Source organism: Paralichthys olivaceus, chromosome 18 (genome assembly GCF_024713975.1).
Source record: "Paralichthys olivaceus isolate ysfri-2021 chromosome 18, ASM2471397v2, whole genome shotgun sequence".
NCBI lineage: Eukaryota > Metazoa > Chordata > Actinopteri > Pleuronectiformes > Paralichthyidae > Paralichthys > Paralichthys olivaceus.
Genome location: NC_091110.1, coordinates 14,607,754 through 14,679,842, shown reverse-complemented (window position 1 = coordinate 14,679,842; position 72,089 = coordinate 14,607,754). Strand labels below are relative to the sequence as shown.

At 41.6% G+C, this 72,089-nt stretch overlaps 1 protein-coding gene across 1 annotated transcript; it reads right to left on the bottom strand.

Moving 5' to 3' along the window:
• Positions 1–13,527: 13,527 nt before the first annotated feature.
• trabd2a (TraB domain containing 2A) lies at positions 13,528–65,612 on the bottom strand. The gene is made up of 8 exons (XM_020081543.2): positions 65,343–65,612; positions 64,965–65,260; positions 63,236–63,796; positions 40,632–40,778; positions 40,075–40,249; positions 21,956–22,046; positions 18,571–18,816; positions 13,528–14,402 (listed from the first exon to the last, which is right to left on the bottom strand). Exons 2-8 carry the CDS (start codon positions 65,070–65,072, stop codon positions 14,198–14,200), a joined length of 1,533 nt encoding a protein of 510 aa, XP_019937102.1. The 5' UTR covers positions 65,073–65,260; positions 65,343–65,612; the 3' UTR covers positions 13,528–14,197.
• Positions 65,613–72,089: the final 6,477 nt, after the last annotated feature.

Sequence of the window (72,089 nt, the reverse complement as noted above, 5' to 3'; positions counted from 1 at the left end):
AACCACGAGCTGCAGCAAAGACTCCTTCCTTCTTTATGGAGTGGCTGCTCGTGTACTTTAAATATCAGTGGATCTCCTGTTTTATGTGAATGTGCGGAGGAGTATTGCATCTACTTTCACACATGCCAACATTAGACTCTCCTCAGGTAAACTTAATGGTTTCTGACGTGCAGCCTGTTGCATGGGGATGTGGAGCAGAGAGATGTTAGAGCTGGGCACTTGTAAAATAATCTTAGTCTTAAAGGCACTTGTAGGGACGAGCAGTGGAAACATTGAATCTGTCCTGTTGCTATCAAGTAAACATTAAATAAAGTTAAACTTTTAAATTTAAAAACTGAATCTGTGTTGTTGCTACACACACACACACACACACACACAAACACACACACACACACACACACACACACACACACACACACACACACATATAATTAACTATAGTTTAATATTCCAGGCAGAGACGTGGAAATCAAATGAGGCTCAGGACAATTTAAACCCGATAAGAATCCAGAGGGAGGTAAAAGCCTCGCCTCAATCAGTTACACCAAACAACAGCAATCACAGTGATTGTTGCTAAATAAATTGCAGCCCCTGCACAAAGCATGAAGCCTGGAGAAAAGAATACTGTGTCAAACTGCCATCTAGTGTTGAAATATTACAGCCGGCACAGTCTCAGCCTGTCCTCCTCATGTCATGGATCACTGACGGCTTCTTGAGTCCTCAAAGTAATTGTCCGTTGTGGACGTACCTGTGTTCTGTTTCTCGGTGGGTCAGTGCACGCATCAGCTCTGACACCTCCTGACATATCCTCCAAACCTCCCATCCCTGTGTCAGAGTCACTGCCGCCCCTCTGCCGCCGTCACAGCTGAGATCAGTGATGCTTCCAGGAGTCGATGAGGTTCATCTGCTCCAGCTTTGCCTTGTCAGCGTCAGTTACCTGACCGAGCCTCGCTCCTGAATACTGGAGGAGCCTTGAGCCGCAGCAGCACAAGGGCTCCATGGTTTGCTTCACCCTGGAAAATAGATCTGCTCTGATAAAGGATGAATCCTGCTGTGAAGACAGCCTTAAACCGTGATTGCATTATCTTTGTCTCCTCTTTTTTATTCAGGCTAAAAATGTTATCTTCTTGAGATTTGCAGGTCAGAAGAACCTGAGAGTTTTTATTTCTCCTCCTTTCACATCTTACATTTTATCTCTTTTATCACATTTCAGTCTCCAGACACTTTCTCAAGGTGAAACCTTTTCATTTATATTGTCAAGTGAAAGTAAATGAAGCGTGTTACATAAAAATCATATCAAATCAATTTTGTGCACTTATGACCCCGCTGGGGAAGTGCTAATAAAATCCTATATTGATCCTGTCTCGTTATTCTTATCACTAAACAATAAAAGCTGAGAAGTGATCATTGCCCTGTAGTCATTAGGAAAAACATCAGTCCTCAGTTTATTAGGAACACTCACATTAAAAACCAGCCTGTGTCAATATAACATTAATATTCCAAATTTATGACGTTTTTATTTTGGAGAATTTAGTCTGTTGTGCTGTTGACATGCATTGTCAGGTGTCCCTATTATTTTGTCCACCCCATTTAAATCAAAAGGTGCAGGCGGCACAGAGACATCTATAGGTTTGTATAAAAACAGTGCAGTTCAACACCAAATTCAAAATGATAATTCAACATCTCTCTAATAGTTTCGACACTGACAGAACACTACATTAGGTTGTTGTTGTTTCTGACTCACATTTTTGCAAATGTTTTGAGTAAAGAATAAATTCCATGACATGCAAATTGTAATTATTCTTCTGGTTCATGAAAAAAAAGATTTCAAATATCAACAAGTTGATGAGATCTGCTGACGATGAGCTGGACCTCACTTCAGAATGACAAACAGTAACGCACTCACCACATCCTCGGCATAATGAAGCGATAACTTTAACTCTTGGCTTCACGAACGTCCGTCTCTCACTAACTGAAAGGCCAAGCAGAGAGACGGAGACAGACATTAGACAGAAAGCTCAGAGTCAACAGAGGGCTTCATTTTAATTGCTGTCTCGATAGGCCAGTGTCTGACAGGCAGGTAAACACTCAAACTAATAAATTGTCCTATAAGCTGCAGGCCAGCGTTACATTTTTCTGAGGAGTTTGTGTTTGTGCAGAATCTCAGGGGACGGTTGACCACAAAGACACAATTTAACTTATTTGGACATTGGAGAAGTCAGCGTGCTATTGAGTGACAGATGTCTCCACCTTCAACCAACTGAAAACTAATTTACAGACAAATCTGTGCAAACAATCCCACAATAGGTTTTAAATGAATCCTATTCTTCGCGACTTTTCAGGAGGAACCCTTGTATTTGTCAGTGTTTGTGGAAGCAGGTGATATTTCACGGTTTCATTTCACAGAGTATTTGGCTTCTTTTTGACGCCTCTGACTTGAAATTGATCTCGGCAGGGTCGAGGAGCCGGCGCCAGGCGTTTTATATTCAATAATGTTATCTCCAGTTGCTCGGAAAAAGAACCTGAGGTGAGGAGACAGCGGGAACTTGGAGACACTTCACGCTCGTGTTTGAGAGGTGCAAAGAATGGTTAGGAATTTCAGAGGAGCTGCCGGCGCTGCCATCCATCGTTCAAAAAAAAAAACCTAGAGGAAAAGTGAAAACGTCTCCACAAAGCTTTTACCGCCAAGGATTTAATACTCGATCCCTGTGCGACAGGAGACATTCTCTGCTTCCTACACCACAATCACAAGTCACAAAACGTGTAGTTAACCAGAGCGACAGGTGAGTTAACAAACTGTGTTGTGTTCAGGTGAAGGATTTTAATGAGTCCCATCAAATCGTAATGCGGTTTGTGAAATGAAGCATGTTTAACGATTATTGGTGCAAAGTGTCGGAAGTGAGAATTTGATTTATTGCACCTTATTCAACTGAGATTATTAACTTGATTCAGAAAACAGGGCACTTTCTTGAACATTGACATTTTCACGAATTTCCCAGAGAGAAATAAAATGAGCACATTTAGGGGGTTGATGAGTGTTTGCAAAGCTTGATTGAATTTTAAGGGGACTGCAGCTCCTCCCAGAGTAACTTGCAGCTCGGTTCTAATGAGAAATGTTTTCCTGTCAGTCAAAGACTCATAAGTGCCCGTGAGCAAGACAGATACCATGTGCGCTGATGGTGCAGTCACCGTGCACAGATTAATAAGGGTCATTAGCAGTGGAGTAAAGGTCCCATTAGAAAGCTCAGGTTTGAGTCCGAGCAGAGTTTGTCTCCTCAGCTGAGACATTATGAAGATGAGCAAGACCTCAATCTGTACCTGTGCCTCGATGCTGCTTTAAATATCCACTGGTTAATGAGGTGTTCTGTGAGTGGGAGCTTACATTTACTTTCCAATAAACTCCGGCCAGAGACAACATCACTCCCTATTCCTTATAATGGCATTTTAATAGATACTCATTTAAAAATGCCACTGCAGCATCGATGCAAACAGGAGGGGGGGCGGCGGTGGGGGTGTTGAGAGTGAAAAGCAGATGAGCATGTGTGTTTCTGTGTGTGTGTGTTTCTGTATGTGTGTGTTTCTGTGTGTGTGTGATTCTGTGTGTGTGTGATTCTGTGTGTGTGTGTGTGTGTGTGTGTGTGTGTGTGTGTGTGTGTGTGTGTGTGTGTGTGTGTGTGTGTGTGTGTGTGTGTGTGTGTGTTTACGAGGGAATTGGAGCTAATGGTCGGATGGAGAAAAAAGAAAAATGACAAAAAATAAAGAGGGACATAGGAGGCAGAGATAAATACAGAGGACAGAAACTGCCAAAATTAAAATAAATAAACAATTAACTTGATTATATGACTAATCAAACAAATCCCAAAACACAGCAATTAAAAAAATAAAGACTGATTATTTAATAGGCTATTTATGGATTTCTAAAATCAAAAATAAATTATTTTTTTACATTTAATTATTTATGGAAATCAGTTCTGTAGTTTATGAATATTTCTTCCGACAGACAAACAAACAAATGGTGATGGTGGAGAATCGGACGAATGACTTTATCAACAATATGGAAGTCCTGATGCTGCAGCTCATCACGTCCACTCACACTGTGCAGATTTGTAAAGACCAAGGTGCACACACTCTGGTTTGGTCTTGATAGACACAGAGCCTCTGGTGTGATTACTTTCACAAGGGAAACAAAAGCTGGAGAATCTAATGAGGATTAAAGCAGATTTCATTCCTACAAGGTTAAAGTCATTCCCTTGAAGTCTTCCCCTAATTTTCCTGCTGTAAAGGACTCGACTGAGGACTATAATGGATACTGGATTTATGTTATCTAATAAAAAAATGTCAATGCCCTCTTTAAAGACAAGGTGAGATTTTAATTATTCTAATAACAAATCATCACCAAAAAATGACCATATATATATAATTATATTATATTTAGATTCTTCACTCAAACCTTTTTCTTCTAAAAGACTTTTCAGAAACAGGGTGATTGCTTATTTAAACACACACACACACACACACACACACAATAATTCAAGGTTGTCCAGATGTAAACCTACAGTCTAAGCATCAGCCTGCAGTGACTCTAAAATCGATTCCGTTTTCTCTTATCTGTAATAAAAATGAAGTGAAATGTTTGAATCCCTCAACATGTCATTTTTCTCACTGTGTTATATACAAATATAAAAGTGATAAGATCATCTCAGTGCTAACCTTTTTTTTTATTTTCCATTAATTCCATTTACGTGCAGCAGTTTCTGGGCTCTGCTATTGTAACAACGTGATTGTTGTCAGTATAGAGAAGCTCCTATAAGCAGCTTCCTCTGCAGCTAAATGTCAGGCCACAGAACATTATGCATAATGTATAAAATGTTAACTGATACATGTATTTGCAGTTTTTACTGAACCCTGAAGCTGCTCCGATATAAATATGTTCCAGTGTCAGCTGTGGAGACTGGAATATGGAGCATGAGGCTTTAAAACACCCACAGATATGAGCATGGACTTCAAACATCCCCAGCCCTGAGCACAAACAGTACAAGAGTGAGTAAAGAAAACAGAATTGCAAACATGTGGGTTTTATAAGCAAAGGTTATATATGAAGGTATTTCGGAGTTTTATTTTGGAGTTTTAACAAACTGTAGTTGTAGAAGTGTCTCTGCTGTGTTAAAAAAGAACTGGTCAAATTCATGCACACTCAAGTGCAGAAGAAGCTCACAAGCACAAGAATAGAAGCCTGTCTCTTTGAACAGGAGGCATGATGGGAAGAAAAGAGTCGACTCCAGTCGAGCAGACACCAACAGTTCATCCCGTCAGCAGTGAATTTCAGATGTTTCTCTTTGTTTGATTTTATCAAGCTGTGAAAAGTCTTTTTTCTCTGTGCAGAGCTCAGAGGGATTTCGACCTCAACGTTCTCACTTTCTCTTGCTATTTACTCAGTTTTTTATTTTCTGCATCATGTTACTGTTTAACTTTGTCACCACTGGCTTCATCTCTCAATCCAAACACATGCAGACTGGAGTTAAGTTAATTTGAGACCTTAAACTGACTGTGACGTTATTGTTTAGTTAGATTGTAGAAACTTTCATTTTAAATGTATCTGTAAATATTTGTATACTCGTACATTGTATATAAAGTTATACACACATGTATATAATAATAATAAATCTCTGTGATATCTTAGTTTTGAAGCCATTTTATAATAGATGTGATTAAGTCTTCACTCTCTCTCTGTTTCTTCTTCCATCTCTTATCTCTCCGCTGGTCAAGTTCTCTTGGTCTGAGCTCTGCCTGTGGTCCAGGTTCAGCCCGGATCAACACCGTTGCACAGGAACACACAGCAGCTCCACCGCTGTCAAACTGTCAAACTGTATGACAAAGTGCAACAACCTCAGATACCGACACCTGAGGAGCTGAGCCATGGAACCTGGAGCTGGGAGTGCATCAACTGAGACACAGTACCTCGGCTCACAGGCAGAGAGCAGCATTGAACTTAACTGCAGCCGACAGTGTTCCCACTAGAATCAAACACATTTATTATTTTGACTCATCTGATTTTATCATAATTAATTGTTTATATTTATATTTGTCACTTAGCATTTATTTTCTTCTATTTTCCATCAGCGCTGAGGTTATTTACATCCAGGATCTTTTCATAATGTCGTCATTATGTGACAGGAAGTTCATTTCTGCTGTGCCTGTACTGTAACATCATTTTTTAAAATCCCTACAACCATCAGTGTAACATTTGTTTATCTCGGTGTGTTCGCTGTAGAGTCTGATGTAATATGAGCGGGAAAATGTTGCAGGAGCAGGTTCATGACGTGACAGTAAATATTTGACGACAACGGGAATCATCGTTCATGAGGATAATTGGGTGTTTGATATTTTAGAAGGCTTGCACGCTGCTGCTGCTCTGCTCCACTGTAGATGTTTTAATATGCAGGAAATTACACTGACGATTAATTTTAATGCTGAACCAATAAACATGATAAACAACTTAACTGTCAACAACAAAGTGAAATACTTTTACTGGAGAAGGTATATTTCTAAATCCTGTCCTGGTGGCCGAAATGAATCTGTATAGTTTTCTGCTCAACGGAGACAAATGTGGCCATAAGTGGAAGTTACAGGATAATGATAATGATAATTGTAATGATAATGTCAAGTGGCTCTCCAGTTTTTATAAGATTGACCACGTTGTTTAAGAAAATATTTAGAAGGATAATTAAGTTGGTTTGCTCACATTAGCCACCATAAGGTTGTGGTTATAGCCGGCTAACTGATTTATATCTTTTATTTCCAACTCAATTACATCAGTTACATTTGTATACACAGAAATTGCAACAGAATATCTAAAAGCAACCTGATTCCATTCTCTAGTGATGTAATAAGGAAATGTTAATTTGTGTGTTTTGCAAGTCATCAGAAAAATAACCACAGATAATGCATTTGTTTTTGTGCCAGAATATCAACTTCCCTGTTGTTCTGCAAATGTTTCTGTGTTTACTTCCCGGCTGTTCACGAATGCACCAATTCATTTATATTGATAAAGATACCAGTGAAGAATCAGCAAGTCTTAGCATAACTTTGGTGCAACATAGAAAAAACAACACAAACCCCACTGATGTATCTGATCTACTGTACATGGTGGACATTGAGTGCTGCCTCTGACAGAGAGACGCAGGTATCTGGTGAGAGGAAAATGGAAAAACTCACCGTGACCTTTGAGCTGCAGCGTTCTCCCTCCCAGTGACTGTGTCGACCCTGAGCTCACATTCCTGGCGTTGAATCTGAGAACCACTGAGGGGGGTAACCTTTACTTAGAGTGTACTGACGGTGAAAATGGATATGTACCAAAACCACTCAGAACCTGTATGTGGTCCAGTTGGACCGCGTTAACAATCACTGTGCGTCTCCGTGCACGCTCTCCCATGCATATGCACCATGACGTGTGAGTGTGTGCGCTCGTCTCTTGTGAGTAATCGTGTGCGTGTGTGTCGTGACTCTCAGCTGGAGCTCCCTGAGTGACCGTCCTCCGCTCAATAACACTCTTTAAAACTCTGTTCCCATGAATGGGATCCATTGACCTGTGCTGTAACTGAGAGACGCCCTGTGGTGCAGCACCAGCACCAGAAGAGTTCATTTGTTTATAAGCTGACAATCACAGACAGGCCGACCCTGACAGGCACAGACACACATAAACAACTCCCACTGAAACTAAATATTGATGTAGTGTACAGGGACGTTTGACAATCCTTTTACTTTTACTTCTTTGGTACTTTTTTAACTCTAAGAAAAGAACAGAAATAAAAAGAAAGAAATGAAAAGAAGAATACCTAGAAAATAACCAAACCCCAAAAAGTTGCCTCAGGGTTTGAGGTTTGTCTTCGCTGTAGCTAGTTCTACCAACACTGCATCTTCATTTATAGACTAAACATAAACTATCCATCCATCCATTGGGACCAACATATGGAGGCAAACAACCCTTCACTGTTATATTCACACCTATAACTTCAATTTAAAGTCTCCAATGAACCTGATCAATCTGCATGTCTCCGGACTGTGGGAGAAAGTCAGAGTACAGAGAAAAAACCTACACAGAGAGAAAGAGAGGATTCAAACCGGGAACCATCTAGCTGTGATGCAGCACCACTGTTCCACCGTGTCCCCGAAAACAAAGACAGCACAACACAACAACAGTTTTGTGTATATGAATATTTGCTTCATGATGTAAGTTTGAATTTTGCAGGGCTCAATTTTCTACAACCATCAAGTATAAAACACGATGATGATGATGATAATTATAATAATAATGACTCAATATTGCAAATTTATAATAAAAGATTTATGAACACAACATTAGAACCACTCTTCTCTGTGGCAACAAGAATTGAACACAGTTAAAAAGCACAGATGTTACTAATAATATCAACAATGACTCTTTTGTATAATGGTGCAAAGCAAGAACAAATGATGAACAATAATTTAGGCATCATCCACTTTATTATTTACGCCTGTGCTTTAACTACAATATTTCAAAATGTTTGCTCTGAAAAAGGATGAAGTCATTAGGCGAGAAATTAAATTATAATAAGAGAAATCAAAGTATTACAGAACAGGACGGACTTGTTTTCCTTTTATAGGAGTGTTTACTGCTTCTTACACAAATCCAAATCGGAGAAACTGGTTATTTCCTCACTAAATGTTATTGTAGTCCTGAATTCTGCCACTGAAAATATTTGGCAGAAAGGCCAGCAAATGGTTTTCCTGTGTGTTTATGAATCAAATAGACACACACACGGACGGCCATGTTTTATTTGATGTTCAGATCGTTTTCTGAATAAAGTAGAAATCAATTCTCGTGATCTTCGTTGACTTAGAGCCTGCTGCACAGACGTGATTGTGGGTCAAGGTTCCATCAATACTCATGATTGATCTTTGTCCCGTCTGCTAACACGGAGGAAGCTGGGTTTATGACCTAAACTGCAGCCAGCCACTAGGGGGCGATCAAGATGATTTGGCTTCACTTTTGGGGAGCTGAGAGATCGTCATTATCATTGTCCAAATTTATTTTCCATTATTATTTTAAATACAGTTGATATAGAGAAATTATATAAATCGGTAGCTGGAGATGTTGGAGATGGGCGGCTCAGGGGGGCAGAGCATGTCATCCTCTAAACCAGAAGGTCAGCGGTTCGATCCCAGTCTTCCCAATTCCATGTGACAAAGTGTCCTTGGGCAAGATACTGAACAGCAAATGGCCCCTGACGGCTGAACTGATCTCAAAGCAGTGAAAAGAGCGTCATCTAATATAGACAAATCCTGTTGTTAATACTATGACCACTAGTCAAAGCCCTGACAAGCACTAATAACACATTATATCTAACCCTTAGGAGATTTCCTATCTAAATATACTGAGGCCTCGGCGTGTTAGCGTAGCTCTCAGTTAACACAGTGTCAAGCCTCAGATTGATGCAGGGATAATAACCACAGTGAGACCTGCTCGACGTACGTGTGCTTATTTTTGCAGGGACATGAGATCAACTATGACTCGCTGGGCTTGTTTTAACGATGGGAAAGTGATTCGACCTTGTGACCAAAACGGTGACGGACAACTGACGGGATGAAAGAATACGAATCCTGCGGAGGATCTCCTGCTGTATTCTCACATCGGCTGCCTGTGACATTCTGCTGAGTCTTTAACTTGGGAGCTGAGGCCGAGGAACGTCCAGAGAAAGTCTGACAGAAATGTCTGGAGGTTCTCCGGAGTTCAGTGCACGTCTGAGAGCAGCTGTAGAGTCAACTGTAGGTCAGGACAACTACATATATAATTAAAATTAGAACTGCGTGCTAAAGGCATATTTGAATTTCCAGGGAGAAGCACTTCAGCCAAAACGCAGGGGTGAAGTTTCACTTTAAGGTCATGTAGCAAGAAGTTCACAGATTTTGTTTTCCTCATCTTATAAATACTCAGATATATGCTTTGAGGCAAACAAGTGTGTTTTATGGGATTTTGCTTTTGAAAGTGTAGAAACTCAATAAGTCAGAAAACCAGTCCACCAGTTCTCAGATCTTTTCTTAAAAAGCATTTAGTCTCTGTAAGGTGTGATTTTCCAAACTTTCCCCAATATAGGATCTGATATCTTTTTAATGAGAACTACAGCTACACAGGAAAGTAGAAATAAACAGCACCATAATTTCTCTCCTTCGAAGAGAATACACTCCACTGACATATACCTTACAATGCCTCGTCTTTTCTTTGTTTAACTAGTTTTGTACTCCACAGGAAACAGACGTCTGCATGCACATCTGCTTTCAATTCCTACAGGTTTACTTTGTCCAATCTGGCAACCCCACCTCCTGTCTGGTGTGGCATGTATTCATGTTTTTACAAGAACCGTTTTCTTATTTAATTGTGTATTAAGGGATGGATGATTGTCGAAGGCATTTTTCCAGATTGCAAAGAAAAGTGTTTGTAATAACGGCCAAAAAAAGAACCAAAGGCTTGTTTAGATGTTGTGTGTAGATGTTGAGATGATACTTCTGTGCGTGTTTGGTGTTTTTAATGCAACATGCATATAGATTAAACTAATACCTGTATAAGCTGGTGATTTAAGTGACTACTACATGTTTCATTTGCAGCTATAAACACGACTCCCCTGTTTTCAAACTTCATAATTTACAACTTGCAAAACGCGATTTTGGACAAAAAGCTTAAAGCGCATTGTAAAAAAAGTGACCAATGAAATTGTGATTTGTGTCGTGATCCTCACTCCTGATCTCAGTTTCATGTCTTGAAACCATTTTTACGTTTACTTCTTTTACCCCTCGGTTTGACTTGAGGAATTCCCAGCACTCTGCGTCCAGTGTGTCTGATGTAAATGACCTGGAACATCTGTCAGCAGCAGCACTCAGCGGGAGGCGGTTCGAGGTGTGACCTGTGCCTCTGTTTGTTTATTCTCTGATGGAATGACTGAGCGACTTACATGCTCCATTGTTTGGAAAGTGCCGAGTTACACGGAGCAGAAGACAGATACGTTTTTTTGAGTCACGTTCTGTTTTCAACGTGGTGCGAGTTTGATGTTTGTGTGCAGTTGGCATGGCAACAGCCAGGAATTAAGAAATTCTGTCTATTTTTTGTGCACATTTTGTTTATTGCATAAAATAAAGTAGTAAAAATTGTAGAACTCGCAGCTTATGACAAAGAGTGCTGAGGCTTCATTTTACTAGACTCTTTTAAATCCCTTCTTGAAAGTAATATTTGAAACAGTTTTATTATATTACATTATATTATATTATTATATTGCACAGATTTCCATGGAACTTGGTGGAAGGATGGAACACTGGCCTTGAAAGAACCCATAACATTTTGAAGCAGAGCCGGACAAAGGAGAGAATCCAGGAACTTTTTAAAAAAGTTTTTTCAACATTTGTACCAAAATCCAAAGGAATAACTGATGGATCTCGATGGAAAAAAAAACTCATGTAATTTGCTGCAGCTTGACTGGACTGTTGTGTGGAGGCATGCGCTCGACTCATGTTCCTTTGTCTTTTTCTTGATTCTTAATCGCCTTGTATCTGCCTTTATCTAGCACTTTGAATATGAAATGTGAAAAGTAACCTACACATGCCTGGTAGCTCACCTGGAAGCATGTGCCTCACGTCGTCTTGCAGCACAGTTCAGTTAGGATCCAGGCCTTTGCTGTGTGTCCTCCCTCCATTTTCTTCACACTATCCTGTCAATAAAAACAAATTATTATGTTATCGTATGTTCAGCTGGAAATTCACACATCATATCAGCAATAGGTCAATTTAATTTGTTTAATGGGACACATTATATAGATTAGAAGATGCTAGAATTAAACGTGATCAGTCTGTGATGGTCGCTCCACTCCGACATTTACTCAAACTCACTTATTGATATTACTACAGTTCCCAGACTTCCTTTCACCGAGGACATTACCTGGACTCTGCACACGCCCGTCAGCCTCACATTGCATCTCTTCCTTCTGTAAATGAAACAAGAAAAAAACATCAGTAAACGTAACCAGGACTTCACGTTGCTCCGTGTGTTGAATCACTCACCTCTCGTGCCTCACACCTCATTTATGCCTATAAATCTTAGGTTTCCTGTTTCGTGCACGTTAGCCGTGGGCAGCCCGCAGTGACCTCTTCCAGCTCCACGGCCACTCCTGAATCCAAGCACAAACTAACAAGTCAATTAGCTTTCTTTTCCTGTTGACATAGCAAATCAATTAACCCTCATTTCCTGTGCGTCTAAGGAATCCGTTAGCACTGGTTTCCTGTTTGTTTCCTGCAGGGACGGCGTCCATTGGTGGGGGCGGCTGCCTTGTTTGTGGAGGGACCACATGCACACATCAAACAGTGTCTAATAGCGGCCTTATCACAGCACATTAACCTCACGTAAACATGCCATGAGCCCTAGGTCAGGGCAGGAGGGCAGCATGTGTGTGTGTGTAGCCACCCACTTTACAGCCAGAACACACAATCAGTGTAATGCTTTGGTGATACCAAACTTCTAACTTGTGTCAACAACTACTAATCTTCAAGTGTCGTGTGATGTGAGGATTAATCTTCTATGACATAAACAAATACTGACCGGGGCAACTCGAGATACTCCTGAGAACACTTGAGCTCGAATGAATTTCCTGGTCCGACTTTCATAAACTTCTAACACTCTATATTAGATGTGCTATATTCAATTCTTTGTATTTCTACATGTGTGATCAGCCACACCTCTGCAGCGTCAAGATGAAAAAAATATGTCTACAGCTCCAAAATGTGGTGAACTGAACTAAATTCCAAGATTAAATACTGTATGTAATGATGTAGGATGATAATTTTATTTTCTATTGATTTAATGAGGTAAAGTTGTAAATTTATATATTCAGTGATAAAAGTCAGAAATGCACTGATACTGAACGCATTGGTAAAATTTTCACAGAAAGTATTGCTGCGAATGCAAATCCTTCTTCCCTTTACAGCCAAACACAAGCATTTAAAATCCAACGTTAATCTAGATAAATATTTTATTGTCGTCATGGTAATACTATTACAGTTATGTCATGCCATACGTGAAACGTGGAAGGTCTAAAGCACCAAGCTGCACATGTTCTGTGCATTTCAAACTGAAGTATTATCGCCTCTGAAATAACACATTTGGACAAAAACATTAAAAAAAAAACATAGGGAATATTTCATTGACCTACAGGAAAACTATAGAAGTAACTATTAAATAAATTAAACAGATGGTCTCTGTGTAAAACACATTGACATGAATCCTCTCAGCAGACATACAGCAAAGCGAGTGATAACACTGATACATACAGTACAATACAATCGCCTGTCCCTTTTAACAAATCCATTTCAGTGAGACACAGGACGTCGGCTATGGTGGTTAGTTCCTGATTTCTTTTTCCCAAAAAAATATACTGCATATCTATTTATACATTTATATAAACAACAACAAACACTTTTGATAATTTTCCTTTTTTTTTTATAACTCTAAAATACATCTATAATATTTAGAAACAATATTTACAATTTACCCCCTTTTTTATGTGACATTTCTGAAGAGGAACACTTGGTTTAAGAGCTAATAGACTTTCTCACACACACACACACACACACACACACAGGATATTTGATATTTACAATAGTTTTAATCGTGTCCTTGTGTCCATTCATTGAGCCGTCACTCGTGTGAGATCTCGGAGGCACTGATGAGCATCTACTGTAACACTGTAACCTATGAGGGAGCCGACATGTTGTGTAACGTCTGCCAGACGTCCCATAATACTTCCTGTTTGTGAGTTTTTGCTCGTGTTTACTCCGCCGCGCTGTGAGTAATAACTGAAACCTTATGAACGCTTCATGTTCCAAGACAACCTCTCGGTTACATGACTTTATACGCTCATCCAGGCCTCAATTTGTAAGAGACAAGCTGTATCGGTGTGATTTACCATTCGGACCCGACAACGCAGACATCATCCAGCCTAACATCCATGGAGTGTTCTGTTACCTGACAGCTAGAGTTGATTTCACGCGTTTGCTCCATGTTTTTTCTCTTTAAGAGTCACTGCAGCCTCCTCTCCGTCTTACACGATCAGGCCTCACTTTCTATGAGCCGATAAATGAAAACCCAATAAATGAGAGTTTATTCCAGAAACAATGTCTGCTAAAGGAACACACTCCCCATCTTTGTGATGAGCGGGAGCAGCGTGCAGAGGAAAACGAGAGAGTACGACGAAGATGAGGAGGTGGGTGATGCTGAAGCTGTGTGGTGGTGGTTGTGGGGGCTGTGGACTCTGTCGGGCGGCTGCACGGTGATGTATCCATTGATGATGCGAACCAGCGGAGGAGGCGGGGACTGGACTATCGAGCTGTGAAGAGAAGACGAGAAAAAGAAGAAAAACCTGATTTAAAATTTGGACGATTCACATTTATCTTCTAAAGGTCTTTTACACATCAGCTTGTAAAGAATGGAGTGTGACGTGAACACACAATGTTTCTTGGGCTTTAACCATCGCTGTTGGTGTTTGTTGTTGCTTGAAACTAAAATATTTGGTACAATAGTCGACAAAAATTTGTTTAGGTACGTTTTTATTCCCAAACTGATTTCCATCTCTTTCTGCAGCACCATCTCTGCACCGCTGTTCCCCTCTTTGAGTTTTAAGGGGAAACTCTGCTACAGAAGAAAACGCCTCTGCTTTTCCACATCGTCCACAACCGCCTGAGAAAATATGCCCACTGCAGAAGGTAAACAACGGAAATATTGATGATGATGAAAGCTAAAAATGAAAATTTCCCGACAGAGGAATCCACTGCAGCAGAACTGACCTATCAGGGGAGATTTTAGCAAAACCTCTGGGCGTGCAACTCATTGATCAGCTCATGGCTACAAACCAACAGCCTGCCTGTTTTTACTTTCTTTATTTTTCCTTTTCTCTTCATGTTACATATTCTTACTGCTTGTTCTATTTTTTTCTTTTTTCAGCTGTCTCAGTTCCTTTCTTTATCTGTCCTTTCATGTCTGGCAATTAAATCTTTTCTGCTCTTCTGTTTGATGCCGAGCCCGCGGTGTTTGTGTGGTTGAGACTGGGACAGGGCCAGGCCAAACAAACAGGACCTGAAGTCAGGATCTCCAGATACCAGAGGGCTGCAGCAGCAATCTGACACAGCATCACCACATTCAATATAAAGGAAAAGTAACTGCGAGACAGGGTTTCCTCCTCTTACTGGATCATATTACATTGATTAAGACTTATTTTGACAATGCTGCCCACACCCTAAATCATGTCTCTGTCATTACTCCTCATCCTGACTGCAGACTGATGAGAGCATGCTTCAGCTGCTTTCAGACATGCACTGAACTCTGGACATTCTCCAGAGCAGCCCCCTAGTACAAAGTCGACAGAATGTCCAAAGGAGCTGATGTGAGAACACAGGAGATCCTCTGCTGAGCGAGTGGGTGGTTTAATGTTTCTGACACACGACAGACGCAACAAAAAGAATAGAAATATCTGCACTGAGGAAAATATCAAACAGGGTTTTTGGTGATAAGAGCCGGTGTCCAGAACCCGAAAACCCAAACTATCCAGAGATTTCTGTGTTGTTGGTGATGTGTCTGAGATCTCCCGCTGTGCAAACTCTGGAGAGAGTCCGGACCCAATTCTGCGGACATCCTCCTGAGTTCACGTCTGAAAACGGCTTTAGAGGGATCATTGAGAACAAACGAGCTGGACTTTGGATATTTCCCAAGCTGAAGAAGTTGGAAAGGTTTGGAGAGGTATGTGAAATCATGTGCAAAAATGAAGTAGGGGGAAAAAGTTTAAATATTCAAGAGAAAGCCTGAGGTTGATTTTTGAGTTTATTTAGCTTCGAGGGTCTGGAGAGGCTGAGGGAAACCAGGTGCACCCCTTAACTCCGTGGCCATGCATCAAACACAACAGAGAGCTGTGGCACTGTGGCCGCTTCTGTTCTCTGGACTCCCTCTCCCGTTTTCTCACTCGGCCACCTTTTCAGACATTCAAATATACAAAGACGTGCACCGCGTACACTTTGCAAAGTGTACACAAACAGTCTGTTTCCTCCCCGCTCAAACGCAGCCTCTCTCGGAGCAGGGGGAAATCATTTCTACAGACATAATGTACACAAATGCTCACAAACCTCCTCTGTTCCTGCGGAGAACAGGCGATACATGACTGGATTTCTTTTTCTTCACCAATTTGGAGTCGTCCATACTGTACGTAGAAATATGCACGTTCATACAGCGGTAAGAAATCACTGTGTGCTTGACGGCAAAATCCTTCACTGGTGCCATTAAACAAAACTACAAAACTGTACCTGCTGATTAGCTGCAATTAATAATACTTAGAATGATTTCCAACCTGTTACTGTAACACTGGAATATTAATCACCACATTAATCGTAGACTAAACGATAATAATACAAAATAAAAGGACTTCATGTTCATTTCTTTTTCATTCTGATTTCTAATTGGTCTGTGTCACAGACTGTAAATAAAGATGGATGACATGACAGCTCGCCAAAAGTGAAGCCAAACCTTAGAATCGCTCCCTGGTGGCAGGCTCAAGCCTCCTCCATGTTAACAGATGGGACAGAATTAAAGAGATTTAGACTGATGTGTTTTCAAATGTTTTAATAAGTTATCTGATATGATAAAAATGATCACGATTGACAGGTGAGACTGACGCGTGATTGGCCGAGCACATTTATTGGCGGGACCACGGCTCCGTCCATCGATCACTACTACACAAGCTCTGGCTGAACGCCCCTGAATTGTTGGTTGTGTCAAAATGATCATGTCTCTACAAGTCCACCAATCAAACTTCTCGTCTGCTAAAAGAGGAAACGTTAATGTAAGTGACCCTGACAGACTCTGTTATAATGTTTCTCTACCACCTGACCTGCAGGTCTTTAGACTGTGGGAGGAAACCACAGGAACCAGAGGAATCCCCTCGCAAACATGACGACTCTTCCAAGAATGAAGTGCAGAGCGTCAAACCCTGGAGCTCGTTACTACAGGATGACAGAGCTAACCACTGAGCGATCGTGCTGCCAAAGTCAATCTGCTGTAAGAAGAAATCTCAGGCTATTTAAAGTATGTGTGTGAAGAAAGAAAGATAAGAGACAGAAAAATGGAAATCAAACAAAGCCTCATGGGAAACTACGGCATGTTCAGACAAACCTCAAATTTCAAATATTGAGCTGGAATTACACGAGTCCATCAACCATAGTAAACAAGCTGTGTTCAACACCAATTAAACACAAGACGAGGATTAACTGGCTCAAGCTCTTTCAGGAGAAAGACGGAAGAAAAAGAAAACACTCAGTCTTACAGATTTAATTTGAATTCATCCTTAATTAAGAAAAAAAATCTCATTTTCCGTCACTTTGCAGTTTGGGGAATACACAGCTACAGAACATTTTTCAATGAAAAGGGCAAATGTGTAATACAAGTTGTTGATGCTGTCCAGATAGATCTTTTGAGTTAAGACAGCCACTTTGACTTCAGGCTGATGAATGTGCCCTTAATCCAGTTTCCCTCGAAAGTCAATAAAGCTGCTTTCAGACATGCACTGAAGTCCAGACCTCAAGTTTTCCAGAGGGGCTGAATGTGGAAATGCAAAAAATCAGAGTCAGTTGCTCTGGACATTTTCCTGTTGTTGCCTCTGACTCATACGATCTCCTGCTGCGTTGTTCAAATGTGAAACACAAACGCCAGAAAATGCCTCAACCTCGTTTTTGGTACATTTGACAGAGTTCATGTGAAACATTTTTTGTTCTGTCTCCTTGTTTGGACCTTTTTGCAAGTTCTTCTCTTTTTGCATGAGTTTCCTTCAGGCTTTCTGTCCCACAGCTGAAAGATGTGAGAGTTGGGAGAATTGCAAACTTGCCACTGGGTGTAGGAAATGGATCAATTTAACCTTTTCGCTTCCTGTCCAAGTGTAAAATCATATCAATGGAAACACTAAATTTCATCCCCACGACAAGCTGGGAGAAGTTTCAACATGGCCGACCACACCTTGCGGAGAGGTCTTCTTTTTGTCTGAAAGGTGAGCTTGTTTTGTTGTCTGGTTAGTCCCTGCCTGGAGCTACTGTGAGACCCAAACCGGATACTTAGTAGAAATTCCCAGGCTGCTATTTTCACATCAGGACGCTTATACCAGCTATAGTTTGGAGTCCACACGACAGGGTGTGTGTGTGTGTGTGTTGGCGTGTGTGCAGACTCCATGAAGAGTGTGGTGATGTGATACGTTGGCTGTTTAAGCCTGCGGCACCATATTCTAAGGACAAGGCTGCGTAACATATTCCAATTTCCTCCCTCTCCTCTCACATCCTCTCTGTCCTTCTCGTCTGAGCGTTTACCCTTAAACTCTTTTCTTTCCTTTTGTCTCCATCTCTGGCCTTTTGTCTCACCTCTTCTACATTCCTCCTAATCCCTTTATCACGGCAAAAGCCACAAGGAAGTCATTGGTGACAGATGCACGGGGAAACGAGACCCCAGCCCCCGTTGGGTGCTCTTACCTCTCCTCGATGCGAACCCAGAGGTCGTTGAAGTGCCGGTGCCGCTGCTTCTTCTGCTTGTTCCTCCTCTTTTTCTTCAGCATTTTTCTCTCTGCTTTCTCCAGCAGCTCCAGGCTGTCCACCGGCAGGAGCATGTGGGGCAACAGGTCGTCGTCCTCCTCTTTATGGGGGAGCTCGTGGAGGAAAGGCTCCAGGAGAGGGGGCTCGTCGTAGTGGTCCTCGGACTCTGGTCTGGATGATGATCGCCTGGAAAACAAACAAATCCCAGGAAGTTGAGATACGTTTTTTAAAAAGAAAGATGTGGGAGATGCTTGTTGTCACAACATGTGGTGCTTAAACTTCAATATTTATATCAGCATGTCTGTAATTAGGGGATTAGAGGGTTTTTAAAAATGTGTTTTCTTGAATTTAAGCAGCAGACAACCGATTTAAGATTTAAAAGCATTTCCATATTGTGTCTTAACCTTAGTTGCCCCGGCAAAATGACAAGACCACAAAGCAATGTCCCCTGTTCTGTAGGATGACTAGAGAGCAACAGGTTTCATGTTGACTCCGGGGGCCCTGAGCGGTCCAACACAAAGGAGCAATCGACAAACTTTGAAAGTCTGCAGTCTGAAAACTATTCATTTCCTTTTGGGTGTTTCGGAAATTTGACCTGCTGAGGGTGGAGGTGCTACTGACAAAGGAGGCACAGATGCAAGCAATTCTAAAAGAGAGGAGAGGAAAAGGAAAGTGAAGGAAAGGAAAGGAGGCCAGAGGAAAGGTGAGGGGAGGAGAGGAAAGGAGGCCAGAGGAGAGGTGAGGGGAGGAGAGGATGGGAGACCAGAGGAGAGGTGAGGGGAGGAGAGGAGAGAACATGATTCTGAGAATGTTCCAAGAACAAATATTCAGTTTAATTGAGAACATGTCTGAGATTTTCTGGAAAACAAATGAAAAACTCATCTCTCTGATTAGAAACACTTGAGCTTCTGATGAGCTGCTGGTCGTCACTGATGAGGTCAGTAACTATTTTTAACAAACAACATGCGCACACACACAAACACCCTTTTACAATACAAAAAGAATTTCAAATTAAAACTAAGTCTAGACTCTTTACCTCTAACCCTGTCACACTCTGTCCTGTCAGTGGAATGTGTCAGAGAACTAAATAAATCCTTGACGTCAGCTCAACCAAGAGAATAAATTGTCTTATTCTGAAGTTTTTGTTTGATTAAGTTATAAATGTTCCATCAACTCATTAAAGAGGCCAAAATACTAATTCTGGTTAATTTCATTATATATTGTTTTTGCTTATTATAAGAACAACTTTTTAACCAATAATTTTAACGCTCATTAAGATTTTTCAGTGGCAACAATAAAAATGTATGTATTAATCCTACAGTCTATTTAAGTGAACCTACAGTGGTGTTGTTGGACTCATCATCCCGCATCAATCACTGGGTTTGTGTATGAAAGTAGATTCACTCAGTCGTTCATCGACTCACACACAGAACGAGAAAACACAGATCTGCAGTGAGATAACCACCCGCGCTGTGCGCCATGGTAGACTGCACTATATGCTTCACAGCAGGAGGTATGAGTCCTGCTCGGTTTGGTCTTTTCAACACCTCCTCATCGGTGACATATCTGTGATGCCATCTATTCAGTGGAAACAGCTGAAGACGTGAACGTGATAGGTCGATGAATGTGTTGAAGCAGAAAAATCCAAAACAAGAGATTCTCTATCTGGAGAAACTGAACCTGGTACAGTGTGATGACTCGGTCATGTAGTGTTGTGCTTCTTTTACAAGAGGGAAAAAATATTTGATTGTTTCTCGGTGTGGACGGATGGATTGATCACGCAGAAACGTACATGTCAGGTAAGTGTGAGAGGCTTGATCTCAGCTTAAACACGATGTGTAGACAAGAGTACAATCAGTGGTGGCCCTGAAGTGCAAATCACAAAAGTAAAAAAACAAATCACAAAACCAAATGGCGAGAAAAAAATAGAATAAGAAAACAAATGACAAAACATAACGGAAAACTAGAAACAAACGAAAGAGCAAATCAAAAAACCCAACAGCAATTACAAAAACGAATCTGCAAATAAAACTAAAACAAGCTCAGATAAGAAAACAACTTATTGGCCGTTGTTCTTTTTGATTTGCTGTTGTGTTTTGTGGTGTGTTTTCTTATGTGAAGTGTTTGTGATTTACACTTCAGGGCCAATGTGCTTTATTTTCTTGCCTGTGTGGTCACCAGCCTCCCCAGTAAAATGAGTTTCTTACATGATTAGCAGATTAGTGGCTCTGCCAGTGAAGACACAAGATAATAAACTCACTCTCCGCAGTGTCAACAAAGCGGGTAAATTACTAAAACTGTAATTTTTGTCAAACTTCAAAAAGACGAATGTTTAGGGACGTTCAGGGAGAGTGAGCGCTCTCGAAAGGGGAGAATCACTCAGCGGATAACGACCGAGTGCAGATTTTTTGATTTATTGGAGGGAACACATTTCTCACAAAGGCTGACGCAGGACGTGAACATCTGTTTTGGGTCTGAGAACAAACACAGGCCGGCAAAGGAGTCGCTCTTACTCGGAAAACGATTTCCCATTTGAAATCCAGTCCGTGAAAAAGTACAGAGAAATATATATTCCTGTCAGGGCCGAGAGGCAGGCGGTCGCTCTGTAAAATGTGGCCAGGACGTGGAACCTTACACCCATTTAAGTGATAAAATATGGGCTTTCGAGATTTTCAGAGGAAATCAGAACGTGCAACGGCTCTTTCCGTGCAACATAATGTTTTTTTTGCCTTGTTCTCTATCTGTCATCTCTTTATTTCTCAGTTTTTCATCTCCTCATGTCTCTAATGTTCCCTCAGCTTTTTTTTTTTTTTTTAATGTAGAGTTTCGTTTCCTGAAAATCAAATAATCTCAAACCACTTCTTAAAACTTTCTGGAAGAGAAAAACATCCTGAACAAAATGCTCACTTTTCTCCCCCGTCTCTTTGAATCTCTGAATTTGACCAAGCTCGGCTTGTCTGTACCATTTTCAGACTCTGACTGGTCAGTTGGTGTCACATCTGGGTTTGCACTTATAAGCTATTTATCATTTCCTGTCATTAGTGTCTCCTTTACCTTGGCAGATTTTAGCGAACATATAATAAGAAGCATTTAGAAGGGATTTGGCAGTTTAACTCAGTTTGGAAAGAGTTCAATGAAATTATGACAAAACTTACCTTTGATTTTAGAAGAATAAATTGGAGCAATTTTGTAAAATTAGACGCTCGTATACATTAAGGGATTAGTTCAATTTGCACCATGTACGTCCAAAATCAATCAGAAAATCCAGTGCGTTGTGTGTGTGTGTGTGTGTGTGTGTGTGTGTGTGTTGGAGCAGTAAATGTACCTGTTTATGGGCTGCCCAGCAGGGGTGTGTTCCACCTCGTATCCCTGGCGACGCAGCACATCAATGACTGTATTGTTGCCGAGAAAGTGACCTGCAACCAAAAAAAAGGGAGATGTGGTGACCTCCACTTCTGAATGCTAATGATTAGTTTTACAGCGTGACAATGGAAACAAGACATCAACCTCACTGGGTCAAAAGAACCTACAAAGAATAAATATATATAGTGGAGTTCTTTAAGATGCAGAAGTTCTGGAAGATGAAGCAGGATTTTAAAATAAAGTCCACAGAACAGAGAGGAGGAGGTTGGACTGTTACACAACCTCACAATGACACACACACTCTGACAAACACACTATGAACTCAGGCAGGAGGCACAACATTCATGATTTTCCCTTATTTTAAATGTTATGGTAAAAAAAGAGATGATTGATTTATCATTTGTTTGACAATATCAGACGGTAACGGTATCTTAGCATTTATGGAACTTTTCATTACAAAATAAGCAATGAATGTGCTTTTATGTCCTTTTACACAAAGACATAATTTCTTATTTTGAGTTCTATATTTTACTATTATAATAAAGTAATAGTAAAATATCGATCAGAGTTTTTAAGACACATCTGTATAACAAAGCTTTTATTGTATATAACTATCTGTACCATGTTTGTGAATTTTCTATTGTTTGTTGTAAAATGATCAAACTAATCCATCACAGTTTCATCATTTGTGTTTTTCTAAAATCTTCTCTCTTCATCTCCCTTCTTGTATTCCTGATAAGTCTCCATTCACCCCCTCTTTCATATCATACCTCCTTTCTTCCCCTTCCATTTTCTCCTTCTGTTCCTTATCTCCGACTTCCCCTGTTCTCCCTCTTCCTCTCCTCCCTGCTCTGACCCCGTCAGCTAGGTGAAGTGGGGGCATTGAGGCTTCAGGTTGCCATGTCAAGAGGTCTCCATTCTTCCCTCAGCCTGACAAAGGGGAGCAGGGGCCCATTGTTTGGACCTGCTCAGCCGTGGCACCGCCGAGCAGTGTAAACAATGAGCCCCGGCACTTTAATCTGGCCCAGAGCCACCGATAGAGACAGGCTGGCCGAGATGAGCATGATGCTTTACCCATCTCTGGAACTAAAACCACGTAACTACCACAGGAAAGTGCAGAGCGGGAAATTCAATATTAAATTAATCTGCATTGTAAGTGTTGAATTTCAACAGTCAACTTCACACAAATACAAAAATCCTCAACATTTTTAAAATAGGACTGACCACCTTTAAATATGATTTAAAACTTGTTTATAGTTACTTCCAATTTAGGTGTTTTAACAAAAATTTGACTTCCCTGAATCATCTACGTGTTCCCGTGAGAGAACGACCAACTGTGCACAAAAAAGCGATGTGCCTTTATTTTCATTTTAAGCCGTAATCATTATCAATACGGGTCGTCAGTTAAGTGAATAGCCAGCGGCCCTCCAACTCTCCGTGGGGGTTGTAAACGACAGCGAGACGGAGACGGAGTTTTTCAGCCTGCTCACGTTTAGAAACAACTCAGCGTGATTTATGTGAGTTTACGTCAGGGGATTAAGGTGGGACAAATGGAGCTGTTCGGCACAATGCAGGGCCACAGAGGGGTGGGCGGACATCGGGACTTCAAAGGGATGTGCACACATGGACGGACACACACACACGCGCACACGCACACACACACGCTCAATTCTTACATGTCTCTAAAGGCTTCAACATCTTTTGAGTTGTGTTTGAAAAGTGAAACTAAAGTTGTACTGATATTTGTGTGATCGATAAAGATATTTTAAATCTTGTGGTACAGCAGCGCACAAACCTTGAAAAGATGCAAACACAAGCATAAGTGATAAATATAAACACTTAGTTATGACTCCATTCAAAGTGACGCAGCGTTTGGCAACCGACGTGAGCAGCGACGCTTCAATATCAAGTGATTGATGAGGGAAGTGTTTACTTATTTAGAATAATCTATGTGCTATTTGTGTCTCCATGTCCCTCTGGTTGCATCACAGTCACCTCGGAGGTCATTTCCAGAGCTGTGGGACACACAAACTTCTTCCACAATTACTTTAAAACTTAAATACTTCCATGTTTCCGTTCAAAACAAGGCACATGTGATAACTATAAAAAATGCTGATGCGGTGGAGCTAACACATGAACGTTATACACCGTCCTCCTGCACTGCAACAAGTTAGCTCCGCAGATGTTTCCACTGTTGACTCACACAATCACAATCAGTTTTTGTGGTTATTGGTTGGCTCACGGAAAATAAAGATTAAAACGTTTCCTTGTTAACAGCTGTAGATATTTATTCAAAAGCCATTTTTACCTCATTATTTGAAACCCTGGGAATAACTTCAACCATCTCTGCTTTTTCGCTTCAGTAAGTAATTGTTTGGATCGCTGACTTTCATAGTTTTCCGCCCGTCAGGTCCAAAATGTGTCACTTTCATTGTGGCATATAAAAAGCAGCAGTATTCATTCATGTAGCCCACGTTCAGTTTCAGAACCACACGTCTGCAGTGACACCTGTGACATCTGACATATATTTCCTCAGATTATTTATTCAGGCCAATTTCATACATTTTAAATCTATCAAATGGGCCAAAACCTGAAAACCGATGCACAATATGTTCAGTGTATGTGTTCCCAGCAGCACCGAGAGAGGAGAGATGGTGCAGATAAAGAGCCGGGGACAGAAGAGAAAGCTCTCATTCACAGCCCAGTGCTCGCATGCAGCAGCGTTCAGAGACGGGACCGCGGCAGTGGAGGGTCACAGATTGGCTCATGCCATGGTTATACAAATGTACAAAGTCTCTGTATTTCTGTGATGTGTCAGCTTTGGTCCATAACAATGACTTATGATGAATAAAATACAGAAACACAACAAAACACAGATTTTTAAGCCTTTCAAAGTCTACTGAAAAATAGCGTTGCCTGCAAAACAAGTGCATTAACAAAATACGTATGGATAAAATATAATTGCTGCCTTGATTCCATTTAAAACTTTTTCCAGGAGAAGTGGAAAGGAGGAGGAGGAGTACGGTGCAGGACGTTTACAGCAGAAATATCCAGTGTTCACATCCCGCAACCCTTGAGTTGTTTGGTTGAAGCTCATCAACCTTGACCGATACTTTTAGGTTAGCAGCATACATGTAAAATCACCATTCATTCACTGGTTGCTAGGAGTGGATATTGTAAACAGTGACATACAATAATGGCAGTCAGTGAAGCACAGACCTCCACCAACAGTCCCCTTATGAAACCACCTTTAAATTCATAAGATCTTTTACTTGGATAAATAAATATCAGTTTTATTTTTATTAAGGTCCGTAAATTATTCTTTGAGAAATTCAGAGAAAATGTTGAAAAACAAATATTCAAGAAAGTGAAAATCCAAATCTGCATCAAATCCCTGACACATTCCGAATCCTTATTCACACCAAGATTCTTGATAATCCGTCCAGTTGCTTTTGCATAATCGTGCTAACAATCAAACAAATCAACAAACGAACGAGCAGTGGTGAAAACATAATCTCCATATCATGAAGATAATGCACATTTCAAACAAATGTTTCCTGACACTGAGAAGAAAACGGCTGCAAACAGAAACGTTGTGTTGTAAATCGATACCTGTGGCTGCCTCGACCTGGAGTCACTATAAAAGCAACATGAAGTTATAAATTCTAAAGAGAATGAATGAAACATGTACGTTTCCAATAACCAACCCTGGAGCTCTATTTGTCAAACACCTGCACTCAGACAGAAGAAAACAAAACAAGAACTGCTGCCATTATTCCTCCTTAAAAAAAAAAGACGTCCAGTCTCGTCAATCAGCGGCTCGAGTTATTAGAACATATGGTAAGCCTTAAATAGCATTCCTTTTCCATGCACATCAATATTTACATTACAACTTGTAACCAGGGCTCGAGCAGCAGTTCTCATAACATTACAGCATGTTGGATAAACAAACGCTACGGGCAGCGCTGAGGCCATTCTGCCCCGATATAGCCCTTTCTAGCTGTTTATGTACACATGTTCCCCGCTATAGTGAGCGTGGCCCGGCAGCTCATAATCACCATCCCTGAGCGCTGAATGAAGCCTTTTATTGACGGAGACCGCGATCAGGTGTCGGGTGCGTTCTTGAATCTTTACTACGCTAGGTCGGTGACGTCACCGATGACGCAAAACCACAGAACTTTTGGCCAAGGTTTCACGCTCTTTATTCGCTTGTCGCCACTTGACACTGCCGTGGTTTTCGGAGCATCAATCTTTGCAGCACACACGGGCGGCAGGGGAGCTTTAACACAAGGAGAGAGTTAAGCTATTTGAACTATTGTCAAAACTAAATAATAGCCTCCATTTTCACTTTTGACGTTCCCAGCACGTCAGACATACTTACCGGCCAAACTTTAAACTCGGAAATTTCTGTTTTGGCTCGTCGAGCTGCGAACCGTCGAGCAAAACCTCATCGTCTTTAACTGTGAGGGAGACGCAGCCGTCCATAAAAGTGACAGTCATCAGACAAATAACAGGAAAATTATTGGTTATCCACTGACATAAAGATCCTCCTGGTGTTTTTCAAACAATGCCAGCTCTACATCAGCTCACACACAAAGCGTCTGGAGACACACTCTGCTTACATAGCACTTCTTCCTATCCCTGGTTGGATCGTGGCGTTTCATGACAGATCGTCAGCTCCTCCACGTAGAAGACTTAAAACCTAAGTCGGACACAATTTGTCTGACGAGAACCGGACACTGTTGGAAATGGTTGCAACGCTGAGACAATATGATTAGATGCTGTCAAGATGGATGACAATAAATTGACTGTATCATTATTCTCTAATCATTTTAGGAAAGATTTAAATTGACACACAGTTATTTGTGGTTTGTTAGATTCAGAAAAACAAGCTTGTCCCAGTAGTTTTTCTTGAATGGAGACATGAGGCCATATTTAGGTTTGATAACATATCAGCTAATTAGCACTGTACAGTATTATTTTCATTTTTCAGATTAAGCATTTTTACTTCTTTTACCTAATTTCACCTCTTGTGTTCTGCTCATTTTTATCAGTTTAATTTAACTTTACGTTGTTTTGACATGTGCTTAATGCCCCCCCAAAGCACCCTGAATCTACCTTTGTGATTAAAATGTGCTTTATAAACAAAACTGCTTTGTGGAATAATGACGGTAGATGGAAGGAGCACCAAAGTTATAAAAGTTCATCCCACAGGGAACATGAATATCTCCGGCTCGGGCTGCATTTTCTGTCTGAACCAGAAATGAGTGAACCCGACCTGAACCCGATGCAGTTAACGTAAGCTTCGCTGGCTTTGTGTTACCTTGTCTCTGACACGTTTTCTCTGATCACAGACACGTGCGGTTTCAAAATGAAGTAGTGGCCGAAATATAATTTCAAAACTTTTGTCCGAACCTGGCCCGGCGCGTGGGGCTGGGCTTGGGTCGGGTACCCAGACTCTAATCTGCACCACATTTTATGGAAATCCGTCCAACAAGCTTTCAAGACACTTCAGTCAAAACCATGAACGTCATAGCGCTGGTGGAAAAATCAGGGGATCACCGGAGTTCGTTAGGATTCAAACTCCGGGCGCCGTGAATACGTGTTCCAAACTCTGTGGTAGATGGACCAAGAGACCCGACATCGCAATCCTGCTAACGCGCCTGAAAAATGTAGGAAGGCGACAAGGATGGGAACGCGTCAGAGAAGCACTGAGTGTTTATATAACGAGATCTCAACCACAATTCAATTACTAGAAAGCAGCAGTGTTTTCTTAAGCAAAACTTTCATACTTGGTGTAATGTTGCCAACTTGTGGTGTTGAGAGCTAAGAGTCTCTTAATGTTAATATAATATTCATCCAGGAAGGCACCAAGGTTCTTTACCACTGGATGGGAAAAAGAAAATACTTTCAAAAATGAAATGTTGTTGCCTGGAATCAATTTAGTATGAAGTTACTTTCAACTGCATGTTGTCATTTTTGATCCCACGTCCCTGCAGGATAAGGATACTCTTAATACACAGTCATAGCATATGGGGGACGTGAGTAGCCAAAACTAAGAAGTATTTTTGTTGAATTAGTCTGCACATATACACAAATAAGTCCCACACCGCCATTGGCTGAAACTCATCTGAAACCTTCAGCGTATTGAGTTTTACCTCCAATCTGCTGCAGCTCTCAATCCCCCCTCGTCTGTACTATTTGCCATAAAGAGAAATGGAAGACTTTAAAAATTACATGTGATTTATCCCACTGATGTGGATACTGCGAGGATGTAAAAACACACACACACATGCAGAGAGAATGACGCAGAAGCAGACAGGTCCAGTTTAAGGATTAAACCACAGGCTGAGCCAAACCAAACCTCCACAGGTTGTTTTAGTGCTTCCACTGCTCAGTCGTTAATGACCGACTGGATGAGGCCCGCTCTCTGAAGGTGAGCTCACAGTTTCCTTGAAAACGTTTCAAAGCTGCATTTTTATGCACATCTTTCACACTAAAACCTGGATGACAGGGAGCGCATGGTTGCCCAAGTGTGTTATAAATACAGGTTTGTGCAAGTTCTTTAAATTTGTTCAGACGTAGCTTTAATATTTTTTTTAAATAAAGGGAATCGCCAAAATAAAAAAAGAAATATGAAAACTATCTTTGAAATCATTGTCAATGGCAGCCTCTTGAAAAGTCGGAAGCTAAGATCTGGAAGCAGCTCTCAGACATTGACACTGAAGTCCCAACTTTTCCCTAAAATTTTCTGGAGACGCTTTATGTGAGATCGTAAATGTCAGGGTCAGATTTTTCCTAAACGTCCCCACTCAGCATTCTAGTAACGTGTCCCTAAAGCATCAGAGTGAGCCCATTTGAGAATTGAGCAGAATTCAGAAGTCTAAAAAAAATGTCTTTCTTTTATCATCCGATTCTGTTTCCTTGGTCAAAATAAATGTTCCTGCACAATATTAAATCAAAATTCCCCTCAGGAAATGATTTTGTGATTGTACGATACCAGTGATGGAAAGCTGCGATATAAGACATCTGCGTGTGCTGTGTGAATCTGAAAGACACAAAAACACAACAAGCCGGAGGCAGGAATACACGTCCTCTCCACGAAACAAGCCAAAGAATGCTAACAGCCCAACCAGCACCAAAACATCTCTCATTCTGTTCCTCTCAGGCACAGTGAGAGGCAACGTTCAAACACGAGGCTCATTGCTTTATGGTAAAAACTGATCCCAATCACCGTGTCATACGGAGACGCAGGCTGCTGAGGACGAGACGTGGGGGAAGAACAAGTGAGAAGCAGAGACGAGCAGATGCAAATTTAACGTGGAAAGAAAAACAGGACTAGAGACGGAGGATAAGGCATCAAAACAACACAGGAATGTTAAGTCATCAGATGCCAGACTGTGATAGCTGCGGATAAGAGCCTCCTGTCAGGCCTTCGGTGTAAAACACTTCTGTATTGAGACTTCGGCTTGACATGGTGCCCATGTAAAGTCTGTTCCACGAAACGGGGAGTGGAGGCGAGGCTGCCTGAAGTGGTATCTCAGTTTGGCATGCAGGTTTTCCAACCATTTCATTTCTGAACGTCTTGTATACGAAGTTAAACCGAGAAGCTGAGTCTGGGAAATTTCTGAACTAGAGCCCATCAGTTATCTGTTGGCTGACGATGAAGGGCCCGACCCGCATCACAAGAAAATGACGTTTTAAATTTCTTTACATGACAAAAGTTATGTTTATTTTCTTAATTCAAGTTCTGAATAAATTCTATATCCTTCATATATTTGGTTGTACTTGCGTTTTTCTTTTTATTTAGTTATATAATAAAGTTTATGGTTGAACTGTAAAGTGAACTCCTTGTTTAATGGTGTATCTGACGATCATACAGTTCTCTGTGTTGCAGAGGAACAGTCTTCACCTTCACCTCATCAGTTACTTTCACACGTACAACAACTTGTTGTTTATCTTGGATAATTTACAGGTCGGAGCATCTCCAGGATCCTCGGACCTTTGAATAAGATTGCAAGTGAACTGTTTAATTTGCTGCAGATGTATTTGCGCCGGTGTGAAAATTAAAAAGATGGATACCTACGTTTTAATAACTGAATCTCGCTTCAGCTCTTTTTTTTTTTTTTTAAGTATAAATCCAGTTTCACGTGTTTATCATTAGTGTGAAAGCTGCTGAAAGTGTCTGCCTGAGGTTTCTGGGGACTTCAGCTTTGAATTTATTGAGAATAAAGGAGACACGGTGCTCGTAAGAGGCCTGTGGTGTGAGGTTGTTTTTTAAACAAACCCTCACTGAAAATTTGTGGTGGCACACAGCACTTTGGAGCCGTGTTCGGGATTACATCTGTCAGGCTTCAGCAGTCTCTCTCCACACTCAGGGTGCTCTCGCTCTCTCTGCCAAGGAGTTATGGTGCTTGAACACACACCGGCTCATTCACTGTGGTCGTATGAAAAAGTGATCAAAGTTGGAGAATTCTGTAAAAGGGAGCAGTTCTAAACCGGAGCGCTGCCAGCTCGGAACGTCCCGGCCGCTGAACGTCTCCTTTTACTTATAAACCCCGGCCTCAGAGGAAATTCTTAATATAAAAGTAAGTGAAATGAGACTTTATAAGTAGTTCCAGCAGAGAAATACCTGTTCACCTGACCTGAGGCTGGCTGTTGTTTCCCCGTGTAAACCACACAAGTGCTGACATGACCAGTAACATCAACACGATCCAGTTCCAATGTGTCGTCTGTGGAAATCCAGCGTTTGAGTTACTTCACTGATTCACTTTGTAGTTAATATTGTATTCATTCATTTTTATGGCTGAATCTGAATAATTTATATGCATGCTATATTTTTTATATGCTTGTGAATTCCTCTATAAATTTGAACCTTTAGGCCGAAATTAAACATCTTTGGTAGAAGTGGCCCCCGCCCGTAGAAACTGCAGGCTGTCGGTATAAAAAGAGATTTCTTTAAAGGGGCCACAAGCAAAAACAAGAAATGAATGAATGTTGGTTCGTACTGTTGGTTCAGTGGGACTAGATTAGCTGCAGTAAAATCATTGCGCTAAAGAAACAGCACTAAAAACATTATCTTAAATCATTTCAAGATAAAAAACTTTACTGAAGCAGGAAATTGAGATTGGTTTCCAGCAGACAACATCAGCGGCCATTTTATACTTAAGATCTGATTACAATCATTCACCTCATTCAGCCACCAGGAGTCAAAGAGCGTTTCTTCTTGTTTTCTGCACATCTGTACTTTTTGCACGTCCATACCTGCCAGACTGTATTTCTGCACTTTCCATATTCCAAGGTCACTTCCTCTGAAAACACATGGACCTGCACCGTCCGCCCTGCATCCTGCTGCTCCGCTCCCCTTTTTAAAAAGCATTCCACATAATGCTTTTTTCTCTTCCTCTGATGTTTTTCTCCTCCATCAACAACATGTGGCTCAGAGTGTAATTTTGTGCCCATTTAGTTTGAGTAATCTGCAGGAGATCTTGTAGATGTCCAGCCAGGCCTGCGTATCATCTGCTACTCAGGTCTAGATCATAACGAAGAGCAGATCCATAGGATGGAAGCCTGGAAGTAATCACAGGCTCTGTTTTTGGCCGTTTTATCTCGTGCTTTCTCTCCCTACGTCACTCTCAAACACCTTGTTTTTTCTTTTTATAGTCCTCTTCCAGTTTTTGGTCCAATGTTCACAATATTTTTCTCTCTCTGTCAATTACACATGTGTTAATCTCATTTCAGCCTGAATCATTCTTTCCTCCCAAGTTAACCGTGGTGTGTTATGGATTAAACCAGGGGCTTAGTTTTCCAGAGTCTCACGTTTCCCTGTAAATCCTTCTGCATCACAACAAAACAAGTGAAAAATTTTAATCTGCACCCACCGAATCCTAAACAGAGAAATCTTGTTTTTCTGATCGCAATCTCTTATTCGCTCCAGACCTTCAGTGACGCAAAACAGAAGTTACAAAACCTAGAACAGTAATTTCAGTGAGTTAAATTGAGTCTGAAACACAAGAGGATGGAATTCACACTTTCTTTTCACACTAAGTTATTTATTTCAAAATTCTTCACACAAAAAAAAAAATGCTACACCCATCCGGATATCATCAGAAAGACCATTTCAAATAATCAAATTTTTCTTTTTGGCCTCACATCCACACAAAAATATATATTTTTTTCCGACTGGGGTGAATTTTTCTATTACCGCATGGACTTTTTTTGTTTTTGGAAATGCTTTTAAGTCCAAGATACACAAGAGATTTGAGAAAATGTTTCTGGGCACCAAGAGATTTTTCTCAACTGACAAAAGAAGTTGTAGAACGAATATCCACATATGTTCAGACATCGACCCAGAAACCTCCGACTCTAAAGAAATAAATCTGACACTGTAACCATCACGCCAAATACATGACAAGGTCCTGATGGATAAATAAAATAAAGCTCATTGGAGTATAAAAACTTAAAACTATGTGGCATCACAGAATCCTGCTCTGCTCACACACGGCCGACAACACAGGCTCTTTCATACAGAGCAGCAGAAAAACGTCTGCCCCGGCTAAACAAAAAAGTATTCAATGTCCCACAGTGAGAGAGAGGAGGAGAGAGTGGAAGCCACAAATCACACAAGTCATGTTTTCCTCTGTCCCTTCATATCTTCATCGCCTGCAGGCAGCGCGTTCGCTCGCCTTCATGTTTCAGCCCCAAAATGAAAAGGGACAGCTCCCTCATAACAATTCCCACTCAGAATCATCAATAGATGCACTTCTGCACGCTGGGTAAAGATATAATTTTCCTCTTCCCTTTCATATAGGGGTGAGGTATTTCTGGTCCAAATGAAAGTTTAGCCCCTGGGCAGGCGCGTAAAAAAGAGCCCGTTCCAGGTGCATGAGGAAATACTGCAGGGTTTGAATGGGATCAGGGGTGAGGAGTTCAACTCTTTCAATAAATCACAACAAGCTGTTGTGACAAGCGTTAGCTGCTTTGACTGCGAGAGAAGTGTGGGCCGCATGAGCTACGTCTTTAGAGAGCAGGGGCCGAGGCCTCTAACCTGATGAGTGCAACTAAATGTATACGTTTAGGTGCGTTTCACTCAGCAGCCAGTTAGTTCCTCAGAGCGGCTGACAGGTTTATCCTCCCATTTAAGAAGAGACAGAGCTGTGGCGATGAAACGTTACAGATGCTCCTGACAGCTTAACATCCGACTGGTTTAATGTGTTTTCATGTTATGTCAGTTTTTTTCTTTTGGCTTTTAGGATTATAAATATGGAGCAAAGATCACAGACGGTTCTGAGGAGGAGGAAGATGAAGCAGATACTGACAGAAACACTGTCCAGTCACTAACACTGGACATCTGCTGGGAAAGATGGATTTTAAAGCAGGATAAATACGTTTTTAAGTCACTGATAAGACGCCAGTACAGACAATTTACTGAGCAGCTATTTTATTGATCTTTTTTCTTTTTTGCCTGAAAATGCCAATTTAAACAAAATTATTTTATTTCTTTTTGTATTTTATGTAGGTTCAAGGTTGTAAAGATTAAGTAAGTAAAGATTTGCATGATGGAGATGCCTCCCATGTCTGTTGTCTTGTCCGCACAGTCTCGTTAAAGCCTGAACTACAACATTTTGTTGACATGATTTGTGGTAGAAATTAATTTAAAAAATAGAACAACGTAATAAAACGTTACATCTTAAAGGTGTCATTCAAACTCAAATCCAGGACTTAATCCGGGTTTGGCAGACGGTTAGCCTGCTAAAAGCCTGACCAAGTGTGTGGTGGGTCTGGTCTGGACTTTAATGGCGCTGTGTGACATGTGTGTACTCATGTCAGCGACTGCCCCAAACAGTTGTAAACTGGCTGTTTATGAAGGTGAGGTGCTGTTAAAAAGTCCCACGTTCCTGACTTTCACACCATCGGGGGGGGGGGGGGGAAGCCGAGCAGCGACCGCAGTGATGTAGTGCTGCTCGATGTGAAAACACACTGCGGAGGGATTCGGGCCAGGTATGTGTAAGGTTTGGCCTCTGGATTTAGGACAGAGTTTGAGTGGGAATAACCAGTAAACCCGCTATAACTCTACAGCTAAGATATTACGCACACAGGGGTAGTTAAAACCTAATTTATACTGCGTTCACAAGGGTTTAGAAAGACGTCTATGTTGTGTTTTTCACACTCCTGGAATTTTCTTGAGGAATAGAGTTAAATGATCTTATTCCACAGTGTGACAGCATCACAGAGGGTTTGTATTCTGGAGGAGCTTGTTCCAGCTCTAAATTGAAGCTGTGATGTTTACACCGGGGCAGATGCTGGCTGCAAGATTCAATCCAGTAGAAATATTACACATGACGTGTGCATCGTTTTCTGAACCAGCCCATTTGGAATCTGTTGAAAAGTTTAGATCGGCACTGGAATTCAAAATAAAGTTCTGTGGGTTTGAACAAGGTTTGGCAGCACAGCTTGAATTCCATCATAAACAATATTTTGTGACGATTAACGTAATCAGCTCTGCAGTTCTTACCTCTGCCAAGTTTTCATTGCCGTTTGTCTGTTAGCAGGATTACGCAAAAAAACTACTGAGACGATTTTCTTGAAACTTGGTGGAAGGATGGGACATGGGCCAAGAAAGAGCGCATTCAGTTTTGGATCTGGTCAATGGAGCGGGTCCAGGAATTTTTATCACTTTCTTTAACATTGTGCTTCTTTATGTTTACAGATATCCCAGGGTATGAATTCATGGATATAATGAAAATGTAGTTGAATGAAGTTTGGAAACCCATATTCTCTTCCTGATTGGCTCTCTATTGAAATTAACACGTTAACACATACTGTCACACACAGCTCCACCCTGTCGTTAGTCCAAGAAAAGAAATCCTTCCTCTTACTTTTGTTGTGTCTCATTTGTAGTATTTTCTGTAAGAAGAAACCAACTGTAGAGTAGATAACGTGCTTCCTACACGTGTCCAGTGTACATGACTGGTCACGTGAAATGTTTGTGGTTTCACATAAAACCACCTTTAACATACATTAAGTCTAATTTACTGTTATAAATATGGCTCCATCACCACACACTGACTACTAAACTGCAGTGGACTCATTAAAAACTGCGTATTAAGTGACTATTTCCCCGCTCCAGTACTGAGATCTACCCACACACTGACATGTCCAGGTGCTCTGAGTTATGAGCTCACGTCAACCTCTGTCACGAGCCGTAGCTCACGAGGCAGAGCCGTCCATTTATTACAGCCGACCCGCCGCACATCACAGCTCACTAAACGAGGGGTATTCTCTTCAGCGCCGGCCACACCAAGCTAAACAGCAACAGATCCAACAGCAAACCTTAATTGTCTGTGAAAAGAGTCAAACATTTTAAAGTACAGTAACCGTTAGAGCCCGTCAACCACACTGGCAATTACACCACCACAAATATTTAAATTTGTGGCTTTGGAGCAGAGTTTGAGGGGAATCGTGATGTGCTAAGCAGCTCGGGGGCCGAGTCTGAAACATGGAGGCATTCAAGCTGAGCCTGGGAGGAGGAAAAAAGTAAGAGAAAAGAATTTGTAAGAGCCGGCAGAAACGGAGCCCTCAACCTTCAGCGATATGTAAACACATCATTTTATTAAAGTCAAAAGTGCCAGGGTATGACAGAGATTATAAAGGGAACACGGGTCGGGATTGTATACTTGGGTTTGGTTACTGTACCTATGGAGCAGAGCAATAACAGCTTCCATATGCCTGTCTGAGCGTATGGCTCTTTTTCAACATCATCATTTAGTTTGAGTGATGGCCGTGGTATTTCGGACAAACAGATGGGGGGAAAGACAAATTTCTAGGAGGTATTTACTTACAGTGCAGTAAAGTACAGCGAGGCATGACAATACGGTAATACTCCGAGCAGGGTACGGCAGGGAAGGGACGGAAGCTGAAATCAAACGTGCACTGAACTGTGGACATGATTCTGGAGGGGCTGTACGTGAGAATGCAAATGTACGAGTCAGTTGCTCCAGACATTTTCCAGAACTTTTCCTGCCAGTCCCCCAGTAAAACGTTCGAGTGAGTCCAGAAGACAATACAGAGGGAAAGTTGTCCAGAAAACACACAGAGAATGATGCTGCTTCTGACGGGAAATGAACAAAACTAAAAGAATACAAATATCCATGAGGTGTTGGTGGTGGCATGCACGAAGAAGATGACAACGAAAAACAACGACATTTGAGAGCTTTTGATAAGACGGGCCAACACCAGTGTCGATGTGCTGGAAACAAAAACTGAATTTCTGGAAAAACCTGCATATTTCTACCCTGATGGATAGACGTTTGACGTTCACTGCAGACCTGCTGAGTTTCAGGATAATCCTTGAAGGAACGAAATTTCTCCGGCCAAATGTGTAAAAGCTTGGAGCGATGAGAGAAAGGATCAATGAAAGATCAATAAAACATAACGGAGGCTCGAAGGCTTTTGATTCTCAAACCTTTTAGATGTGAGATTAAGCAACGTTTCTGTTCCATAATGAGCTGTTTTCTGTTTAATTTAGTGCAGGGAGGCTGGAGGCTATCCAGCATTTGGTAATAATAAGAACATGTTTTGTAGGAATTTGCAAATCATCAAACAATAAACCCGTAATATCAACACTAGACTGGGTGGTCACTGTGAGTGTGTGCTACAAAAACATGACACTGTTGTAAGCAACTCTTATCTCCCTCTCTCTCTCTCTCTCTCTCTATCTCTTATTCATGTCTGACTCTGTTCGGTGTGTGTCATCTGGGCTGAATGTGGAGTTTGAAGTTGCAAACCACTACACTTTGTTTGACTGTTGCCTTCCTGACCACCGCTCTTATCAGACTTCATTTTAAAAAAGGAGCAGTGAGAGGAGCTGGAATGCAGAACTGGTCACGGACCCCGTTCTAATGAGTTTAGACACAACCAAAGAATCAATACGTCAGGATTTGGTAAGAAAGTCTTTTTCTGTAGGAGGTCACCGACTCTTATTATGACATTAAATTCATAATAAGGTTTTGTTGAATAATGTGTTTACTGCTCTGGCATCAGCTCAAATATCTTGGGAACCTGACCTGGACAGATGTCTTGAGATTCAACCCGATAACGGGAAATCAAACTAATATATATTTTAGAGATACATCTCTTGATGTAATGACAGCCCCAGGCTCAAACAAGACAAGACACAGAGGGAATACGTGCATGGCTGTGTGTATCTAAGGGGATGTTTGCTCAGATATTGTCAGACATGAGAATGTCGGGTTGTGGGGCCTGCACGACGAGGCAGGGGTCGCGGTTATCAGTCCTTCATAACGTGTGCTCAACGGCTAACCTGCTTTGGAGAAGGTTTAGTTGGAGATAAGTATGAATCTGTAAAAAAGCTCAATACACTGACCCATCGATTCCTTTGAAACATGACATCAGAGCTTAGAGGATCCTGAGGAGCTCGATGTAGATTGTTAAGAGTCTCTGAGGAGGAATAAACAACTTTCTTCAAAACCTCAAGGAAATATTTCTAACCCACAGACAGATAATGAAGAACAGCACAAATACTTTTCTTAAATAATGATCGTTCGAGTTCAGTCTGTTCTGCTGCAGTAGCAACAGGTAAAAAAAAATTTGAATTAATATCACAGATGTTTTTACAAATATGTTTAAAGCATTTACTTCATCAGATTAAAAGTTGTTGCCATATACTACTACTACTTACAAATACTTTCAATACTCCTGTCAAAAACCATGAAAGTGGCTTCTGATAACATTAAACCACCCGCACATCCAAACACTTCCATGATTTAAACTCTGGACTATCTGGAGTTTCCTTTGGCAAAGTGCAATCAGCATCCAACCAGGCACTTTGACAGAGAATAAATTATAATGTACAAACTGTTTTGTTAACTTGTTGTGGCAATAAAGCTTAGAGAAGGCAAAATGAAAAACCTCAACAATTTTCCACTGGGGTCAGTGTGGAATCTGCAGGCCAACCCCTGCAGGCTAATGGGACCATTACTCAGGAAGAGAAATATGTTAAATATGTGGTTGCTTTTTTGAAAACACACACAACAATAATTCCTCTCAATTCAAATTATATATTATAGTCCTGTCTGGATGAATTTCAAGAAACCAAAATGTATCTTGCAGCTTTTCTGGTGTTATTGACAGTACAATAAATTATCAACTAGAAAACACACAACACTAAATGCAGAATGGATGAAAACTGCATCTTAAATGTATCAAGACGTCCGTATAACAAAATATGATGGTAGCTGACAGGACTGGTCTGATGGTGAATTGTAACAGGGAAGTTGAGTACGCCAACATAATGGATACTATTGTAGTATCTGTGTGTGTGTGTGTGTGTGTGTGTGTCCTTTGACCCCTGCAGGGATAATTAAGGACACATTTTACCCAGGTCTGTCTACGGCATGGCTTGGGGGCTGCGGTGTGTGTGTGTGTGTGTGTGTGTGTGTGTGTGTGTTTCTGCACATGCACCCTGATGTGCCCCGTCCCTTTCCTTGTACACACCGACCCAACCTGCCCTCCGTATGTCTAAGACTAGTGCTCCTGGGATGATTGGCCATATCACTTTCACACACACACACACACACACACACACACACACACACACACACACACAGAGAGAGAGAGAGAAAGAGACACACACACTGAGGCACACACCTTTTCAGACCTAGCCCTTGTAAAGGTACCTCCTTGGGGACACACAGTGAAATGAACTCCTTGTTAGGGCATGTGTGTGTGTGTGTGTGTGTGTGTGTGTGTGTGTGTGTGTGTGTGAGTGTGTGTGTGTGTGTGTGTGTGTGTGTGTGTGTGTGTGTGTGTGTGTGTGTGTGTGTGTGTGTCTGCTTTTCCTCAGCTGTTTCCTGCCAGCTCAGAGAGCAGCAGACTGTGACGGCCTCTCGCTCCGCTCACAGCTCGCTGCTTTGCTCCTTCCAACTGACCAAAGGAGTCGAGAAGGTTTCTGACGACGTCGCCATGAGGAAACTCTGACTGTGAAATCGATGCCACTACAATTTGATCCTCTCTCCCGCCTGCACATCCCATGATGAAGATGAAGAAAATCAAATGTTGGTGGAACAGATTCTTTTCAAAGTGTTATCTGCTCATCACTATGAACATGGCCTGACCTTTATGCTTTCACTGTCCATTTTAATCATTTCAATAGGTGTAAAGTGTTTGGACTGAACAACCAGAGGCCAAACAAACCAACAAGCAGGACAAAGACGTGTCTGCCTTCACCATACAACCCCGACCAAGCAGCAGGAATACACATGCTCACTCACACAGACTCATCTGTGCTTAAATAAGACATGTTTAATCTTCCTCTGCTGTTATCAGCTGTATCCTCCCTGTTCTAAGTCTCTTATCAGACGGCTGCTACTTATGAGGTCGGTTACAGAGGAATTCAAAGTTTTAAAATGGCATTTTCAAAGCTCCAACAGGCCACACGTCTGTTTCTGTTCTGTCCTGAACTGATAACGGATGTTTTATTGAGCCTCCAACACAACTCTGGTTTATTTGGACACAAAGCTGATTAAAACCATCAGCTGTGGATCAAACGATTTATCAGCTGAGCCACTACAGGGCTGGTTATCAACAACCAGCCTCCACTGTGTTTCCTGACAAAGAAAAAAGGGATTGCGGAGGATATGCAGTATATTTTGGGCATTACATGGGTATATATTTTCTAGTCGTTTCTCTTCTGTATCTGAAAGGAGCTGCACAGTCTTCCAGATCAGAAAAAGACGTCTTATCTGTGAGCACCACTTCTCCAATCAGCTTTGATTTCAGGCCCCGGCTCCTTTGGTCGTCTTTTCCTTTTCTCTTTCTCTCCATGAGTTTCTTAAGCTGCTCAGACTAAGACGCTTTCCATCTTTTTTGCAGAAGTGCTCTCCCAACAAAAAGAGGAATTTAAGTCATTTTGTAGTGGGGATAAAAGTAAGCTTATTAGGTGATGAACGGACGCATGGGTAAGGACTAATAAAGATGAAATGTTGACTTCTTTTCTGACATTTTAGGCACAGAAATATCTTTATTTACCATGTTTACAAAACTTTACTTTTTAACACCAACCTGCTCCGAAGGCGAAGAAGAAGCTCTTATCGGGGTGTTCCTCCAGCAGGGCCTTGACCCTCTTGCCCATCCTCTCATTCCTTTTGTAGATGAGCTCCTGTCGGAAGTAGCTGTCTATTTCCTGGGCGGTCACCTGCTCGCTGGGTGGCAGCGTCACGTTATTGAAGTTGGGGACCTACAGGGTTGAAGAGGTGACGGTTTGGGTGAGTTGCAAAAAATGAGAAATTGTTTTGTCTACATGAAAGAAGTCAAAAGAAGGAATGTGAAGGCAAGTTATGAGACAAAGGACAACACAGGAGGAGGGACAACAAAGATGTGGCGAGGGCGATGGAGAGACGAAGGAAAAGCAGGAAGAGTAAATCAGGAACGGTGTGGAGAAGCTGCAGGGGTGGAGGAGGTGGTGTGGGGGGTGGAGGGTCAGTCATAGGGTGAGGATCGAAGGTAAAAGGTCAAGGGTTGTGTCACTGAGACACTCCAACAGGTCAAGGGGTCAAAATGATACGTAGCTTATTAACTAGAGGGAAAGAAGGAAGATAGGATAAGATAAGGGGACTGACCTGTGAGGTGTCATGGTTAAAGATGATGGAGTTGAGATCTCCACAGTTATAGTGCCTGATGAGATCTTCAGTGGTGTAGGGAACCTGGAGGCTTCCCGCCCTCAAAGACTCCTGCTGTAGCAACGTCTGGTTCAGGGCAAAGATCACCTGGAACAACACAGTGAGGATCAGTTATTGATCGGTTCATATTTCCCCCGATGAAAGACTTAATGTCTGTGACAACAAACAAGAAGTTGGGCAGTTGGAAGTTTGTGATTCAAGAGGCAGAGGAGGTGGAACAAGAGTTTTAGGTAAATTCTCATTTTCGTCATCCACCCACATCGGCTAAGGTACGTACTGACCCCTATGCGGAAAGTTTGTGACATGCAGCCCAAACTTTGCGACTGTAGGTGTCGACTGCTCACGCTCCAGGTATGATCCATCCACCTCCTGGGATGGAATGTGGGATCAGGTAAGAATGTGAGGAACACCAGACCCACAATGACCATCAACAAGTACACAAATCCTAGCAGTAGCATCTCTGTGAGGTTGTAGTTACTCGCAAGTGCTTTGAGCTAAAAGCTAACATGCCAATGAGAACATGTTGATTTTTGTAATGTTTGCCTGCTGTTGAAAATTAGAACATTTTGACCAGATCTTTGTGACATTTGACTAAAATACAACACACTAAAGCTGCTAGCAAGAGAAACAACCTCAATGGACGGCAGGTACCACAGTGGAAACAGGATAAGAAAAGAAAACACTTGAAACTTCTTGGGTGACAAAACAGATCTGAGTTAATTATTTCAAACTGAAATATTTATTACAGCAAAGGAATCAGTTTCCAGTTGAGGCTGTCGAAGTCGCTGATCTGCTCTGCTGCAGAGATTCAGCTTAAGAGCGTGACCGTGAAATCAGCCTGTGTTTGGTGAAAGGGCCCCGGTGAGCCCTGCCGCCTGTGATCAGCACCGCACAGACACATGCATGCACATGCACATACATGTGTGCACACATACACATAAACACGCTCCACTCAGCGAGGCCGAGACGGCTGCATGGAAACCGCCACCGCTCATCAGCCAATGGCTTCCCTGTGATCTCTTCGCCACACACAAACACACGCACACCTTTCACCCTGAGTTTGATTACTGCAGAAGAGGCGAGATTTTATGGTTCGGTTGTTTCTCAAAGGGAACAATTTGTCAAAGTGAAGACGTGTTTTGTCAGCTGTGGTAACATGTAAATGTGTCTGCACGTTTTTACAATCCAGGAGGCATCTGTGCATGTATTCACTAGTGTGCGTGTGTGTGTGTGTTGTGTCAAATGAATTCTGTATTGATATGCATACCCGTACGCCAACCAGGCCCAAGCGGCTGTTTTTTTTTCATGTTCTGTTTTCTAAGGTGCCCTGATGACACTTTTGTGGGAGCCTCGGTGCAGCAGAGGAGAGGAGGAGAGGAGGGCAGCGTGGAGCAGATGCCTTCTTGTCAGAGGACAAAAGACCCCTCCGTCACCCTCTCTTCTCCTCTCCTCGCCGCTCCCTCCAGCTTTCATCGGCCGCGCATCAAAGTGGCGCTCTGCATATGAAAAGGACCCCGTCTTTATGCCACGCAAATTAGCCTATCGCCGCCCCTCCCCGACTCGTTTCACAAAAAACACCCTCACATCTGTGCCACGTCCGTGAAGGAAGGCCCTCATCTGCAGGGTCTCCCCTTTTTCTCAGCACCCTCTTCTCTTTCTCCGCTCGCCGTGCCTTTCAGCCCCTTAAATTATGGCTGTGAAGGGAGGAGGGGAGAGAGAGAGAGGGGGGGGTGCAGTCTTGGCCTGATAATAAGAAAGAGAGTTAAAGGTTTTTTAGAGAGGAAAGAGATAGACAAGAAAAAACAAACAAGAAAGTAAGGATGCAAGGAAACCGGAGCAGAGAGGGAAACTTAAACGAAGGATTTCATTCTCTCTGTTCTGATCCTCCACTTGTGTTTGTGCGCTCTGGGTCAGTGGGTGCACTTTCCCACTCGGCCCCTTTCATCAGGTTCCCCCTGTTTCTTCTTCTCCTCCACTGCTGCCCCCGCCCCGCCCCTCGAGCACGCACACACAGCCACACAGACACACCCCTTGCTGATATCAAAGCAAGCGCAGCCAATGAAAGTCAATAATTGTCCTTTGTCATGGAAATGTCCCCTCTTGTTGAGATGGAGTGGGGTGGCTGTGTGCATCCAGAGCAAACATCATCACAGACAGATTCCCACATGTGGAGATCTGGAGTGTTCAGCGGCTCGGCTAAAAAAAAAATAATTCTGGAGTGAGTTGGCTTAAAGCTTAGTGAGTATCAACCGGACGAGGATCTTTGAGGACAGGTTTTACCTTCATGAAATCGTGGATCACTTTCCAAGAGCCATAAAAATCATGAGTCTGTTTGGAAAATGTCCTCGCAAAGACAGATGGCAGCAAATTGTGTTTTGGTTTCTGTGGGAAAATTTCTAAAGTGGCATCTTAAGAAAACGTGCAACCACATTCATTAAAGCAGAGATGCAGCTAGTGAGTCATAAGCTGCTCCTCAGACATGCACTGAACTCCAGAGATCCTTCGCAGTTTCTCCAGAGGACGTGTATGTGTGAGCGCAAACGTCCGAGTGACCGCCTCCGGAGATCCTGCTGAGTTTCTCTGACTGGCCTGGAAACTCAAACTAGTCCAGTTGACCTGTTTTTACCACTTGGATAGAAACAGAAATATGATATTTCGTTCACGTTTGCCATGTTCTGTTCCACTGTTTTACCGGAGCATTTTTACAGGGATTAAGTCATCTCCTTCTCGAATGTTTTAATTGCACAGGGAGATTCAGCTCGACCAGTTGATTATATTGATGCTCTCATCTTCTAATAACTAATTGGACAAAAAGTGTGCATCTGCTGAGCCGCCTGTTTTCTTCTTGTACAAGTGAATTAGCAGCGAGCAGAATCCAGAAAGAAGTTCTACACATGGCGACTTCATCCGCACCATGTTTCAACTTTATCACACGTCGTGAACATAACAAGTGACGATAAGAAGACGTGAGGTATTTTATCTGAGCGACAACGTGTCAGCGGCACATGTTGTCTGTGCCGTGTGTGTAAACTGTGTGTGAGGTCCTGTCACAGTACGAATGTGGTGTAAAGTGAACAGCTTGTAAACATAAGGATAAACTCCTTGTACGGTTAAAGTCTGTGGCTAATTGAAGTTGTTCTGAATGTATGAGCTGGCTCTGGATGTTGGGAATGTTACAGTAACTTAATTTCCAATTCAGTTTTAGTGAAACGCTAAAGAGGAGCATGTGTGTGCCTGCATGCAACATGTGTGTGTTTATTCTTGTTTTTGTGACTCATTGTGTGCATGTGTGAGCAGAAAACGATGTGTCCGGGTTTAAACAGGTGTTTCAAAAGTAGTGTGTCCACACTGTCGACAAACCGTGTGTTCAGACAGACACACACACACACGCACACAAACTGGAGATGACACCTGGCCATCTCCCAAGTACAAATGAAGACTTCCAACGCAGCTCCTCTGTTTCCTCCTGAGTCTGCGATGTTATCAGAGTAATACAACTCCCTCTCTTTCTCCTCCTCACTCTGTTTCTCTCTCTCTGTCTCACACGCACACACACACAAGAAACTGGAGAGTCAGAGAGAGGGATGAAGAGAAAGAGTGTGAGAGACAGTGACTCTCTGTGCTGATGTTATCAGAGGAGGAGAGATGAAGGCCGACAGAATCAGTCAGAGATTTGGGCTCCGAGTAACTTATGAGTGATGTTATCAGTGAAATGTTAGTCGGAGTAGTCAGACCGAAAACAAGAGCCATCAGGATCACACAGTGGAATTGCCAGTGACTCGGAAACTCTGAAGTCCTGAGGCAGCACAACTTCAAGCTTCAGTTATACTCTCTTTGTGGTAGTGCACACAGACACCACAGGCACGCTGTTGTTGTTATACTGCTTGATAATCTGTTTGGAGGACACATGCGTAGTTGGTGCAGTTGTAGCATATAATCAACAAATGGAGGACCGCAAAAAGAAATGTACATCCATCCGTACCGAGCATACACTTTATATATAAATATATATGTGTGTGTGTGTGTTTTAACTGCAGGAGGTAAAGCTTCTGATATTTCATAGTCCAAACAAGGTGAGGTAAAGTTTTCATAGAAGTAGTAGATACACAAGTGAACAAGACTTATATCCTGTAGCCTACATAAAGATGGACGACAGAACAGGTCCCCTAAAGTGAAGTCAAAGTGTCTTTATCGCCCCCTGATGTCTGGCTGCAGTATAGGTCATAAACCTCACATCCTCCATGTTAACAGTTCGGACATGAGCCAAATTAAAAAGTCAAAATACACGTCAAATCGTTTTTTCTCAAAGATAGTTTCTTGCATTTTAGGTAGTCACACTGATGTTTGTTCAAGTGTTTCATTTATCAAGTAGGATTGTTTTTGATTTGTTTTCTTATGCTAGATTGGTTGAGTGTGTTAATGGGTGAGACGTTGATACCAGGGCTCCGCACCCTGATTCATCTGGGCAGAATCTGGCTCCAAATGGCGTTTTAAGCAAAAGATGGCCTCGTTCAAATCTGCCATATATTGGCTTCATTTCTGGATCGTGGGAAGAGACACCTCATCTATCTTTACATCCAGGTTATGGAGATTCAGTATACGATGTCATTAATAGTTTGTTCGTCTTCTCCCTGCTTGGGTCAGAAAATTGCAAAAATAGAAAATAGCATTTCCATTGAGAAAGAAACATACATGCCAAATCTGTCAAGGCTAAGGCTAATTCCTGGTTTGCTGTTTCCGTGTTGGTCGCTTTGCCAATAAATCTCTAAATGTGGTATTAGCAAAGAGGTTTTAAAGCTATGAGGTGGTGACACAGAGCTGGTGTATAATAAAAGTGTTTTAATAATGGTGGTCATGTACGAAACACAAGTGGTTTGAGAAGCTTCTCTGGACGTTTCTGAAGAAAATGGTTTTGCTGCAGCTTGTTGAGAAGAATACGACGAAAATTAAGAAGAAAAACATGAATATTTGAAAATGTTTTCACATCAGTAAAGAAGTGGCTGTGTGAACAGTAGCTAATGGATATTGCGGCTGCAGAAAATGGTCAAAGTTTGATTCAGTGGGTATTCATTGACACCCCCCAACACACACACACATATGCACATACATAAATCTTTCACCACCGCACAAGTGAGCTTTCACTTTCTGGCTGAAACCCCACCATTTAAACACAAACACACGCACACACACACCTGTCACTTTGAGTTATCTGTATTGTTTCTACCTTTCTCTCGTCTGCCTCTTTTTTTCCCCTCTGTCTCTCCTCTGTTCCCTCCTTCCAGCTCCCCCGAGCACATTTTCTCTTTCCTCCAACTTGCACTCCTCCATTCACCCTCCCATCATTTCATTCCTCCCTTCCTCTCCCCTTTGATCATGTACATTCCCTCCCTCATTCTCCTCCTATCCCTCCTTCCATCCATCTCTCCCTTTTCTCCACCTCTGCTTTGATCCTACATATCCCCTCTATCAGCCAGGTCTTTTAAGATTTGACCCCTGCATTCCACAGGTCACTAATTACCTCCTCACTGCGTGTGTGTGTGTGTGATTTCGTGCGTGTAAGTGTGTATACACCTGTACAAGATTAGAGTTGTTTCTCTGTGTGTTTGTATGTACAATGTATGTGTCTGTCCTTGTACGTGTGTGTGTTTAAATGCCTCATCATCATGGATTACTGAGCCTCTGCGGAGCGCAGAGCCGATCTTTGAAGACAGCTTTATTAATTTTCCAATACGAGTCAAAAGAAAGGAATCGTAAGGCTTAGATTTCCTGAGAGGAAGGAAAATGAGAAAAAAGATTTCCTCGCCCAGCCGCACATTGAAATGTCCTCGGCTCTGCATCTTTGAAAATAATGATGACCCAAAAGGTTTTCTCCTGTTTCCATCCTTCAAATAACTGACAGATTTTATTCCTTTCTTATCTTGAAGATTTCTATCCATGAATGTTGTTCTGAACAACTCTCTCCCACAGCCACACAATTGAGATCTGTGTGCAAACAAAAAGTTTTCCTCTTTTCAAAGTGTGTATGGGAAACTTTTCAAAGTCCGAATGAAAAAACTGGACGTTTTCGAGCAGTTCACCCTTTTCCACTCAAATCATCTTGAAATCTATAAAATGTCAAAAAACAGACAGACCCAAGACCCATGATGCTTCTTCCAGCTGATCAATGATACAGACCCACATCTTAAACCGGTTGCAATATTAAAAAGAGAGAGAAAAATAACATCTCTTGTCATTTTAGAAGCTTGAACGACAATTGAATGACATTTCTGACTTAAAAAATGTTTTAAGGTTTGATCTTATGAGAAACTCCATTCAATCAGACTGTTAAATATCTCCCGATATATACTTTCAACTGTCGCAGGACAAACTTTCCTTTGGCAACTCTAAATATAACATTAACAACAAGTTGAAAGATAAAAGAAGAATTGATTATCAGACTGATCCATTTAAAATCTACAGGCACGGTTTTTCATTTATACTATGAGAAATGATAACATCTGCTCATACAATGAAAATGAACATGGACCCTGATGGTCGACACATAAGCTACATTTGAATCTGTGAATACACTTCTCCTTTTGTTTCTCTCTGTGTGATCTGAGTTTCTCTCTCTTTATCTCTCTTCAAACCTCTCTCTCTCTTTCTCTCTCCCTTCCTCAAACTCTCTCTCGCCCTTTAAAAACATTCTTGCGGGGTGCATTTACCTTGGTGCCCGGACGCAGCCAAATATTTAGGCTGTCACAAAGAATCAGCCTCAAACCAAATGTCTGAAGGTGTGTGTGTGTGTGTGTGTGTGTCTCAGGGATTGCGGTGATTGAAATGTCAACTCTTCAAAACCACCGTCCTGCTTCTCACTGAACAAGTTGTTTGTGAGTCTCAACCAACACAGAGAGAAACATTCTCACTCATCTCTCACTGTTGAACAAATTCAATTTAAAAAATAGTGAAATTCGATTGAAGTCAAAGTCACTTGACTGAGAGAAAAATAACAATTTGCAGAAGATTCTGATGATTCAATTAATCTTCAAGCAAAAAGACTGAATATTTGGTGTTTCCAGATTTTCTACTGTGATGATTGTATTATTTTATCATCTTATCATAAAGTGTCATCAGTGTAAGTTTAGTGTCTTGGACAGTTTGAATATCTAATTTGGCTCTGCAGAGATGTTTTCTTACACTTGTAGACTAAATCATTAATCAAAGAAAAGTACCAAAAAGATTTACTAGTAATAAAAAATAAGTATTGGTTGCAGCCCAAACAATGATATGGGCTCTTGATAGGAGAATTAATTGAGTACGGGTGTAATTTATACAGTTAAACTGTGATTATTTACCCATCCCCACTATTTGTGTCTGACATTCCGTACTCTCAATTGAAGAAAAACAGGATAAAAGTACATTTCTGACTCTAAATCCTAATAACACAAAAATGTAATTAATGCAAATGACTGTAAACGCAGATTAAATCTCACACACACACACACGTATGGTGTCCCATACTCACTGACAGTGACCAAACAAGAGGAGGAGTTTGTGAAAGCAGGAAAACACAGACATCCACTGTTCACAGATCTGTCCGTCACACTCTCTCTCTCTCTTTTACACACTCACATGCACACACACAACCCCCACAGAGCAGCCGTCCAGCCACTCAGTGCGTCGGTCCCTCTACGACACGACACGTGGGTCTTGAAAACACAGCGAGCCACAAGGAAAACAGCCATCAATCTCTACAACTGTCCGTCGACCGAGGGAACACTGTTAATCTTCAGGACAGCGCGAGTCAAGAACAACACTGCGGAGCGGTTTCATGCCGAGAGTCTGAGCGATGCAGCTGTGAGCACTTAGCGTGGACACACACTGATCATCAAGGTAGAGTCACGTTCTCGGTGTGTGTCCAAGGAAAGAAGAGCAAATTAGTGTCCATGAGCAAAACAAATAGGGACCATGCAACTAGTGATGGAGCCGACGATTCAACATCAACCCCGTACATCACACACATGTCCAACCAAGGATGTGTATTTTTTATTTGTTGCTGCCACGTAAATCAAGTGAACATCACTCGCTCTTAAAGTACGCTTCGTATTTCAGGGCAGACACACACATATACACACATGCTCTGCTCTGAGGTCGGACAGTTTGACCTTTCCACCTCTCCGAGACTTCAGGTCACTAATAGACTTCCTGTAAGAAACTGAGATCACATAAATGCCAGTGTTGAAACTTTGTTTTTGCTCTTTAAAATTACAAAAAGCACCACAGCTACCATCAGGAAAAAAAAGAGTCAAGAGTAAAGTAACAAAACATTTCCTGTGACTCGTACATCGTACCTGTTTTATTTCCATTTTCTAAAATAAATTAAATAAGTGTTTAAATGCTCTTAGCTGCTTAAAACAGAGGTTCCAATCTGATGCACACATTTGTTTTATGCTTTTTTTAATAAATGTATTCTGATAATATTGCAATAATTTTAATTAATTTTAATTACTTACTTATCATTTTAATTCCATTTTAATTCCACGCAGCTCCAATAGAACACCAAAAATTGATACCAACCCCCACTGCAAGGGATGATGGGTACAATTTTGTACAAAGACAGTATGTTCTCGGCGCTGGACAACAAAAAAAAGAAAAACAGCAGAGAGCAGAGCCAGAAATAAATCTCAAAAACTTTGACTCTGCAGAAGTCAGATAGAACGAGACGGCAGGAATCAAAAACCCACACAGCACTATTTATGAGTATCTGCGATTGCCTTAAACCACCGGCCCAGACTCACAACCAGAGCACCTCCGGCAAACTGTAGAGGCCACACACGCACAGACAGACACACACCATCCCACAACATCTGTGAGATATATCTGTGAAAGATTGATCAATAACGGAGACAGGCATCGAGAAAGAGAGACAACAAGAAAAGATATTTACAGATGGACAGTGGGAGGAAAGAGAGAATCATCCCTGCAGAGAAAGAAAACAACAGATAAAGCGACAGACATATGTGGAAAGACTGAGGGGAAAATAAAGAGAGCGAGACAGAGGGAAGGGAGCGATGGTTGTTGTTGTGTAGACGTCTGCCTCGACCCACAGCCTCACAACCACAGACATCTAAACAGCCGGTGAACTATGTTAAACATTCAAACATCCTAAATGTGTCGGGAGTTGAGTTTTCTTGCATTCAGAGGACTGGACCCACACACACACACGCTCCTGTTATGTGAGGTCACGACCAAAATAACAACTGTCAAAGCTGCAAAACTTATACAAGATACGCTGAAAACATAACTCCCTCCGATTTTAGACGAGTGCTGTGGAAAGATGGACAGCGAGTAAGATCACAAGTTAGGAATTCACTAACTTAATATTCTTAGAAATGAACACATTTGACTGTGGAGGCTTTCGAGTAACATATCATCGGACTCATAAGTGTCCAAACATCTAAAGTAACACCAAGGTTGTGAAAACCTACGGAACAAAGCGAGGGCAAACACAGATTGAGTGAAACAGGGCGGTGAAAGGAGCTGAATGACTCCAAACATAAAACCTCTCCCAGGTTTTATGATGTGCAGCTACTGCCGGCGGACAAACCCCCCAAAACACAAACAGTCTTTAGGTAGAGACCTTGAAGTGTGTGGGACTCGGTAGTGCAAGAGGAACCTGATACACATGTGTTGGTCCATCATGTGTGTATAGCAGCTAACATTCACTTCTGTACACTCTTCACTGTGTCCTGCACATAGAAGGTTTATAAAGACGCAGCTCCGCTTTCGCCCGTTGAAGCCAAAATATCCACGGATGACGCCATCTTGCACCAAACTTATCAGAAAAATGAACACATACATCAGTGTGATACGAGCTTCCCAGAAACCATCTTTGAGAACATTTTACTTGATGAGTACTTGGTAGCTTGGTCCATGTCCCATCCACTAACATGAAGGATATACTGCAGCCAGCCGACAAGGAGCGATCAAGATAGTTTGGCTTTGTGAAACCGTTTTGTCATCCAAAGGCAATATTACCACTTTCATTGTTGCTGAGACAATACAAGCGAGTGGATGATGCTAATGCGACATATTTTCAACTTAGCTCTGAAAGTTTTTTTTTTTTCATCCCTTGTTTTGGTTTCTTATATAAAATTGCCAGGAAACCATCAAGTGTTAAATGATACTTGACGGAAAAAAAATTGTGTTGGTTTGTTCTCGACCACCACACGGTACAGGGGAGAGGATAGAGGAAAAGTTAAATGTAAAAAGATTATTTCGCTAAATAGACACAGTGTGTGCCACACACACACACAAGAACACAGCCACACACCACAGGTTTATACAACATCTCTCCCTCCTTTATGGATTCAAAACAAGTCAGAGCAGCAGACCATCACATTTCCAGTTGTGTTCAGACCAATATCTGTCAGTCATCCAAGAGGCAACAACTATTAATCAAAATGAAACGTGTTCCCCTAAAAAGATCTTATCTAGAACACAGGCAGGCTGTTAGAGCCGGATTCAATGTCTTCACCCATTTATTTTCCTGTGTTTTCTACAAGCTGCAGGGAAAACGTGCGGACCACAAGACACAGAATCCAACGTTACGCCGAAAAACAACTGCTGTTTTGTTTAAGTGGCAAATACTGGTGAACTCTGAAGAGGAAACGACTCTGTTCGAGAAACGTTCAAACAACTTTACACTACTTTAGTGAAACTAAATAAGGAAACAGCTCATTCATTCTGAACAAATAAAAGATTATTTCATTGGGATCAACTCAGGTTAGTTAGAAAACTAAAAGGCTAACCACCTAAAGTCCCAGGAACTATGTTTGGGGAAAAAATCAACGTGTTCTTTCGCCCTTTTAGAAATGGAGGTGGTCATATACTGCAGCCAGCCAACAGGGGGTGATCAAGATGTTTTGGCTTCATTTTTGGGGGGAGCTGTCATGGCATCCATCTTTACATATGGCACTTTCTTGTAGGAGTCTGTTTTTATTCCACCAAAGGTTAGATATGTGAAGTTACATGGCTAATAAACTAAACCAGCTCTCCTGCTCCCCATCTCCTTAAAGATCCACACTGACAATAGCCGAGCAACGACTCGAATGTCAGGGAGCAACTCTGCAGTGTCGGCTGAAAAACTTCACCCAGCTGGAAGAAATTCCTGCTGATGTTTGAGGCAACGTTTCATTTCACTCCTGGTGCATGTCTCTGTCAAGCCGTAGAGATGTCGGAGTCTTCATCGGGTCAAACATCTGTGGAAAACCGCCACGTCTCACAAAACCTTTCCTGTGTGGCACTCACCTGTGAAATTCTACTGCTGACACCAAAAATGTGGAGACAGGAAGATGTTTTATTTTATCAGCATCTGCTGAACTGAACCATGTGAAATCATCCACATCATTGATTTTGCACAATTTTGTGATATTTCTATAATAATTGGATTTAAGTTTCTTTGTGGATTATAACAGGATTCTTGGGTTAACTCTTCTAATTGTGCTTTAAAAAAAGTCTTGAGCACTTTATAACAATTTTCTGTGCGTAGCGACGTTTCCTGACAGCAGAGAGAAAAAGGAGTTTCTCTCATTTTTGCAGTCACAAATAATTGCAGAGTGGCTTCTTCTCAAAACCGCTGCACAAGTTCCAGGTGACACTAATCGTCCTGTGTGTTTGAGTTTGCGGACAGCTTTGGCCTCGTGCTGCTCGGCTGAGGTCCAGTCAGGTTTGGCTGAGGTCTCCAGGCGGTGATGATGCTGGATTTAATCCAGACCATTCACAAACCTGGCTAGTACAGAGACAGCATGAGCTACCAAGAGCAACTTATGAGACTCGGTGTCAAAAATGTGAGGTTGATGCTCATTGTGAAGAAGAACATTCTATTTTTAAAAAATCTTTTGTCTTGAATTTTGGATTCTTTAATGTGCGAAACTCTCACATATATTTTCACTACTGTGCGGATCATAGATTTCTTTGACAACTGGGTCAACTTCAGGGTTGTTATTTTCTATTTTTGGCTTAAAAGTAAATTATATAAAAAGGTAAAAATTGATTTAAAGGTGGTTTCACCCTCGACAGCCCGAAAACAAATGATCTATTTGTTTCAGCGGCAGTGACAGTCGTCTGTTTCATTAGACTGTGAACAAAGACATTAGGCCTTTCAGCACCGACATGTATCCACATGTTATTCCTTCTTATCTGATAGCTGTCACGTCCATTAGCAGACTATTCTCTGTTAGCAAGTTTCTTTTCACATACAATGAAGTAAGTTGTTTTTGTTAATGCAATGTAACGCAAATATAAAAGTCACAAATATTACAGCTAAATTCCCTGTTTGAGAAAAATATAATTGTGAGTTTACACTGCTCCAGTTTACACAATTCAATGTGGCACTATGCAAATGTGGCATTAATGCTGCTAAGTGTTATTTACTGCATCAGGTCACATTTTCTTGATGGTAAAAGTAAGTGACAAATAACTTAAATTAACAAGTGGCGACGACAACCCTCAGGAAGCAATTCGTTAATAAATCATACATTTACAGGAAAGAAATAATGAAATGAAAGGAATAGTTATTGATTTCTGAATTACACATAATTTGGCGGTTTATGGGGATGTACCAGAAGACAACCTGCAAAACAAACTGCTGTTGTTTTTAACAGCAACTGCATATTTACAATATTATATCATTCCTCCAAACTCAGGCTTGGTTTTCTTCAATACACAAGAATAAATGTTATAACTATCTTCTCCCAGAGCTGTGTTTGTGGCATTAATTCATTTTTATCACTCACATGCTAATTCAATGCTGATTGGTCGTAGCTTAGTAACAGCAACAACCTCGTCTGCAAAAATCTTAACTTACACAACAATAGTGAGAATGATGGGAGCTAAACAAATTGAAATGGGTATTATAATTACTGTAATTGCTTTAATGTCTCACTTACATTAGCTTTAAAGACGGGAAGGCCGCTGTTAAGTGAGTGTTAAGTACATTTGTAGAAGCTGAGCTTTTCTTACTTAAATGAAGGTGGAGGCAAACTGCAAGACAGCAGCAACACAAATGTGTTTCTCTCTGAGCCGTTTGCCCAGAGCCAAGTTTCACAATCAGATGTTGGAGCAGTGAATGGAAAAGTACTCACTAAAATAAGCAGTGTTTAAGATATTTGTTATTTAATATGTAATTACAGCTATTTTCACTTGAGTTGTTTTACATTAATCATAAGAAAATGGGTTTGTTGATTAAATAATTGAAATGACCTGTGTTTAACTTGTGCGTTACCATGGACAGATGATTACTGAGAGTTGTGTTCTGTGTAATATTGGTATCAGTGTTTATATTTATGCCGACATGAAAATTCAATTATTTTTACATGATATTATCATTTATTTTTTAATTATTATTTTCTATAATATTTTCAATATATTCTAGATTATAGAATATAGGTTATCTTTTCCATAATCTACTGTTTATATCAACCAATATATTATATATACAAATAATTTTGGTACGGCTATTGCATTCCCCCCCAATGATATAAAAAGATTAAATCACATAATATTGCATAGATATAGATTAAAAAAGTACAAAAAAATATTGATTACAATGTCATTTCTGAAGTGTATTTGAAGAAAACCTGCACTGATTTTAGAACAGACGTAGAAAGAGACCTGTATTTTCTGTGGTCTATTAAAAAATAACAATAAAATATTGAGTTAAACAGGATTATGTAGAAATCACAGCGATCCCTTGAGGGCATCTTCCAGAACTGTGAATATGTCAAAGCCAGCAACGTATTTTATTAAGTAACAAGCCGTGTAGATTATTTTTAAGTATCAAGCATGAGTCTGGATACAGAGCGATGATCGTGGTGCAAAGCTCCTCGGCCTGCATAAGTTTTCATGACCTGGTGTTAAGTCAGGGAGACAAGCTATTAAATCCCTGTTTGAGCTGCAGAAGCCTGCGTTACACAATCAGGAAAAGCCTGCGGCAGTCTCCGCAGGTCGGACCCTCCTGCACTGGAGTGTGTTACTGTATATGCTTTCAAGGATCTGAGCTCTTTTTCTTGGCATGCAGCTGGCACCAGCTACATCTCATCCGCTTTCAATCAAATACACCCGGAAAAACAAAAGGATTGAAATGGGTGGATGAAGACGCAAATGGAAAAATTCAGCTAAGGGGGTGAGGGTTCGCTCATAATCAGAGGAAAAGGGATTAAAGATGGTCACAGAAACTTTGTAGTATTTTTTTTTTTAAAAAGGAAAATGTAGAAGGAAAAAATAAACTTTTAAAAAATCGAAGCAATGAAGAGGTTAAAAGTGTCGCTTCTCAAACCCTGGAGGTCATGGGAGTGAATCTTGGAGCTGTGGACTAATGTGAACAACGGACTAATGGCTTTCCCAGTCTCATCACCCACTCAAAGTGCTTTACAGTACAAATCACAATAACCCACTGACATTTTCTATTACACACATTGATACACTGCGCATTAGGGGTAATTTGGCCCGGAGGCACACTGGAGGTGCCAGGGATCAAACCACCAAACTTTTGGTTAGAGAACAACCCTCTCAACCTCCTGAGCCAATATCAAACCTTCAGATTCACACCTCATTTTTTGTCACTAAAAACCAAAGCATGGCTCGTTCAAATCATCAGATATCAGGTTGATGAGATCCAGAGCTCTCTTTGTTCAGTAGCTTTTTCTTTGTATTAACTTGCTGACAGAGTTCACACTTGATTTTCTGTCTATGAAGCTCTCGGGAAAAGGTTTTGAAAGCAGGAGGAACTCCGCATCTTCTTCTGTGGTGTCACGTAACCAGACAGATGTACAGATAATGTCTGAGGAAATGCCAGACATCTAATATGGGACTGTTTGGTCAACAGTGGGGAGGAAATCAAGCACCTCGGAGCGACATGACACCGGGGGGACGCTGTAAGGCTGTGAGGACGGGTTGGAAATACAATTCACAGAAGTGTATACACACACATACGCACACATTCATACGCGGATGTGAACTCTTGCAAACAAGCACAGGGATGCACATGTAAGCTGAAACTTCCGTGCAACACAGACGCAGACAAAAATAAACGGATATGAACAAAACAATCTGGACAAATACACATTTAGTCCCTTTAATCAAAGAATGAAGTCAAATTATAAATTCAAATCAACTTAAATCAACCACTTGTGACTTAAACGATATAAATCACTTCCTACATTGTGAGTGAAGATAAATTTGGTGCCGCACTAAAAAACTTCTGCTGCCTAACAGGTGCATTTATATGGTATTAAAGTGAAGGAAGCTTATGTCAAGATATTTCACTTTCATCCATCTTCCTGCACATTTTCTTGTTTTAAGAAATTAGATTGTTTCCTGTTAATATCTCACATGGTGACATTTACTTGGCCTAAGTGCTTCATCAATTATTTAGAATAACATCATCATTCATCATTTGTCTCAATAACTGATGAATACTCATGTAACAGAGACAATCATCTGGCAGAGCATTAAAGCCGTAATGAGTTTAATAAATCTGAGTACAGGTTATGATTTATTGTTCTTCTCGTCTTTTTCTTCTTTTTTTTTTCTCTTGGCCTGCGTCGACCCATGTGAGCACACGTATACGTTTCATCACTGCAGGCCATTCTGCTCTGATGATCGCTGAATCAATGGACCGGATAGTTATGGTTCTCTCCACTGGGACAAATGAGATTTAATCAGATTTAGCTGCCTGTGTGTTTCTGTGTATTACTGTCATCATGCCAGCATATGTTCCCTCACACACACACACACACACACACACACACACACACACACACACACACACACACACACACACACACAGACATACACACACTCAGGAGTCAACGCTTTCTCACTTTCTCGCTTCGGTGTCATAGATGAAGAGTTCGATACCACGATTCATCCATAAAAAAGTTGTATGTTACGTTCCCATGAAGTCCACAGGATGGGGGTAGTACTATATTAAAAGTAAATGCAATGAGGGACACAAGAATGTCAATATCTCGTAACTCTACATTTTGCCAGTTATAAAGTTTTTGACTTTTTCACTTTACAGATTGTCAAATGTATTGATTTGAGATAACTAAACAAATATGTAGTGATATGCTTCAAAGATGCTATTTCAGAATCAGGTAGCACTCTTCACCTTTTTCCAATTTTTATGCTAAGATAAATAGCTGCTAGTAAAGCAGTGCCGTAGCATCGAGACATTTTCAGCTGGTTTCTTTAAGTGGTTTTGGTTTCACTGTCTTTTTGCACATCAGCTCATTCCAGCCAATGTCTGAAACCTGAATTCTGTCGAATGACCAGCAGAAGGCGACTCTTAGTAGCCATACTTGAAATGAAATGACCCCACTTCTCTTCACAGAGATCTCAATTGATTCAGGCCTTCTATGCTACAGCACGATGACAGTTTAGTAGATTATGGACCAACAACTTGTTCCATTCAATGAGTGCATTGCATCTGAATGTGATGGTGTTGGTCAAAATGTCAAACTCAAGACATCAGCTCACAAACCAAAGGGTGACATCACCACGTTGTTTAATCTGACACGAATGGACTTTGTGAAGTTGTCTGGTTCCACTCTCGTTTCCAAAATGCTGAATTATTCCTTGAAGAACCGACCTACAACAAAGGGCTAATTTTTTCTCATCAGACACACACGTCGTCGTCATCATTCTCATTTTGTCATCTAATCTCATTACTGAGGAGGCTGAGACAGATTTTCCTCTGCGGGTAAACTCTGGAAATCACTTCACCCAAAGCGCTGCCCTGCATGCCGGGCTGGAAAATAAGGACAGCCATCGCACTGTCTGAAACACGCAGCTTCACTTTTTTAAAATAGAGTTTTCACAACCAACACACTTAGCAGCCATTACCATCATTACAACACTGGGTGTGGGACTTTTGAGACGCTCACACTTTGTGACAGCGTCTGTCCCGACCAATGAGATTTAGCACAGGGTGAGCCGTTAGTTCACATGTGACCTCTCAGATCTGAATCGTGGAAGCAGACATGTTCCCACAGATCTTCTGATTCAAAAACAAACGTTTTTAGCTGTAATTGAGAACAGATCTCACTCCATGTGTGCAAAGAATATTTCTTGACCCAGGGGTCAAGATGATCTGTAACTAAACCCTCCGATGCCAAATCCTACAGATGTTACGTAAGGAGGAGTAAGCAGGACACAAACATTTGGATGTGTTTGTTGTAGCCACAGAAGAGCATTTTTCTGAAATTGGGTATGGAAATGTCTAAATTACAGAGAGACAGGAAGATATGATAATTAGGTTAAAATCACCAGCACTCTTGAGCCTGATTCACGCTCAGTTTCACGTCGGGCGGAAGTTATGTTTGGTTTTGATTAACGAAAGAACTTCCTCATATTTTATGCTTCTCCTGTGGAGATGAAAAGAGAGAAGAGAGGTGAGAATTTAAAATGTAAGAAGAACTGAAGTGCCTACATCAAACTATGTTTTCAGGCTGATCACTTTGCATTTCTTTAAGGTTATAAAACAAGTTGTTTGGTTTAGATTTCACTGGACTCTGCCTCGTGAAACCTTTGCAGATCCAGAGCCGAGCGGCCCGTCGGCTCAAGTAAAAAGAAAACACCACAACTGAAGTTACAAGGTTGTCAAACACAGGTAACGTCACGGCTCCATTGAACAGAGGCCGAGTCATGCCTTCCTTCCTTAATGGCCCTTCTACTGATCTCAGTCTGCATCTCAACTCTCCTCGTTCCAGTGCGTCCTGGTCATGAATGAACCAAAATGGGCTTCGAAAATTCCTCCCCTGTTCTCATAGACGTACACTGAGACCCGCATTCATCTCCTCTCCATGCACCATTAGTCCCAGTGATGAGAGGAAAGAAACAACACTTTCATTAGCAGGTCTGCTCCACTGAGGTGTGGAATGTCCCATGGGTTTCCAACAACAGTGACAGAGAAAGACGGCCTTCATGCGGCCATTGTTGTCCTCAACAAGCTCACTTAGTGTAATGGGCAAGGCTGAGCCTGCTCTTCAAAAGCCGAGGGGCACCGTGCAAGAATAAGAGCAGTCATGCTTAGCCAGATTAGAGATCGAAGTAGAGAAAGTATAATTCATTGTGGTTTGAAAATAATGAGCTCAAAGGGCTCCATTTATAGTGGGACGCAAACTAAAAACTTTACACATCGCTTGTATAAAAAACACATCTTTAAAATTTTACAGAAACAAGAACAAAGTAAAAACATTTTAGTACATTTTCCGTTTTTTTTACAAACTTGTCAGGACACTATGACAAAGACTGACTCTTTCACTTCCAACAAGACCTCGTACATGACTGGACCATGTGTGATCAATGTCGGAAACTGAGGACCAGTTGACAACAGTGGAACCACGATACGTAAATTCACATATTCACGTGTTGTATTTGCATTCTGCCAAGTGTCAGACAGTTTCTGTTAGCACGTTAGCTCAATCCAACATTATACAAAATTTGTACTCAGAAGCTGGACGATTACATTTTAGCTCAAACCTGCAGCTCCTCTGTCATTGTCTTAAAAAGTTCAGGTTTGCATGTCTGAATAACAGACGACATAAAGATGGACAGCTCCTGAAAAGTGAGGCCAAGCATGTTCATCGCCTCCTAGTGGCTGGCTGCAGTATATATAGACACAGGTGTGGAGGTGACAAAGCAGCTGAGAGTGAACCATCATCTTCATATGTAAACCACTAACTCGTATCTCTCATGTCAGTTACAGACAGCTTTTCCTCAATGAACTATAAACTCTTTGTTTCCAGTCTTCAGATCCCGTCAGGAGCCCAGTTCTACCATAACAACAACTGAGTCAAGAAACAAGCCAATATAAATCGATTGAGCCCAGCAGCTGGAAGGGGAGCCATTCAATTGAATATGTGGAGAGGTTTAGACAATAACAACTACTATCCCGTCCAGGAGAGCAGAGGTTAGTGTGATGCACGCCCATCTTGAAAACCCCCGGACTTCACAGAAAGCAAGCTAAACTGTGAGCTGGAGAACGAAGTATGATATCAGGACCGAAACAGTAAAGATGCTTTTCAGGCACAGCAAGAAGGAATGACGACCACAGACACGCTAATGGTGCAACTCTGGCTGGAAAAAAACGGTTTGTATTAAAACAACTTGACTGTTGAAGGGAAGCGATCAGGTACAATGTTATGGTGTATCGGCCCTAAAGAAGTCTTCCAACTGAGACCTACTTTAATGGTGCTTTTCAAATCTTCTACCGCTGCTGCACAAGCGAAATCATCCCTGGGCTGTCTGACCTCAAAACAACGAAACAGCAGAGCAAGCATTTGGATTCTTACTGTTTCGTCTGTTTGTTGGTTGGTCGCCAGTGTCTGGGAGCCATTTCTGCATCTGTATATGTTGTTGTATTTTCTTTCCACTATTTATGTTGGGTTTAATTTAATGGTGGACTCACGGACAATCGTAATAGAGATTGATGCCTTTTAACTCTTGGCACTTTTTATTTTATGTTGGGAAAATATTATTTGTAAAATAAGTATTTTTATGATCCAATGCTTGAATGAAATTATTGAAAGATTAACGGTAGAAGTTATGGTCATCATTTACAGGTAAGTGAACCAAAGAATGAATCGACTGAATTGAAATTTAAAATAAATTATGATTAGATGAATCAACTAATCTCAACTAAGAAATAATCATTGGTTTCAGCCTTAAATATGTGTTTCTCCTGAACAAAGCAATGAGGAAGGTTTCTCACTGCTTCAAAAGAAGATTTTTTTTATTTTCCATTTTCCTCCCGCTTTCCTTTACGCTCCGTTTCATGCCAAATACAAATTGCCAGTGAAAACATTACAGAGACTATTACAGACCACAGATACTGTTCTCTGGCTGCAGCCTGATTTAACAGCACTTTCAGTCAAGAATGGCGGCTGAGGCGGCAGCGTCGTTTCACCAAGCGGGTATCTCACTCATCACACTCTATCTAGACATCACACACATGAGTTGAGCTAAAAGGTTATAAATGGAGCTGCCTTTTTCAACTACAGGGAAAAAACGTGAAAAAAAGGTGTTTACGGAGGTATTAAAGAGGCGGCTTCCAGCCAGCAGGGTCAGGGCGTCCATCAAGCTGCTGTTGATTAGATTGAAACTGAGTGTGGAAGTTATGAAGTGCCAAGCCGTGTGCTTGTTGGTGCAGTGTCAGGGTAGAGGTTGTTTCGAGGACACTAGGATTCATTATTGAGCCTTAGTGGACCCAGTTCAATGAAAGCTGAGCTGACGAGAGGTTTTCTCCTGTTGAAAATCCCAGTTTCAGCCGCTCAAGCATCCATCACAGCCAGTTGAATATCTATACGAAATTAGCTGTTTGTCAGTGTCTGTCAATGGGCCACGAAAGAATCTGAACTAAAGGGACAGATCCAGGATTTTTTGTTTCCACTTTCATAAACATGGAAAAATGGTTCATGATTTGATATTTTCAACAATTTCCCAAAGAAATATTTTTACCAATTGAGTGGTAAACATTTGTGAAGTCAGTGTAACAAAACTGATTGAAAATAACTGAGGGAATCTGAAAAATGAGATCATTTTTACATTTGAAGTTTTTGATCGCACGCTGAGTTGATTATACATTAACACTGTAAATTGATTTCCATTTAACTCCCTCTGCAAAAAGTAACAAATGTATGTTATTTTTATATTGGACTATTTATATATGATCCTGAATGATTGCATGCATCCCCCATTATTCCTCTACAAGTCCAGATAAAGGTAATAAATGTGCTGCTGGGTGGTTTAGGCACAGACTCTCAGTCTGGCAGGCCAACAAGGCCTTCTTTAAAATAACAGTATTTTAAGCTTCTGGGTGTTAGAGTAAATGGTCATATGTAATCCCCTTAGCCCCCCAACCAACATTAGCAGAAATTCCTCAATAATACGCGACATGATTTCACAGTGACGGCTGCCTGTGAGAGATGTTTGTAATGCTGAAGAGGTCACGCAGGCCACAGACGGACAGACACACCGGCAGACAAGGCGACTTAAGTGTGTTGAGGAACAAGGTTCCCTTTTTTTTCTGGGGATTTCAGACTCGAGTCATTAGGATCCATTTTTCCTTAATAACAAAGGACGTGGTGGAGCACGGCTGAGTGTTTGTACAGCTGATTAACACCAAACCTCTGAGTTATGAGAAAACTACACACCACCACTAAGAGAAAAATCACAAATCGGAATTACACGTCTGGTATTCGCCGTTCGTAATCTTAGTCTCCTCAGCTGGAATAATTCAGGAGATGCGAGGCCTCTTCAGCAGAGCAGTCGTGGGTTTACAGAAACAGACCGAACCCGCCCGTTGTGCCACGTGGTAACGCATCAGTTCAAACCCATGGCACACACTGGATGTATCACTCACACAGAATATGTCAACATGGGACAGTAACAGGATGTGTTGATCTGTGGAATCACTTAGGGATGCACCAGTCCAACATTTTCTCCCCTGTTCCGACTCTGTTTAACAAACTCAGCCAATACCAAAGTACCAATCCAATAACAGTATGTTTTCCCCCAAATGAAAACTATGTTAACGTGTCCATGTGGAGGTGATTAAGACACAAATACAAGTTCCTCAATATGGATACATATCATACACCAATGTCCTTTTAGGGTTTACATTTTAATTACAGCCTAAAGTTTAGAAAAACAACATCTTCAACCTCAAATACACCAACTCGTCTAAAAGTTTGTGTTACATTACAAACTTTTATTGATGGATAAGTGGTTTAGCGTACAGCAAATTTCCCCATTACATAAAGACGCGAGGGACGGCTCAGTGATGCAAATGTCTTTATCAGAGGGTGCAGGGTTCCTTGCAGGTGTTGAAATGTCACTACATTAGCTAATTGTGCAGAAAGGAGCTGGTAGATTCCATAGTTGCAGGACACATCATTAGTTCACATCTGGCAGAAGCCTGATAAGCTTGATAAAGTCAGTATCAACCCTCAAATGAAGACGAGCAGCTTTCTCAATCACGAGAAATAAAACAGAAGCATATCCTGCATGTTAACCTACTTTTTTAATCTGAACCAAACCTTAACCCTCAGCAGTCGACTGGGCCAAAAGTAATCATGACCTCAGCTAAATCCAACCTGCAACCACAGCGGGGAGCAATATGGGATGCATCATTTCAACATGAGGGAACAGAAGAAATCTCCACACAAGAAAAGAAAAACTCCAAGTCATATGATGTGCACCACCAACCAAATGTTCTAACTTTTTCATCATACCAGATGACATGTAAGTGAAGTTTTGCTAAAAATGGGGCCACATTAAACTTCAATAGCTAATTCCAAGAAAAACGTCCATACAATTCTGAGCATTAGACAGAATTATGAATTCTCAACCAACCATTTCTTTCTTTGTCATTACAACAGAGATATCTTCATGTGAGGTGCCACAGAAACATGCATGTGGTTGCAAACTTTTCTTAAAGTATGATTCCTAGAACCAGGTAAACCACAGGTCTGAATCAACCAGCGCAGTTTCAAACTCACCTGGGAGAAGTTGAGCCCGTTGAGTGGGTGACACTGTTCCTCCACCTTCTCCACAGCCCCCGTCCTCTTCCTCATCCTCTCTGCCTCCTGGGCCAGGTAAAGGTCCAGCACCGGCACCCCCCGCGTCTTAATGTCCGCCTCGGTTAATGAGTTCACCATCAGCATCACCCAAACTGGTCGCTTCCTCTCCCAGTTCCCAGCGATGGCGTTGAACAGGTAGTCAGCGTACAGTCCCTTCCCCCTCTGATCCGGCGTCATCCACGACGGCATCATGAGCTTCACGTACTCGAGGTGTCTCTTGAGTCTCCGATAAATGTCTCTGGGCAGGACGTCCTGCAGGTTCTCGCCCTGAGGGAGCAGCTGGCAGCTGGTCAGGGCTGAGATGGTGTAAGGGTCCGTCAGGTCCAGCTCGAAGTAGACGATGTTGCTCTCCTGGAAGGCCTGCTTGGAGTTTTCAGGGATGTAGTCCCAGACGCGCGTGTAGGGAACGTGGATGGTACCATAGAAATATGAAGGAGGATCCCGTTTGATCGTCCACAGGAAGGAGTTCAGGTCAGTTTGCTGGAGGAGAAGATGAAAACAATGATTGATGATTATTAATCGTTTCATGGCTTCCTAGACATTCAAAAATAAGTACATTTACTTTGCCCAGGGTGTAGATTCACATTCAGACACACTGACACTGAAATAAAACACAAAAAAGCATTTTAAGGATCTGAAATAAATGTTCGAGTTGGAAACATTTGGAAGTAGAGAAATGAAGAAACAACACGGAGAAAGGTGAAAAACTCCTTCATCACTTATTAGCTTCTTCTGGTCATTTACTTATAATGTGAAGTGTCACTGGGCCTGTCTGACACCAACCAGTAAAACAACACTTTGGGTCTGTGAGGGAGTTTAGTGGACACATTACTAACAGCCACATAATGACTTATTAACAGGCCACTTAGGACCCAAGTGCCAAACAAACAATACACATGTCAGAGACTATCAGACTTTGAGCTGTTACCGAGAATGTTCTAATTATTAAATATAATAATATAAATATAACGCACATGTGGGGAACTTGATAAAGACTGAGCGGTGATCAATACAACTGAGGTTAAGAAATCACATTCTTATTTAATACCAAGAAGAACTCTATAGAGTGGATTTGATGTCCCTGTAGTAAACTCAGATGAACGGACAGCAGGTGTATGTTGCACAAAAGCAAATACACAAAACTAATGCGGTCCAAAAAGTGAACACTGACATTCATACCCAGCTTTTTAGTTCATTGTTTCATTTAAAAAGAGGATTGGATGTATTTGAATAACTTTGTTGGGTCTTTGGACTGAATCTGAAGATGACACCTGTGGGATCTTGTGATTGGCATTTTGGACTATTTGTGCCACATACAAGCAGATGAATAAACAAACAGTTACAGAACATGATTAAGCAAAACCAAGACTTTCCTCCAGACGGATTTAACTGATTTCACCATTCACTTGCACTGGATGCATTCTGGTTGCATTGTGGGAAACAGGTTAAATGATAAAAAATTAAAAAAATAGTAACACAGGAGGAGATGCAGGGGGAGGTAAAGAGGGTAAATGGGACCTCGGGGCTCCTGTACTGACAAACCTTCATTGAACTACAGGAGAATAAAAGATGATGTGGCTTCTCTGGGGTAAAACTCACAGTGAGAAACCATCACAGCTACAAGGAACGTGATTTCACGGTGACTTACTTTCTTGTTCAGCTCGCAGTTGGCGGAGTCCTTCAGCCTCCACTGGTCTGCTCGGACCAGCAGCAGCAGCAGACAGGACTGAATGAATGCGCCCAAAGTTGCCCGCATCGTAGCTCTCCGCTCCCTCTCCGTCTCCAAACTTTCGCTTCACAACGTGCTGCTGCTGCTACTTCTTCCACAGCCGCGGCTCCATGCGGTCGCGTAAAACGAGCTGACAAGTATCCGACAAACCGCCGGACAGAGTCATGCTGCTGCCTTCAGCCATGGACGCACCAGCGCTGCAGCTTCACGTGTGTCTGGGAGAGGGAGAGGTGGTCATCTGGGGGTTTACGCACGGTCACACTGCTTCTCTCTCCACACACACACTCACTCACTCACCTCTCTCTGTGAGAGTGCATTGTCTTCCTCAGGAGTGTATCCAAAAGTTTGAGTGAGCCAAAATGGATCAACAGGTCCACGACGCGTCAACGCACCTGAAGCCACATTAGAGGAAGTTTGTCTCCTTCCTGTTTGTTAGTTTTTGGCACCGGTTGTTCTGTTACTGAGGATGCGTTTGCGCAAACTTTACAGGCGAGGGGTAAAAAAAACAACCTGCAAACCAAACTTCTCCGTACTCTGCTCGGTCTGCCTGCCAAGTCCTCACTGTTTGTATCTGCCTCTCTCTGTCTCTCTCACTCTCTCTCTCTCACTCCGAAGTGTGTGTGTGCGAGCGTGCGTAATTGTGCGTGCGTCAGGCAACTCCTCTACCCCTTGGGTTGCCCCCTCTCTCTCTCCCTCCCTCCCTCTCTATCTTGCTCTCTCTCTCACACACACACGCAGCAGTAACATGATTAAACAACACCCCACCCCGATGCGTAAAGTCCCATTTGCACCATTATAACTGAAGGTGTTAGACCATCAGGATTATGGGAGAATAACACCTCCGATTAATGCCAATATTTGACCAATATCCTCCTGATTGATAAGCTTGTAGTCCTGATACCAACTCATACTATCTCACCCGTTTCTTACTTCTAGTTTCAGACGTGTCCTCTTGTTGTCACCCTATGGGAGGCCCACAGACAACCCCGGGTGCCAGTGGAGATCCCGTGGATAGATTATCATACCCCTGGTAGTTAATGCCTTACAAACTGGAGGCATTAACATGAGAAAACCAGCAATAACAGCGCCTGTTACTCTGCCACACATCCGAGCACAGACATGGGAACCACAGAACAACTCCAGCGTGTTTAACGAGGAGCAGCAGCAGCTGGGCCCGGGCAGGTCGTTCACCATGTGTTGACCAAATGTAGTTTATTCCTTCTGCAGATTTTCTTTGTAAAATCTCCTTATATTCTTTCATGGACTTTAATGATTTGGCGCTTAAAGTTGAACTGAACTGAATATCCTTTATTTCAGTTCATTCATTTTTTGCCATGGATTCATTAAGGGCCTTTGTAACCTTGTTTAGATAAGTGCTAAACAAATATAAAGTTATTGTTTGTAGCCTATAAATGCTGTGGTCTCAGTTGTAATACAATACATATTCTTACTTTTATCTTAATTATTTATTTTATTCCGATGCAGGATCTTTGTAAGCCTATTTTCCTTGCATCAATGGATGTGTTAAAGATGCATCACTATTTATACTGACATATATAAACTAAATATATGCTATCACGACTTTTTCCAGTATGAAGACAACCACCAGCTGCAGAAATTAAAGTAAAAATATTTAATTTTCTACTAATGAAAACCGCATTGATGCAGCATTAGACTGCACTCTGATGAATGCATGGATATAAAAAAGTCCTCGGGTCATTTTAAAGATCACACACGGGGTGTATCTGCTCCAGGAGGCCGGTCTATGCGCTCTGGTTCTACGCTGCGCACCGTCCCACGTCCTGGCGCGCAGGAGGGGGAGGACGGGGGGGGGCAGCGAGCACATGTCTGTGTCGTCAAACGTCTGAGTAAATACAAACCTGTTTGTTTACGCAGAGAAAGAATCTCCGCTGTTTGCAGACACACAACAACAAGAGCTGGTGGAGCGACGACGAGGCTGCGGCACGAGGAGGAGAAACCGACTCATTCATTTACTGTTAACGAACTCTAATAGAAACGTGCACTGTGACACGTTTATGAATGGAAATTGTTTAGTGTTAAAATGCATATGCACAATCTAAAGAGCAGGTTTAAAATGTTAATGAGCAAATTAATGTGAAATATGGACACTTCGTTATCAGGCAATCCAACTTTACAGAGATCTCATACAGCTCCCCCTGGTGGAAAAGGTTATGTTCTCCAGCTCTGCTCACTCTTCTTCTATTTAGTTAAAACTGAAGCTGCTCTGAGTTTATAACAGGCTCAGTGATTCATTGTGATTTCTGTAAGACTAAGAACGAATAAGAGGAGGCAGGAGGAGAGGATGGAGGCTGCAAAGCGTCTCTCCGACATCCACAGACTGCAGAGGTGGCTCCTCTGTCTTCACTGTCTGAACCTGCACAGGCCACATTGGTGTCAAAAACATTTGTTCCTAAAAATGTGTCCTTCAGATCCGACCTTTTGACCCTCGTCACTCCTCATACACAGAAAATCAATATCTTCACACACAAATTTATATTCATCAAGTGGAGAAAATGTCAGTTGTCTTTAAACAGCTTACTCTAAATGTCTTCTGCTCAGAGTCCATGAATCTGTGCTGCTGAGACGTACGATGAAATTACAAAAACATCATGATGGTTGTGAACTGGTTGTCTAAGAGCGAGTGTGAGTGTGTGAGTGTGTGTGTGTCCAATTTCCGTTTCTCAACCTTATCAAACATTAAAGAGGAAGCGGCTGCAGGTGTTCGTTTTACCTTCATACAAAGGCACAAACACAGATGAGCATTACAACACACACACACACACACAGGGAAACAGCGAGACACTCACACCTGTTTTTTATTTCCATTATCCCACCATTCAGCCCACAGAGGCTGTTTCATATAAATACTTATCCCACATCCTCTCCGGCTCTGTGTGTATATGTCACATATGTCTGAGGTAAAAACCTGTTACCTGCTGCTTTATACGTCATCATTTGCTCTTCACAGCAAATTGAAACCACACATTTCACTCAAACTATAGACGCAGGGTCAGGAGGAAGTCGTGGGGTCAAGTTTCAGGGTCAGGAATTCACTAACCGGCAACATCACCCTGTCGCATATTAGATCAAATATGTCCCAGAAGTCTGAACCCATATGACACACACACAGATGGTGCTGATGAGTAAAAGAAAAGTATGTTCTGGTCATACCCTTTTTTAAATGAAGGTTACCTTAAGGTGGACGACTATCACAGATCACAAAATAACACTTGAACATGCATCAGTGTGATCATCTGAAATGACATAAAACATCTTTGAAAAAAAGCATCTATTTACTTTTTAGTTTGGCTGATGCTACATCCACTAACATGGAGGAGGCAGGGTATATGAATACTGCAGCCAGCCATTGGACGGGATGATGTGGCTTCACTTTTGGGGAGCTGTCGTCCTTCTTTATACAAACCATTACCTGCTTTATAACTCATTATATAAGTACCTTGGTTTCCCACGTTTTATAATTTCTTTCCGTTTTGTCTTTGATTTATTTTGACTGAAGTCTGTGTTTGCACGACCCTCAACATGTTACATTATGTCCAAATATATAAACTGACACTAGCAGCTGTTTTCCTTCAGCAGTTTGTGTTTGAAGCATGTTTCAGTGACCTCGCAGTGATACGAGCGTGCATCTGTACATTTCCACTTTAAAGTGTCTGTGAGGATCAAACAGAACCAGGGTCCTCTGAGGTGTCTCGTTCTGTCTCTTTAGAAAAATCTTCAAAAGGATTTCACACTGTGAAATCACCACTTATTGTTTCACTGCTCTTACATCCTTAGAAATTATTCCTGACAGATTTTAATGTGGACGTTCTGCATCGTATCAGACACATGGTTGGCTGAGAGGTAAATATTGTACATTTGTTCTTCATGGTTGTGTTTAACAGGTTTGTGTTTTCAGTGCATTTTCACCTTCCTTTACTTCTCAGAGCCAAACTGAACTGTGATGAAAGGTTTCAGACGTATAACCACCCTCATAATTTTAATCGTTAATGTTATTTCTGAACATTTTGTTATTTGCATCCTAATTAGTCTTTTTAGAAACTATCTGTGAAGCTGGTGTTGAGTCTCGTCCTCACTGCTTCAAGCAGAATACACATCCACCTGGAATACACGTATCTTTGTGGATCAGACATCACTGCTGCAGAAGAAAACTGCTTTAACTCCAATCAACCAGACAAAACACTCACAAGAATATACATTTAGAAATGTCACGGCTGACAGAGAGAGCGTGATCTCTCAGTAAGAAAAGTAAAAGAATAGATCATCTTGCCAGAAAGTATCGTATGGTCACTTGGAGACTCAGTCCATCTAATCATCCAGAGACTCAGTCCAGTTTGGCATCACCGGTCCAGTGAGAGTTTCTGTCAAAACCTGTCAGCCTGCAAAGTGTAACACGGCAGCGTTGTCAGAGGCAGACGTCAAATTGGTTCTGTTGATACATGAAAGCCGACACTGATTGTTGACAGGTGTCTGGCCAAACTTTCACCAACAAGGCATGTCCAGACATGAACTCCGGAAGAATGTCCACACAATGGGATCTGGACTTTCTCCGGACTTTGCCTTTCGCACCTGAAAAACTCAGCAGGAAGCAGGACGTCACGTGTAAATTCTGCTGCAGAGCAAATCTCCTGCCGTATTCTCACATGGGCTCATTCGGACATTATTCAGAGTTTTTACAAGGGGGCTGGCAGGAGAAAGTCCAGAGAATGTCCACAGCAAGTGACTTGGACATTTGCATTCTACATGTGCAGCTGCAGAGAGAGCGGGCTGCACAGGAGACACAGAGGAGGAGTGACTTTCTGTGAACTACCAGGTGAATGATAACATGAGGATTGAACGCTGCCACTACACTGACTATTACCTGCCATCAAATAAAAGATCAAAACACCAGTGTGTGATACCTCATCGTGAAAATCCTGATTTGGGATCAGCTTCCTGCTCGAGGAAGTTTTGTTAATCTCCCACAACCACAACACTGAGACGTCTTACTGTTTGTGTAAACCGCACCGGGTTACCCTGGGTTGAATGTGTTATACAGGACAAATGTTGATCTTTGTAATCTGAGTAAATAGAGACTTCCTGAAATTTCCTGTCTCTGAAGTGAGTCAGAGACAAAACTGGATTTTGATAATTATCTTAACAGTATTCATTCTGGAGCTTTTTTCAAAATCAGACGCAATAAAACAATCGCAGGAGATTTGACGTCTGTAATGACGTCGTCTTTTTTTCGAGATGATGATGATGAATTCTCTAAATGATGTTTTTGTGCTGCTTACAGTAATCCCATCTATTCTAATCTGTGCCTTCCCGACAAAGGAGAACAAACCTTGGAGATAACTTGGCTCCAGTGTGTTTCCTGCAGGGATGCAAACCACATGATTGGTGTTTTTGATATTCACGACACGTTCAGTTTTCTGCTTCTTGTAAACATCTGCAGCGTCATGTTTCAAACACAAACTTGACATTAATGGCAAACGACACGCCGCCTGGAGAAGGCGTGACTGCTGGGTTAGCTGTGATGGAAGTGGTCGTGTGACTGGGCCGTTACTCACAGCATCAAAGCAGAAATGGTATGAAGCACTTACTGGAATCCAGGGTGTCCTGACGGCTGTGGGCAGACACACACACGTACCAGATACACACACATCTGATGGTCTCAATGACCTTTTCTATAAGTAATCCAGAATGAGCATGAGGATATTTGAGGTTTTGATGTCTGTATCTGCCGACCATGACAGTTTGTTGCATTCTGGTTTTAATTTCTTGGTTTATCGTAAGAAACATGACACATTTCCACTTTTTCTATTTCCACTTAGAGAAGCCTCATAAAAAAATCAGGACAAAATATGAAATCCAGCCCATCGTCTCCTCGTCTCCAGCTGAGGTCAAAAGTTGATTACGAGTTGTTTATTGCTCCAAGTCAGACGTAGGTAAAGAAAATAAAAATTATCCTTCCTACTATTATCATTCCAACTCCACCCTGGACTTCCAGCCCGCTCCAATGAGACCGTCTCTCTCTGCCTCTGATGTGCACGTGTGTTCAGACCATTAGTTTTCATGATGACATGCTTCAGCTCACGTCTCAGTTGGCTGTCGCTGCCAGAGGCTTCAAAGTCAGAGCTGACAGTTCCTGGTGTTGATCTTGACGCTGACCTGCACTGCAGCAGTTTCCAGGCTTGTCGTGCTTTTAGCTTTCATTTATAAAATCTCCAGGCACAAATATTTACAATCACAAATGTCCCTGTATTCTGTATTTTTCTTGATTATTTCTACCTGAGCTGCTAGTTGAAGGACATCTGTTGTGTATTATTGCTGCAGCGACACAACAGTAGATTCTTTCAAATGATCAGATCCAGAGCACAGTTAAATATTCCAACAATTTATCCTCGGATTATAGATTCATATATAGAACATATTCCCTGAGGATCCACTCAGAAAGGTAAGATGTTAATTACAAATATATCTGCGGACATTTTCTTGGCTCGTTTTTCCTGTGTTGCAATTCCAGCCGTCATTAAAAGCCATGGAAACATCTTCATTCATTTAGAGCTTCTTTGGAAAGGAAACAGGTCTCATCGGTTTCCCTCCGTCAGTCTGCTGAAGGTCACAGTTACAGGAGTAATTGGTGTCACAATAAAATATGAGTCAAAAGATGACTTTTTAATGGAGACACTCTCATGCTTCATTTCTTTCCGGGATCTAACCGGAGGAGCGTGCCAAAAGAAACAGAAACAGTTTTTTGAATTTAATGCGCAGTCTGAGGTTCTGGCTGTATTGTCATCATTAACTTAGAGCAGGGGTGGGGGAGCCGCCGATCTCCGGGGCACATGGAGCCCGCAAGACAATTTGATCCGGCCTGTGAGACAATTCGAAAAGAAAAAAACCTCTTTAGAAATACAATCAAATCTCAAGACAGCAATTCATTCCTGTCTGTGATAAAAAAGAAAATAACGCAACACAGTAGACCATGATTTCCTTCAGGGTGGTCCCCTCAGACTGTGTGGC

What these genes read in the sequence shown, in the direction of transcription:
- trabd2a (XM_020081543.2), bottom strand. Translation starts at nt 65,072, where the DNA reads ATGCGGGCAACTTTGGGCGCATTCATTCAGTCCTGTCTGCTGCTGCTG. An exon ending in TTAACCATGACACCTCACAG is followed by an intron (nt 40,250 to 40,631) that starts GTCAGTCCCCTT and finishes TCAACCCTGTAG; the next exon opens with GTCCCCAACTTCAATAACGT. An exon ending in CTTCTTCGCCTTCGGAGCAG is followed by an intron (nt 22,047 to 40,074) that starts GTTGGTGTTAAA and finishes TTTTGGTTGCAG; the next exon opens with GTCACTTTCTCGGCAACAAT.